Here is a 69,111-nt window from a genome sequence, read left to right on the forward strand (position 1 = left end):
ACTGAGACGTAGCTGACTCCGCCGCGCCCATTCTTTGCAGAAGATCTGCACACCGATATTCAGACTTCCGAACGGAAAGAGCAAACAAAGAAGGCCGCGGGTGGTTCTAGAAGCTTCTTTCGGCAGGAAGGAAGTCCCAGAAGCCAGGAGAACGAGCTCAATAAATAAAGAAAAAGGGGAGGAGAGGGAAGGTGAGGCTGGGCTGGCCGGTGGTTTTTCGGAGAGCAACTGCAGCCTTCCCCACCCACTTCCTCTCCTGACTTCCAAAGGCCTCCATTTTGCGAACCTCAGCACAGGCAGGCCTCCCCTGAGGACCAAAATGGAGGCCGGATGTTTGTTTTTTTTCAGGGCCCCTGTGAACTTCCGTCCCTTCCAGCTATGTAATTCTCTAAGGGTCTCCTGCCGGAGCAGGGGGCTGGACTGGATGACCTCCCAAGATCCCTTCCAGCTCTGTTCTTCTGTGATTGTGTCAGGGTCTCCTGTTCGAGCGGGGGTGGGGGTGGAAGGGTTGGCCTAGATGACCTCCAAGGTGCCTTCTAACTCTGTGGTTCTGAAAAGGTCTCTTGCTTGAGCGGCGGGCTGGACTAGATGACCTCCGAGGTCCCTTCCAGTTCTGTTGTTCTGTGATTCTGTAAGGGTTTCCTGCTTCAGCAGGGGCTTGGACTAGATGACCTCCGGGGTCCCTTCCAACTCTGGGATTCTGTAAGGGTTTCCTGCTTCAGCAGAGGGCTGGACTAGATGACCTCCGGGATCCCTTCCAGCTGTGCCATTCTATGATCGTGCAAGGGTCTCCTGCTTGAGCAGGGGGGCTGGACTAGACGGCCTCCGAGCTCCCTCCCAGCTATGTAATTCTCTAAGGGTCTCCTGCTGGAGCAGGGGGCTGGACTGGATGACCTCTAAGATCCCTTCCAGCTCTGTTCCGATGGAAAGGCTGCTGGGAGGAGGCGAGGGAGGGGGGAGGCGACCAAGCCCGAAGCGGCCCTTGTGCGATTAATAAAGTTGGAGAAAAAATAGCCTGTTTACTGGGGCTGGGTGGGGGGGGCGGGAGGGGGCGGGGGGGTCGTTCTGGGTCTTTTTTTTTTCCTTTCGATCACGTGATTTCCAGGCAGCGCCGCCGCCGGGAGACTTTCGCTTTCCTCCGCTATTCAGAGGCGGCTTCTTTCCCGGGAGGGGAGGGGGAGGGGAGGGGCGCTCTGGGGAGCTGGAGCCGGAGGGTTCGACTAGATGACCTCTAAGATGCCTTCCAACTGTCATTTTGCCAGTCTCTAAGAGTCGCCTGCTCTAGCGGGGGTGATGGTGGTGGACTAAATGACCTCCGAGGTGCTTCCTACTCTCTTATCTTGTAAGGGTCTGCTGCTTCCGCCGGGGGCTGGACTAGATGACCTCCAAGATCCCTCCCAACTCTGTCCTTCGATGGTTCTGTCAGGGTCTCCTGCTCGAGTAGCGGGGCTGGACTGGATGACCTCCGACGTCCCTTCCTACTCGCTTATTTTCTAAGGGTCTCCCTGCTTGAGCAAACGGTTGGACTAGATGACCTCCGAGGTCCCTTCCCACTCCATTATTCGATGACTCTGTACGGGTCTCCTGCTCAAGCAGGGGGCTCGACGAGAAGAGCTCTAAGAGACCTTCCAACTGTCGTTTTGCCGTTCTGCAACGGTGTCCTGCTCTAGCAGGGGGGGTGGACTAGATGACCTCCGAGCTGCCCTCCTACTCTCTTATGTCGTGAGGGTCTCCTGCTGGAGCCGGGGGTTGGACCAGATGACCTCCAAGGTCCCTTCCAGCTATGTAATTCTCTAAGAGACCTTCCAACTGTTATTTTGCCGTTCTGTAACGGTGTCCTGCTCTAGCAGAGGGGTGGACTAGATGACCTCCAAGTGCCCTCCTGCTCTCTTATTTCCGTGGAGCCGGGGGTTGGACCAGATGACCTCCAAGGTCCCTTCCAGCTATGTAATTCTCTAAGAGACCTTCCAACTGTTATTTTGCCGTTCGGTAACGGTGTCCTGCTCTAGCAGGGGGGATGGACTAGATGACCTCCAGGTGGCCTCCTACTCTCTTATTTCCGTGGAGCCGGGGGTTGGACTAGGTGACCTCCAAGGTCCCTTCCAGCTGTGTAATTCTCTAAGAGACCTTCCAACTATTATTTTGCCGTTCTGTAACGGTGTCCTGCTCTAGCAGGGGGGGGGGGTGGACTAGATGACCTCCGAGGTGCCCTCCTACTCTCTTATGCCGTGAGGGTCTCCTGCTGGAGCCGGGGGTTGGACCAGATGACCTCCAAGGTCCCTTCCAGCTGTGTAATTCTCTGAGGGTCTCCTGCTCGAGCCGGGGGTTGGGCTGGATGACCTCCAAGGTCCCTTCCAGCTCTGTTCCGATGGAAAGGCTGCTGGGAGGAGGCGGGGGGGGAAGGGGAGAAGGGGGGAGGGAGGCGACCCAGCCCGAAGCGGCCCTTGTGCTGTTAATAAACTTGGAGAAAAAAATAGCCTGTTTACTGGGGCGAAGTTTGGGGGGGGCGGGAGGGGGGGTCGTTCTGGGTCTCATTTTCCTTTCGATCACGTGATTTCCAGGCAGCGCCGCCGCCGGGAGACTTTCGCTTTCCTCCGCTATTCAGAGGCGCCCCCTTTCCCGGGAGGGGAGGGGGAGGGGGAGGGAGGGGAGGGGAGGGGGCGGGCCTCCAGTTAAGTGGGGAAGGGTCGCCGCTGGGGCGGCCCAAAGGCAAGGGAGAGTCTGGGCAGGGTGGGGGGGGGGCTCTGGGCAGATCTAGCCCAGGCTTTCAACAAGAGTCTGGGAGACCGTTTGTCCGGGATAGCCATAGGGTCTCCTCTCTTGAGCAGGGGGTTGGACTAGATGACCTCCGGGGGTCTCTTCCAGCTCTGTTCTTCTAGGATTCTGTCAGGGGTCTCCTGCTGGAGCAGGGGGGGCTGGACTAGATGACCCCCGAAGTCCCTTCCGACTCTTGTTATTCTAGGATCCGGTCAGGATCTCCTGCTGGAGCAGGGGGGCTGGACTAGATGACCTCCGAGGTCCCTTCTATAACTCTGTCACTCTATGATTCTGAAAGGGTCTCCTGCTTGAGCAGGGGGTTGGCCTAGATGACCTCCAAGGTCCCTTCTAACACTGTGATTCTGAAAAGGTCTCTTGCTTGAGCAGCGGGCTGGACTAGATGACCTCCAAGGTCCCTTCCAGCGCTGTTGTTCTGTGATTGTGTAATGTGCTTCTGCTTGAGCAGGGGGGCTGGACTAGATGACCTCCGAGGTCCCTTCTATAACTCTGTCACTCTATGATTCTGAAAGGGTCTCCTGCTTGAGCAGGGGGTTGGACTAGATGACCTCCGGGGTCCCTTCCAGCTCTGTCATTCTATGATTGTGTAAGGGTCTCCTGCGCTTCCCGGCAATCACGTGATTGAAGACAAGTCACCCCATACACACACACACACACACACACACACACACACACTTCACGGGAAATGATTTGTCCAGGGCCCGTTCCTCCCCTAATCTATCAAATGCAGACGGACAGCTGTCTCTGCTGCCCCCCCCCTCTTTCCTGCTTTGCAGAATGCCCCCTCCCCTCCCAAGCAGTTAAAAAAAAAAGAATGCAGCAGTCTATCTATCTGCTCTCGTTTATCCTATCTGTCTGTCTATCTATCTATCTATCTATCTTTCTATCTATCTATCTTTCTATCTATCTATCTATCTATCTATCTATCTTTCTATCTATCATCTTTCTATCTATCTATCATCTATCATCTATCTTATCTATCTATCTATCTATCATCTAATCTATCTATCTATCTATCATCTATCATCTATCATCTATCTTATCTATCTATTTTCTATCTATCTATCATCTCTTATCTATCTATCTTTCTATCTATCTATCTCTATCTATCATCTATCTTATCTATCTTTCTATCTATCTATCTATCATCTATCTTATCTATCTATCTATCTATCTATCAATTATCTATCTACCTATCTATCAATCATCTACCATCTATCTATCTATCTATCATCTACCATATCTATCTATCTATCTATCTATCTATCTATCTATCTATCTATCTATCTATCTATCTCATCTACTCTATCTATCTATCTATCTATCTATCTATCTATCATCTACCTTTATCTATCTATCTATCTCATCTACCTTATCTATCTATCTATCTATCTATCTATCTATCTTTCTATCTATCTATCATCTATCATCTATCTTATCTATCTATCTATCATCTACCTTATCTATCTATCTATCTATCTATCTATCTATCTATCAATTATCTATCTACCTATCTATCAATCATCTATCTTATCTATCCATCTATTTTCTATCTATCTATCTATCATCTATCTATCTATCTATCTATCTATCTATCATCTAACTTATCTATCTATCATCTACTATCTATCTATCTATCTATCTCATCTACTCTATCTATCTATCTATCATCTACCTTTATCTATCTATCTATCTATCTATCTATCTATCTATCTATCTATCTATCTATCTATCTATCTATCTCATCTACCTTATCTATCTATCTATCTATCTATCTATCTATCTATCTATCTATCTATCTATCATCTACCTTTATCTATCTATCTATCTATCTATCTATCTATCTATCTATCTATCTACCTATCTATATCTACCTTATCTATCTATCATCTACATCTATCTATCTATCTACCTATCTATATCTACCTTATCTATCTATCTATCTATCTATCTATCTATCTATCTATCTATCTCTATCTATCTATCTATCTATCTATCATCTACATCTATCTATCTATCTATCTATCTATCTATCTATATCTATCTATCTATCTATCTATCTATCTATCTATCATCTACCTTTATCTATCTATCTATCTATCTATCTATCTATCTATCTATCTATCTATCTATCTATCTAATCATTGTCTAGCTCTCTATTATCTCTTTTTTGTATATGTATCATTTTTCTCTGTGTCATTCTCTCTAGCTGCCCATCTCTCTCTCTCTTTCTCTCTCTCTCTCTCTCTCTCTCTCTCTCTCTCTTCCCCCCTCCCCCCCCCCCCCCGCCTCTCCAGGTTAATTCCAGGTTGCTTCTCTCCTTGTTCAGTTCCCATCTGTTGCTTCTTGTCCTGCCTTCCGGGGCTTTGGAGAACAGGTAGACCCTCCTCCCTCTTTCTTGGGGCAGCCCCCCCAATACTGGAATAACTGCTCTCCTGTCCCCCCTAATTCTTCTTTTCTTTAGACCGGCCAAACCCCAAGTCCCGCAGCCGTTCTCCATATGTTTTCGTCTCCGGGCCTCGGATCCTCTTCGTTGCTCTTCTCTGATTTTTTTTTTTCCCAAATTCTCCACCTCTTTTTTGTGATGTGGGGACCAAAATTGGCCACCCGGGATTCCAGGCGTGGCCTTACTAAGGCTTTACAAAGCGGTACGAAGACTTCGCCTGATCTTGATTCTAGGCCTCAGTTTACACAATCCGGGGTTGTGTTGGCTTTTGGGGGGCGGCCGTCACACACGGCTGGCTCTGGGTCCGGGGATCGCCCACTAGGACTCCGAGGTCCATCTCCCAGTTGCTGTTTTTGAGCCCAATCGGTAGTAATAATAATGATGATGATGATGATGATGATGATGTTGGAAGGGACCTTGGAGGTCATCTTGTAGTGGAAAAACCACGATACTTACATCAGAAGACAAGACCACGAAGGGTTGGAGTAAACAGGTTTGATCTGCGCAAAGGTTCTGAGTAGTCATACGACAAATTCTGAACTCTTGAGTTACTCCCAGGGCGTTATTCTTATACAGCTGCCCACTCACACTTTACACTCTGGATGACCCTTATCTACTCTTGACACACTAAAACGGAGAAGTTCATATCTTGAGACCACACGCTAGAAAAAGGAGAAGATCACACAAACAACTATCTTACCACGCCGCCCTCCACGGGTAATCTCTTACACCATCTGTGACTTTCAGTTCGCACTTCTTGTAAAATGTTTTCTTCGTGGGAGCAGCGCACGGGTTATTCCGCTTAGCCAGCTCCTAATATTAGCTAAAGCTTAATATTAGTTAAAGCTTACGTCGCATCACTGCTGTTCATTGAAATATATTTCTTATGATACTTCCCATCTACCTCAAGTCTAGTCCAACCCTCTGTTCAGGCAGGAAGCCTCAGACCATTTCAGACAAAGGGCTGTCCAGTCTCTTCATAATAATAATAATAATAATAATAATAATAATAATAATAATAATAATAAACATCCACATCTGCCTATCCCAGGTCCTGGGTAAGGACTCGATAGGTAGACAAAATGCCAAATCCAGTCTGAACATCTGGCTGACTGTGCGATGATCGATAATAATAATGTGGGAAGGGACCTTGGAGGTCATCTAGTCCAACCCCCTGCTCAGGCAGGAAACCTCAGACCATTTCAGACAAAGGGCTGTCCAGTCTCATAATAATAATAATAATAATAATAATAATAATAATAATAATAATAATAGTCGGGACCTTGGGGGGTCATCTAGTCCAACCCCTGCTCAGACAGGAAACCCTAGACCATTTCAAAGGGCTGTCCAGTCTCATAATAATAATAATAATAATAATAATAATAATAATAATAATAGTCGGGACCTTGGAGGTCATCTAGTCCAACCCCCTGCTCAGGCAGGAAACCCCAGACCGTTTCGGACAAATGGCTGTCCAGTCTCTTCTTAAAAACTTATATATCTTTTGATTTTTTTTTTCCTGCCTAAATGTAACACTTTGCTTTTCTCCACATTAAAAGTCATTTTCTTGGATAGGGCCCAGCGGTCTTAGCAAGCGGTACTAACAATTCCCGTCTTCTGGATACTATCCCTCTGTTAATGCAGCTTAAACAAAATCCACAACTTTTTTTTCTCTCCAGTTATTCATTTATTCGTTTGGTTTCAGCTGCACATTAGTCTTTAACATCTTCCGAATGAGCGTACGCCTCGGACACAATGGATCAAGAGCATTATGTTTAATTACATGGTGCAAAACATACAAGACCGTATTTTAAGTTACAGCTAGGTGCAAAGGATTGAGTGTATATATTAAGTTACAACATGGTGCAAAGGTTCGAGACTATGTTAAGTTACAACATGGCACAAGGGATTGAGACCGTGTGTTGTTAAGTCACAACACGGTGCAAAGGATCCAGAGCATATGTTAAGTTACAATGTGGTACCGAGGATCAAGAGCGTTATGTTTTTACATGGTGTGAAAGGATCAGCAATGTAAAGTTGCAACATGGTGCAAGGGATCGAGACCGTATGGTAAGTTACCACATGGTTGAAAGGATCAAGAGAGTATGTTGTTACATGGTACGAAAGGATCGACACCGTAAAGTTGCAACATGGTGCAAGGGGTCGAGACCGTGTGGTGAGTTACAACCTGGTGCAAAGGATCAAGACCGTGTGGTAAGTTACAACCTGGTCCAAGGGATCAAGACCGTGTGGTAAGTTACAACATGGTGCAAAGGATCAAAACCGTGTGGTAAGTTACAACCTGGTCCAAGGGATCGAGATCGTGTGGTAAGTTACAACATGGTTGAAAGGATTGAGACCGTATGGTCAGTTACAACATGGTCCAAGGGATCGAGACCATGTGGTGAGTTACAACATGGTCCAAGGGATCGAGACTGTGTGGTAAGTTACAACATGGTGCAAAGGATCAAAACTGTGTGGTCAGTTACAACATGGTCCAAGGGATCGAGACCGTGTGGTAAGTTACAACATGGTCGAAAGAATCGAGACCGTACGGTCAGTTACAACATGGTGCAAAGGATCGAGACCGTATGTTAAGTTACAGCACATACGATTTATGATTCAGGCGAATAGAATCTGGTCAACTAACAGTCAGCACTAAATTAGCGGTAGATAAAAGTCAACGGAATTGACGGTCGGCTGGACAGATCTCTTGTGGGCGTGAAGGGACTCGAGATTGATAACACCCTTGACCCCTCCCACGGGCTCAGCCTGGTCATCTACACCAGGGGTCCCCAATCCCCAGGCTGTGGACCAGCACCGGTCCACGGCGTGCCAGAAGCCGGTCCAGGGGATGCAAGCAGCACACGAAACCGCGGCGCCTTCGGTCGGTGGAAAAATCCTCTCTCCGCGGACCTGTTGTTGCCCAAAGTTTGGGGGAGGGTGCCGTCGATCTACATGAACACAGACAGCCCCCCCTCCCGCCTTCAGACCAGAAGATCCGTCCGGAAGATTTCGAAGGACGGAAGAACTAATGATGCTCGATTATGAAATAGATAAAGGCCAGCACGCACAAAGTGATCATCGCCCCGATGAGCACGTTTTCTTTCAACACCAAGGCATTCTCGGCTTTTTTGCGGGCCGCCCGGTTCTCCGCCAGGAATGTTTTGACGAGCCCGTCCGTCAAGTTGGGGTCCCGGTACAGCCGGTTGATGTAGTATCTCACCCCGTTCTCATCAACGGTCCTCTCCACCATCTCCATCAGCTCCGAGACCTGACTCTTCTGCTCGTTTCCCGCGGCCTTGTTGTTGAAGCCGCAGAAGCGGTTCCCGCACCGCCGGATCAGGTCCCGCAGGTTCCGGTTGTCGGATTCTGCGATGTACTCCTGCAGGGGGCCCCCTTCCAGATCCTCCTTGCAGGTGAAGAGGACGATGGTGTGCTGGGAGGACTCGGGCCCAAATATATCCCAGACGCACTTGGCAGCGGCCGCGTCTTCCGCGGTGAAGCGCCCCACCTGGGTCACCAAGATCAGGGCGTGGGGGCCGGGCCGGGAGAAGTCGATGCAAGAGATGACCTCGCGTCGCACAATCTCATCGTAGTCTTCAGACTCGAAGATGTTGGGCGTGTCGACCACGTAGACCTTCTTGCCCCGCCACCTCCCCTCCCCCCTTTGGCACTTCAGGGTGGTGGTCTTCACTCCCAAGGCGGATTCGAACGCTCTCCGGCCGAGGATGGTGTTGCCCGTGGCGCTCTTCCCGCCTCCGGATTTCCCGACCAGGATCAGCCGGAGTTCGGTGTCCTCTCCTGTGAGGTTGGAAGAGAGTGGGAGAGTCTTAGGGCAGAGTGGAGTTACACAGCTGTTGACGAGAGAGGGAGGGAGAGAGAGAGAGAGAGAGAGAGATGGGTAATAGATGAGAGATGATAGCTAGAATGACAGAGAGAAATGATATACAGAGAGAGAGAGAATGATTAGATAGATAGATAGATAGATAGATAGATAGATAGATAGATAGATAGATATAGAGATTATAGAGGGAATGAGAGAGAAAGATAGATAGAGAATGAGAGATAGAGACAGAAAGAGATGAGAGACATGGAGAGATGATAAATGATAGAGATGGATGGATAGCTAGAGAGGTATAGAAAATGATAGATAGATAGATAGATAGATAGATAGATAGATAGATAGATAGATAAATTGATAATAGATAGAGATGATAGCGAGAATGAGATAGAGACAGAGAGACAGATGAGATGGATAGGTAATGAGAGATGAAAAAGAGGATAGAGGTGGATAGAGATAATGATAGAGATACTTAATAGATAGATAGATAGATAGATAGATAGATAGATAGATAGATAGATAGATAGATATGGATAGCTAGAGAGATGATAGAGATGGATAGATAGCTAGAAAGATAGAGATAGAGAATGACAGACAGAGATGATAGAGTGAGAGAGAGAGAATGAGAGAGAGAGATGAGATGGATAATGAGAGATAATAGAGAGAGATGATAGAGGTGGATAGCTAGCAGATAGATAGATAAATAGATAGATAGATAGATAGATAGATAGATAGATAGAGACAGATGGATAAATGATAGCAGAGGTTATAGAGATGATAAATGATAGAGATAGATAGCTAGAGATAGAGAATGATATAGATAGATGAATAGATAGCTAGAGAGAGAGATGATAGAGATGGATAGATAGCTAGAGATGATACAGAGATGATAGTGATGGATAGAGAGAATGTTAAAGTAGAGAGATGATAGAGAAATGAGAGATGATCGAGATGGATAGATAGCTAGAGAAATGATAGATGATAGCGATGGATAGAGAATTGTAGATAGTAGAGAGATGATAGATGATAGAGATGGATAGATAGCTAGGGAGAGCGATGATAGAGAGCTTAGAGATGGATAGAGAGAATTAATAGAGAGATAATAGATGATAGAGATGGATAGATAGCTGGGGAGAGAGATGAGAGAGATGATAGAGATGGATAGAGAATGATAGAAGGTAGAGATGATAGACGATAGAGATGATAGAGATGGATCGATAGCTGGGGAGAGAGATGAGAGATGAGAGAGATGGACAGAGAGAATGATAGATAGTAGGTTATAGAGAAATGATAGAGATAATAATAATAATAATAATAATAATAATAATAATAGTAAAGTTGGAAGGGACCTTGGAGGTCATCTAGTCCAACCCCCTGCTCGGGCAGGAAACCCTACACCATTTCGGACAAATGGCTGTCCAGTCTCTTCTTAAAAACTTCCAGTGTTGGAGCATTTACTGCTTCTGGAGGCAAGCTGTTCCACTGATTAATTGTTCTCACTGTCAGGAAGTTTCTCCTTAGTTCTAGGTTGCTTCTCTCCTTGATTAGTTTCCACCCGTTGCTTCTTGTCCTGCCTTCAGGTGCTTTGGAAAATGGCTTAATTCCCTCTTCTTTATGGCAGCCCCTGAGATATTGGAATACTGCTATCATGTCCCCCCTTGTCCTTCTCTTCGTTAAACTAGACATACCCAATTCCAGCAACCGTTCCTTATATGTTTTAGCCTCCAGTCCCCTAATCATCTTTGTTGCTCTTCTCTGTACTCTTTCTAGAGTCTCAACATCTTTTTTACATCGTGGTGACCAAAACTGGATGCAGTATTCCAAGTGTGGCCTTACCAAGGCATTGAAGAGTGGTATTAATACTTCACGTGATCTTGATTCTATCCCTCTGTTAATGCAGCCTAGCACTGTGTTGGCCTTTTTGGCAGCTGCAGCACACTGCTGGCTCATATTTAACTGATTGTCTACTAGGACTCCGAGGTCCCTCTCACAGTTACTACTATTGAGCATGGTGCCACCTATGCTGTACTTGTGCATTTGGTTTTTCTTGCCTAAATGTAGAACCTTGCTTTTTTCACCATTGAATTTCATTTTGTTAGTTAGTGCCCAGTGTTCAAGTCTGTCCAGATCCTTCTGTACCTGAAGCCTGTCTTCTGGAGTGTTGGCTATTCCTGCCAGCTTGGTGTCATCTGCAAATTTGATGAGTTCCCCATCTATCCCTTCATCCAAGTCATTGATGAAGATGTTGAAGAGTACTGGGCCCAGAACAGAGCCCTGGGGCACCCCACTACACACTTCCCTCCATATAGATGCAGTTCCATTGAGGACCACTCGCTGAGTACGGCCGGTCAGCCAGCTACGGATCCATCTGGTGGTGGTTCTGTCTACCCCACATTTTTCTATCTTGTCAAGTAGTAGGTTGTGATCTACTTTATCAAATGCCTTACTGAAGTCCAAGTAAATTATGTCCACAGCATTCCTCTGATCCACTAATTTTGTCACTTGGTCAAAGAATGCAATAAGATTTGTCTGGCATGATCTATTTTTGACAAACCCATGTTGGCTTTTAGTAATGACTTTGTTTGCCTCTAGGTGTTCGTTGATTCGTTGTTTGATTATCTTTTCCAGGATCTTCCCAGGTATTGAGGTCAGGCTGATAGGTCTGTAATTTCCTGGATCCATTTTTTTTCCTTTTTTGAGGATGGGAACTACATCAGCTCTTTTCCAGTCCTCTGGTAGTTCCCCTGTGTTCCAGGATCTTTGAAAAATATAGTTCAGTGGCTCCGATATCACATCTGCCAGTTCCTTGAGAACTCTGGGGTGTAATCCATCTGGTCCTGGCGATTTGAACTCATCTAGGCTGGACAGGTGCTCCCTAACCATTTTCTTGCCTATCTTAACTTGTGTTTCTGTTTTGTTTTTTATGGCACTATTTTTGATAGGTTGGTTGTTTTTTCCCTTTGTGTAAAGACAGATGCAAAAAATGAGTTAAATAGTTCTGCTTTCTCCCTGTTGCTTGTCACCTTCTTGCCACTTCCACCCACTAATGGACCAATCATTTCCTTCACTTTTTTCTTGTTTTTTACATGTTGAAAGAAGCTTTTTTTGTTATTTTTGACTTTGGTCGCAAGCCTTAGTTCATTTTGAGCCTTGGCTTTCTTCACTTCATCTTTGCAGGCTCGGGCTATTTGCTGATATTCTGACTTAGTTATGTTCCCCTCTTTCCACTTTCTATACTTGTCCTTTTTATCTTTCAATTTGTCAGAGAGTTCTTTATGCAGCCATGCTGGTTTCTTTTGAGAGCTGTTATTTTTCCTCTTTGTTGGTATTGTGCTAGACTGTGCTTTTATTATCTCATTTTTCAAAATTTCCCAAGCTTCTTGAGTTGTTTTCCCCTTGAGGATTCTCATCCATGGAATCCTTCCCAAGCCCTCTCTAAGTTTATTGAAATTAGCTCTCTTGAAGTCCAAGACTCTAGTTTGACTGTGTTCTATTGATTGTGCTTCTATAATGTTGAATTCTAATATTGCATGATCACTTCCTCCCAGGGTTCCTATGGCTTCAACACTGTCTATCATTTCATCTCTGTTAGTGAGAATTAGATCCAAAATGGCTAATCCCCTAGTTCCCTTCTCTACTTTTTGGGAGACAAAGTTGTCTGCTAGGTTTGCCAGGAACCTGTTTGATCTTCCACTTGGTGCGGAGTTTGTCTCCCAGTTGATGTCAGGGTAGTTAAAGTCCCCCATTACTATTGTGGTGTGCTTCCTACATACCTTAGTTAGCTGACTAGCAAAAAGTTCATCTATTTCCTCTGTTTGGTTGGGTGGTCTGTAGTATACACCTATGGCAATGTCATTTCCCCCCCCTTTTATATTGAAGATGATAGAGATGGATAGATAGCTAGAGAAATGATAGATGATAGAGATGGATAGAGAGAATTGTAGATAGTAGAGAGATGGTAGATGATAGAGATGGATAGATGGCTGGGGAGAGAGATGATAGAGATGGATAGAGAGAATGATAGATAGTAGAGAGATGATAGAGATAGAGATGGATAAATAGCTAGAGAGATAGAATGACAGACGGACGGACAGAGACAAACAGGCACAGTCTTTTGTGACCGTCTGACTAGCAAAGTCGGGGGGGGGGAGCCCGACTCACTTACCGACTGGGTTTGTACCTTAATAAACGCAACAATGCCCCTCACAGCGGTGGCAGCCAAGCTGATAACAACAGGGCGACAACGTTTCTGGTTCGGCGACGGAAACGCCCAACGACAGAAACCTCGCTCTCCGTGGCGGTCGTTAAGTCAAGGACTACCGCCACCACCCAGCGTACAACGGATCATCGGAAAGTTTCAATCTCCTCGGCGGCCCAGAGGGTACATAAAATCGAATCAAATCGTTCGTCGCAGGGCGTCCCTCCCCCCTTAACGACCGTAAGCGGGCCCAGCGAGACGTTCCTTAAGTGAGTTTCGGGGCCCCGTTTTACGACCTTCCTGCCACCGTTTGTGGAGTGAGTCAGCCAGTCGCTAAGCGAACCTGACTTCCCTCATCAGCTCTGTTCATATGGAAGTCGCGTGACACCCCCCCCCCCGGGACACTACAGCCGACCGTCAGAAATCTGAATCGGTTGCCGAGCGTCCGGAATTGGGATCGCGTGAGCAGGGGGGTTGCGGGCGACGGTTGTTAAGGGCGAAAAAGGGATTGGGGAGTCCCCTTTCTCGGTGCCGCCGTCAACGTTGAGCGGTCACTAAACGGGCAGGCAGCAAATGACAAGTTTTGTTCCTTACCTGGCGGGCCTCCCCACTCCGCGTCGGCCTGGAAGACGGGCGGGAAAAAAAGGGGGGGAATTAAGAGACAGACGCTCTGAGGGAAGCCTTGCGAGAGAGGGAGGAGGGAGGGAACCGACCCAGGGAAAGGGGCGGGAAGGGTCCTCCCCCCCCCCCGGAGAAAGTTGGGAATTGGAGCCAAATGGGTTGCTGGGAAAATTATTCACCGGGAGGGAGGGAGAGAGGGAGAGAGAGAGAAAGGAAGGAAGGAAGGAAGGAAGGAAGGAAGGAAGGAAGGAAGGAAGGAAGGGAGGGAGGGAAGGAGGGAGACAGGGAAGGAAAGAAGGAAAAAGGGAAGGAGGGAAGGAAGGAAAAATGGAGGGAGGGAGGGAGGGAGAAGGGGAATGAGGGAATGAGGGAGGGAGAGACAGGGAAGGAATGAAAAAACGGAAGAAAGGAAGGAAGGAAAAGAGGGGAAGGAATAAAATATCGGAGGAAGGAAGGAGGGAGAGAGGGAGGGAACGAAGGAAGGAAAAGAGGGGAAGGAATAAAGGATGGGAGGAAGGAAGGAAGGATGGAGGGAATGAAGGAAGGAAGAAATGAAAGAAAAAAAGGGAAGGAATAAAGGGTGGGAGGAAGAAAGGAAGGAAGGAAAGGAGAAAAAGGAAGAGGAGAAGGGGAATGAGAGAGGGAGGAGGGAGGGAGACAGGGAAGGAAAGAAGGAAAAACGGAAGGAGGGAAGGAAGGAAGGAAGGAAGGAAGGAAAAAAGGAAGGAAGGAAAAAAGGAAGGAAGGAAGGAAGGAAGGAAGGAAGGAAGGAAGGAAGGAAGGGGAAATGAGAAGGGAGGAAGAAAGAAAGAAAGGAAGGAAGGAAGGAAGGAAGAAAGAAAGGAAGGAAGGAAGGAAGGAAGGAAGGAAGGAAGGAAGGAAGGAAGGAAGGAAGGAAGGAAGGAAGGAAAAAGGGAGGGAGGGAGAAGGGAAGGGAAGGGAGGGGAGCCAACCCAGGGCTCCTTGTCCGGAGGGGAATACACCCACTCCTGACTTCCGGAAAGGAAGGGCCGGGGTCCTCCCTTGGAGACTGCGCCCCCCCTCCCCTCTTCTCCCCACACCTACCTGGGACCAGTCCCCCACTGACTGGTAAGTCATTGCTTCTTCTTCCCTTCCTCCTCTTTCCTCTCCTCCCTTCCTCCTCCTTCTGCTCTCCTTCCTTTCTTCCGTCCGTCCTTCCTTCCGCCCGTCCGTTGATCAGAATAGATCTGGAAGGGGCCTGGGAGGACTTCTAGTCCAACCCCCCCCCCGCTCCAGCAGGAGAACCTAGACCAATATCAGAAGCACAGGAGGGGGGAGAGGGAGTCATTCCGTCGCCCTGGCAACACGGGAGGGGGTGTCCCTCTCCCGCCGGGGTCGGTAGAGTGGGAAAGGGAGCTCAGAGGTCATCTAGTCCAACCCCCCTGCTCGAGCAGGACAGGATCACGGAATCACGGAGCTGGGAGGGACCTCGGAGGTCATCTAGTCCAGCCCCCTGCTCGAGTAGGAGACCCTTCAAAGAACCACAGAATAGCAGTGGGGACCCTGGAGGTCATCTAGTCCAGCCCCCTGCTCGAGTAGGAGACCCTTACAGAATCACAGAATCACGGAGCTGGAAGGGACCTTGGGGGTCATCTAGTCCAGCCCCCTGCTCAAGCAGGAGACCCCCTACAGAATCAAAGAATTACAACGTTGGAAGGGTCCTCAGGGGTCATCTAGTCCAGCCCCCTGCTCAAGCAGACCTTTACAAAATCATAGACTAACAGAGTTGGTAGGGACCTCGGAGGTCATCTAGTCCAACCCCTCTGCTGAGGTAGAAGATTCTTTAAGAATCACAAAATCACAGAGCTGGAAGGGACATCAGAGGTCATCTAGTCCAGCTCAAGCAGGAGACCCCTACAGAATCAAAGAATTACAGCGTTGGAAGGGGCCTCAGGGGTCATCTAGTCCAGCCTCCTGCTCAAGCAGACTTTTACAGGATCACAGAAGGACAGAGCCGGAAGGGACCTCGGAGGTCATCCAGTCCAACCCCCTGCTCAAGACAGGAGACCTCATAGCAACGCGGTCAAAAGTCCTTAGGAAAACCGGGGGGGGGGGCGGAAGGGAGTTAACTTGGCAGGCTGCCAAGTTCTTCCTTTTTATATCCAAACGATGCAGAATTTAATTGCGAAAAGGAGGTGGTGGTGGTGGGTGTCTCCGTCGGGCCCCCCCCACCTCCCTGGGGCTTTATTTCTTACTAGGCTTCAGCTTTGGGGGGGCGGGGGGCGCCCCCTGGAAGCGATAAAAGTATCCGTCATAATCTGGGAGACTTTTTTCTCTGGACCCCAGCAGTGGCGAGAGGCTTCTGGGCATGTACAGAAGGCTCTTCGGAGAGGGGGGGGGGGCTTCCAGGGATTAGAACCCGGTGGAGGGATTCCTAACTTGGGGTCTTGGGACTGTGGGGGCGGGTCAGAAGTTCCAATAAGGAAGGCGCCCCCCTCCCCTTGAAGGGGAGGACCCCAGACGGGTTGAAGACCCCCCCAGGAGCCACGTGCCGGGTGGGCTGTGGACCCCCCCTTTGTCTCGCTTTAGAGAGCCAAGTCCTAAGTGGGCTTCGGACCCCCCCCCAGACCCACTTTGCATAGCCGCGTCCAGGGTGGGCTGCGGACCCCCACCCGTTCCACTTTACAAAGCCACGTCCGGGGTGGACTTCGCCCCCTCCCCTTGTCCCGCTTTGTCGTGCCACGTCCCGGGTGGGCTGCGGACCCCCCCCCCTTTGTCCCGCTTCGCGAAAGCTATCCGCTCGTTTGCCTCCCACACCCCCACACCCCCACCACCAGGAGCGGCTGAGACCCCCGCCCACCTCCCCCAACCCGTCCTACCTGAGCTCTCCGCCAGCCGTTCCTTTCCTGCGGGGTGGGGTAAGGGGGGGGGGTCGCCTGGGTAGGAAAGCGAAGCGGAGGTGGTACAGAGGGAGCCCTACGCGCGACGGGCCGTGGGGGGGTGTAGGGGGGGGGTCTCTCCTGGCCGAGAGACCCGGAGAAGAAAAATCCGGAGTGGGTGGGTGGGTAGAAAACAGGGTGCGGGGGGGGGGGGAGGAAAGATCTCGGCTCCAGTCAACAACTCTGCCCTTTCAGCTGCTTCTCACGAAAGTCCGGCAGCTGAAAGCCCGGCCTTGTCGCCCCTCCCTTTCCAGTTCGGAGGCGGGGCGGACGCTTCCTGGGGGTGGGAGTGGGGGGGACGCCTCCTGGGGTGGAAGCGAGGGGGGGAGGACGCCTCCTCGGGGGGGGGAAGTGGAGGGGAGGGGGAACAGGGCGTTAACCAGGTCTGGCTCGGGTGAGTTTGTGGGGAGGGGGGGGGTTCCACCGCTCTTTGAAGAAAGAGACTAGAGTCTTGCCTGGAATGGTCTAGCCCGGACAGGGTGGGGTGGACTAGAGGACCTCGGTTCAAAGGTCCCTCCCGACTGTTTACTCGGAGGAGGAGGGGGATTAGGGGGTGGGGAGGATCTCCTGCCTGAGCTAGGGGTGGGACTACATGGCTTCCAAGATCCCTTCCGACTCTGGGCGGTTCGGGAATTCGGGAAGGGTCTCCTGCTCGAGCAGGGGGTTGGGCTAGATGACCCCCCGGGGTTCCTTCCAACTCTTATGATTTTTATCTCCTGCTTGAGCAGGGTTTGGACTAGATGACCTCCAGGGGACCCTTCACACTCTGTCATTCTGTGATTCGGGAAGGGTCTCCTGCTGGAGCAGGGTGTTGGGCTAGATGACCTCCGGGGTCCTTCTCAACTCTATGATTTTATAAGGCTCTCCTGCTTGAGCAGAGGGTTGGACTAGAAGACCTCCAGGGGACCCTTCACACTCTGTCATTCTGTGATTCGGGAAGGGTCTCCTGCTGGAGCCGGGGGTTGGGCTAGATGACCTCCGGGGTCCCTTCCAACTCTATGATTTTATAAGGCTCTCCTGCTTGAGCAGAGGGTTGGACTAGATGGCCTCCAGGGTCCCCTTCACACTCTGTTAAGTGATTCCGTTAAGGGTCTCCTGTGATTCTGTTAAGAGTCTGTGATTCTGTTAAGGGTCTCCTGCTGGAGCAGGGGGGTCTGGCTAGATGACCTCCAAGATCCCTTCCGACTCCAGTCATTCTGTAATTCTGTTAAGGGTCTCCTGCTTCGAGCAGGGGGTCGGACTAGATGACCTCCAAGGCGCCTTCTGAAATGCAGGGATTCTGTAAGCGTCTCCTGCTCCAGCAGGGGCGGGGTGGTGGTGGTGGAGTGGACGAGATGACCTCCAAGGTCCCTTCCGGCTCAGCGATTCTGCAATTCTGTCAGCGTCCCTTCCTCGAGCGGGCGCGGCGGGGGGGGGTCGGACTAGATGACCTCCAAGGTGCCCCTTCCCACTCCCCTGACTTTGCCGAGAGCGTTTTTCTTGAGGCAGGGCGGGGCGGGGGTCCTGCCCGCCCCGTCCCCTTCTCAGAGTCCGCATCCTCCCCTGCAGGGACGGTGGAGTACGGGGGGGGTCCGCGACATCGCTTGCTATTTAATAGGGGGAGCTGTTTTAATAGGGAGGGGGGGCTGTTCCTCCCCCCCCCCGCCCCGAATTGTTGACAGCCGCCTGTCAGCTTTGATATTTGAGGGGGGGGCGCTCTATGCAAATAACAGCATTCTCCCCCGCATTCTGTCAGTGGGTGGGTGGGCAAGTGCGCCTTTCCCGTTTGCGTGTGGTTGTGGGTCTGTGTGAGTGTGTCTTCTCCCCAACCACGTGACTTCCAGGCAGCGGCGGCCACCCGCGGCCCACTTTCGCTTTCTTTTGCCCCCTTCCAACTGGCGCAGGCGCAGGAGAGGGGAAGGGGGGGGTTAAAGCGGATCGTGTCACGGGCGGGGCACGGCTAGAGGAACTCGCGATGCCTCCTCTGCCCTCCCCCTCCCACTTTCCAAGCTGGCTCTTCTGCCTGCCCAGCGCGAGGCTCTGGCGGTTCCTTACCCCCCTTCCCCGTCCTGGACCCCCCCTAAGAGGGGCAGGGGGATCTCTCCTCTAACCCTGGCTCCCCAAATCCCCCCCCAAGCCCCCCAGTGCATTGTAGGACTTGTAGGCCGTGGGAAGGATGGGGAGGGGGCTCTCCAACCAGGAAAGCCCCCCTGCCCCCCCCAAAAAAAGGCACCGATCCGGCCCGCCGCAGCCCCTTCCCCAATGCTGGGCTCCTGGAATTCGTGCCAAGAGGAAGACAATCGGAAGGGAGGGGGCGGGGGTGGGTTGGACTAGATGACCTCCCAGCTCCCTTCCGGCTCTTGTCATTCTGGAATTCGGCCAGGGTCTCCTGCTCGAGCGGTGTGTGTGTGTGTGTGTGTGTTGGACTAGATGACCTCCAGGGTCACTTCTGATTCTGTAACTGTAAGGGTCTCCTCTTCGAGCGGGGTTCGACTAGATGACCTCCAAGGTCCCTTCCGACTCAGTGATTCTGTAATTCTGTAAGGTTCTCCTGCTTCTCGAGCAAGGGGGTTGGACTAGATGACCTCCAGGGTCCCTTCCAATTGTGTGATTCGGTAAGGGTCTCCTGTTCGAGCGGGGTGTGTGTGTGTGTGTGTGTTGGACTAGATGACCTCCAAACTCCCTTGCGATTGTGTGATTCGGTCAGGGTCTCCTGGTCCAGCAGGGTGTGTGTGTGTGTGTGTGTGTGTGTGTGTGTGTGTGTGTGTGTGTGTGTGTGTTGGACTAGATGACCTCCAGGGTCCCTTCCAATTGTGTGATTCGGTAAGGGTCTCCTGGTCGAGCGGGGTGTGTGTGTGTGTGTGTGCGTGTGTGTGTGTGTGTTGGACTAGATGACCTGCCAGGTCCCTTCCGACTCAGTGATTCCGTAATTCTGTAAGGGTCTCCTGCTCGAGCGTGGGGCGGGGGTTGGACTTGATGACCTCCCAGCTCCCTTCCGACTCAGTGATTCTATAACTGTGTAAGGGTCTTCTCCTCGAGCGGGGGGGGGGAGGTTTGGACTAGATGACCTCCCAGGTCCCTTCCGACTCGGCGATCCGGTAACTCCGTCAGGGTCTCCTGCTCGAGCGGCGGGTTGGACTAGATGACCTCTAGTGTCCCTTCCGAGTCGGGGTGGGGCAGGGCGCGGGTGCCAAACACCTCCAGGAAAGCCCCCCCCGTCAAAGGAACCCCACCCCTTTATCCCCCCTCCCCCAGGACGGATTCCGACCCCACTCTCGCGTGTCTTGCTCTCCCGTGTTTGCTGGGCCGTGGGGAGGGTCCAGGAAGCCAAGATCCGGGTCGGGAGGAGCGGGGGGGGGGTGGAAGCCTAGCCCGGGGAGGGGGGGGCAACGCGAGAGCGAGAAAGGCTGGCCAAATATGGGGGTGGGGTGGGGAGATTCCATGCTGCCCCCTCCCACTTCAGTGACAGCCCAGGCTCCGCGGGGAGGGAGGGGGGGCGAGGGGGCTGCCGCAGCCAATCCGAGGCCGAGGAAAGGAGACTCTGCCCCCCCTCCCATCCTACTCCCCCCCACGCCCCGAAGGCGCGGCCCGAGGCGAGCTTTGCCCGGCCAAGAGACGGAGAAGCGCTCGCAGCGAAGAGGCAGGTGGGTGTCCGTCCGGTCGGGACTTCTCCGCTTTTCGGGGATAGAAAGGTGGGGAGGGGTCGCCTGGATCTTGCCCCCCCCCTCCAGCAAGGAGGAGAAGGGTCTGGGGTCTCCTCTAGCCCTGGATCCCCAGATCCCCCCCCCCAGCCGTGGGAAGGGAGGGGAGGGGGCTCCCCAGCCAGGAAAGACCCCCCCCAAAAAAGGCACCGAGCCCGCCGGCCGTAGCCCCCTCCCCAATTCTTGGCTCCTCCCGCCTCCCCCCCCGCAGGAAATTCAGCAGAGAGACCCCCCCCCGCTCTTTCCCAACACTTCCCCCCCCGTCCCAGTCAGTGCCTTATAGGGGAGGGGGCTGCAGCAGGCCTCCCCCCACCAGGAAAGACCCCTCCCCAACTTCTCTCCTCCCGCCCCCCCCGCAGGAAATTCAGCAGAGACCCCCTGTTCTTCCCCAACAACCCCCCCTTTTCCCAGTGCCAATAGGGGAGGGGGCTGCAGCGGCTCTCCCCAACCAGGAAAGCCCCCCCCCCAAGAAAGGCACCGAGCCGGCCGCCCGTAGCCCCCTCCCCAATTCTTGGCTCCTCCCGCCTCCCCCCCCCGCAGGAAATTCAGCAGAAAGACCCCCTGTTCTTCCCCAACACTCCCCCCCCCGTCCCAGTCAGTGCCTTATAGGGGAGGGGGTTGCAGCAGGCCTCCCCCCACCAGGAAAGCCCCCTCCCCAATTCTTCCCTCCTCCAGCCCCCCCCCGCAGGAAATTCAGCAGAGACCCCCCTGTTCTTCCCCAACAATCCCCCCCTTTCCCAGTCAGTGCCAATAGGGGAGGGGGCTGCAGCAGGCCTCCCCCCACCAGGAAAGCCCCCTCCCCAAGAAAGGCACGGAGCTTGGCCCATCGTAGCCCCCCCCAATTCTTGGCTCCTCCAGCCACTTCCCTCCTCCAGCTTCCCCCCCCCCCCCGCAGGAAATTCAGCCAAGAGATCCCTCCCCGCCTGTCCGGGGGGGGGGTTCTCAAATGAAGGGGGGGCATCCCTTGGAGACAGTCCCGCATGGGGCATCAAAGCCCCCCCCGCCAATTTCCGGCAACCCTCAAAAGCGCAACGCCCACCTGCCCAAATTGAAAATGGGTGGCGGGGGGGGGACGGATGGGTCACCCCTCCCCAGGGCGGTGAGGAGGGGGTGGCCCTCTTTGAGACCCCCCCACCTGGGGATCTGCTGGGGAGGGAGGGGGAGATCCCAGCCAGCTCTCCTTGGGCGTGACTCAGTTTCTCTTTTCGCCTAGATTTTTCTTTGTTTTGACCCGATTTGGCCCGAGCGATTTGGTCCGGAAATGTCTGGAAACATCCAAGGTAAACTCTTCTGCAGGGGGGAGAGGAGGGAGGGCTTTGGGAAGAGCTGTTATCCTGGGCGGGGGGGGGGGAGGACAGGGAGTCCTCAGCTTATGACCAGGATGGAGCCCAAAATTTTGGTCGTTAAGTGAGACATTTAAGGGAGTTTTCCCCCATTCTACCATTTTTCTTGCCATAGTTGTTAAGCCAAGCCCGGGATTCCCCAGACAGGAGAGTACAGGTCGTTCTCGACTTATGACGGGAATGAAGCCCAAAACTTTGGTCGTTAAGTGAGACATTTAAGGGAGTTTTGCCCTGTTTTAGGGTTTTTCTGGCCTCAGTTGTTAAGGGAAGCCCGGGGCTCCCCAGACAGGAGAGTGGCAGGTAGTCCTCAACCTACGACCAGAATGGAGCCCAACATTTCTGTCATTAAGTGAGACATTTAAGGGACTTTTGCCCACAGTTGTTCGGTCAAGCTCCGGGCTTCCAAAACAGGACAGGACAGATATTACTTGACTTATCGACCTCAACGGAGCCTCACATTTTGGTCGTTAAGCGAGACATTGGCCGAGGGAGTTTTTAACCTCAGTTTACAACCTTCCTTGCCTCCGTTATTAAGTGAATTGCAGCGGTTGATAAGTTAGTCACCCAGTCAGAAGGTTGGCCAAAGGGGATCGCATGACCCCGGGAACCCCTGCGACTGTCGTAAATATGAGTCGGTTGCCAAGCGTCTAGATTATGATCCCGTGACCCTACAGATGCTGCAAAGGTCCTGAGTGTGAAAAACGGCCATAGGTCCCTTTATTCAGTGCCATTTGAATAGTCATGAAAGGGACTGTTGTCGAGCATTACCTATATAAAAATTTATTTCGCTACAAGAATCTGACCTACTAACGGACAAGGGAAATGAACAGGAGATAGGAAAGCCACTCAAGATGGGCTGGATTTAGATCTCTTGCCAGTGTGTAGGGATTCATGACTGATGACACGTTTGACCCCTCCCTCGGGCTCAGCCTGATTATCTCCTACAATTGGATGGATGGATAGATGGATGGATGGATGGTAGATAGATAGATAGATAGATAGATAGATAGATAGATAGATAGATAGATAGATAGATAGATAGATAGAGATGATATTGACAGACAGACATAAATTAGGTGGTAGAGGTAGTTTGATAGAGATAGAAATGATAAATGATAGATAGATAATAGAGAAATAGAGAAATTAGGTGACGTTAGATAAAAAAGATAGATAGATAGATAGATAGATAGATAGATAGATAGATAGATACATAGATACATAGATACATAGATAGATACATAGATAGATAATAGTTTGATAGAAATGATAGATAATAGAGAAATAGAGAAATTAGCTGATAGATATAGAAGATAGAGATAGATAGATAGATAGATAGATAGATAGATAGATAATAGTTTGATAGAGATAGAAATGATAGATAATAGAGAAATAGAGAAAGTAGGTGATAGATTAGATAGATAGATAGATAGATAGATAGATAGATAGATAGATAGATATAAATTAGATGGTAGAGATAGATGGATATAGATAATAGTTTGATACAGATAGAAATGATAAATGATAGAAACAGATAAATAGATAGATAATAGATAAATTAGGTGATAAGAGTTAGATATAGATAGATAGATAGATAGATAGATAGATAGATAGATAGATAGATAGATAGATAGATAGATATTAGATTATTTATTGCCAGCTTAAGCTCTCTACAAAAATCTGATGTACTAACGGTCAGGGGAAATGACTGGGAGATTAAAGACGGGCTGAATGTTGATCTCTCGTGAGCGTGTAGGGACTCACGACTGATAACATGTTTGATGCCTCATTTGGGGCCAGCCCGGTTGTCTCCCCCCAACGCTGCTGACCTGTCCCCTTCTTCTCTCCTCTCCCCTGTCCCTGCTTTGGCTAGTAGGTCCTGAACGGAGGATCGTCCTGGTGGGCAAAACCGGCAACGGGAAGAGCGCGACGGGAAACACCATCCTGGGAAGCCGTGTCTTCGAATCGAAGATGGCTTCCGGTTCCGTCACCAAGCGTTGCCAAAGGGAGGAGACGCAGGTGAGCGGCCGGAAGGTGGTGGTGGTCGACACGCCCGGCTTCCTCGACACCGGGCGTCCCGAGTTCGAAACGGGAAAGGAAGTGAAGAAGTGCGTGAAGTTTTGCACCCCGGGCCCTCACGTCATCCTGCAGGTGATCCGCCCGGGCCGTTTCACCCAGGAGGAGCAGGACGTGGCTCAGTTGATCAAGGAGATCTTCAGCCTCAACGCCAAGAAATACATGATCCTCCTGTTCACCCGGAAGGAGGACCTGGAAGGGAAGGGCCTCGACCAGTTCATCTCTCAGGGGAACTGCGCCCTGAAGGAGCAGGTGTACCTGTGCGGGAAACGTTACCTGGCTTTCAACAACAAGGCCGAAGGGGCGGAGCGAGAGGCGCAGGTGGCCCAGCTGATGGAGATGATTGACGAGCTGGTGAAGAAGAACCAGGATGCTCCTTGTTACACGGAGGAGATGCTGGCGGCCGACAAGGAGGACCTCAGGAGCAGATGGAACCTTTCCTGGTTGTGTCCACTCTTTTAGGGCAGGGCTTTTCAAATTTTTCGCAGATTGTACCCCTTTTAGGACATGACAATCTTTGAGTACCACCAGTGCTTAGCAAGGTGTCAAAAACTTGATGACTAAAAAAAATCGGGCGGATTTGGGTTTTACTAATTAGATTCCTTGGCTGTCCTAGAAATGGCTAGTTTATAATACTATGGAAAAGTAAAATGTTGGGGTTCAATGTTAATGCTTCCTTCTACGGCGGGAGGGAGTCTGTTCTTTTTCATTTCTCCCCCTCACTTTTCCCCCCTTTTTCCTCCCCACCGTGTCCTACTATTTGCTTTTGTATTTTTGCACGTTATTCTACAATCGAATAAAATGTTACCAACTGTACAAAAAAAGGAGGGGAAAGTAGCAGCTTTAATTTTTTCGGTGGCTGTTCCTTGGCTGAACTCCTTTCCCCTTTGCAACGACAAATGTACGACGAATTTATCCAATCTTTATTAATATGCACCACTGCCGGCTTGCTCAGGGGTCTTTGGACTTGGCCCTCTTCAGACTTGTGGACTTCAACTCCCAGAATTCCTCAGCCGTCATGGCTGCTTGAGGAATTCTGGGAGTTGAAGTCCACAGGTCTTAAAGTTGCTAAGTTTGTAGACCACCCCCCCCTCCAACTAGCTGGTCGGCCCTTCTTCCTCTCTCCTTTCCGAGCTCTCCTTCCACGGTGTAGTAAGAAGGCACCAATCTCTTCCCTGTACCCTTAAAGACACAGGAATCAAGAGCAAAGCAAAAAAGGCTCACAAAATAAAGGAACACATAAACTCCGTTTTTTTCTCTCTCTCTCTTTAAGCTGCCTCAGGCCTGTCACGTGTCACAATGTTGCAACCCAAGACTGAAAGACTCCGGCAATTGCGAAAAGCTTGAGCTTTAAATTAAGCCTGTTTACCTTCAAATGAAAACTTTCCAAAAGCCAAAGATAGACTCAAGATAAGGGGGTAAAACTAATTACATTTCTCGTCACTCCCTTTTCCGGATTTTCCGTTAATTGTATTTGTTGGTCAGTTGAGTTCTCTGTCTTAGTATTTGATTGTTCCACTTCTTCTGTTATCTTCTGTGTTGTTAGTTCTTTGGTTGTAGTCAAAATTTGGGTTTGTGTGTCGGCCCGGTGAGGCATTTCCGGCAACACAGCCATGCGGCCTGGCGTGCCGTGATGACGTCAGCGGCAGGCATGGCAGGGTGACAGCAACGGGTCAGAACGGGTGAGTCGGCTGGCAGCAACCAGGGCCTCACAGGGCACAACCTCTAAACTGGCATCTTGTTCTTTTATGTTGGGTCTTATTTTGTCACAAGCTGAAAGAATGGTTTCATATATTGCTTTCAACAAGGACAGGATCTTTTCCTGATCTTCATCCACATTCTCCTAGTAATGTGTGAAGATAAGATAACCTTTATTGTTATTTTTTTACTGTGGGTACAACGGCACACATCAAAAATAAAATTCAGTTGCCCGCTCTCAAAGTGAAACACATACATGATGCACACCTAAGCATACTATGAACAACATATGTATAGACCCATATCCCTACATATACGTAGCAAATAAATATTAAATACTGTCTATCTTGAATGTATAATGGAAGAAGGAAGCTTGAGAGTTCACAAGGTTAATGCTGTATGGAATGAAACTATGGCTGAATCTGGATGGTCTGCTACGGATACCACGAAGCCCCCTCCTCCCAGAAAGTAACAAGGAAAACAGGGCGTGAAGAGGATGTGTAGTGTCCCAGATAATCTTGCGGACCCTGCTCAAGCAGCGCTTCTGTGCCATGTCCTGGATGGGAGGGAGGGAACTGCCGTTGAGGACTTTAAAATCAGACATTAAAAATAATTTTATAACTAGGTAAGGGACCTCTATTTCGCGTGTTTACAGGTAGTGTTTACAGTAGAAATTGTTTGTCAAGTAAGATTTTATAGTCCAAGGTTGCAAATTACATTTGTTTAAAGGAATTAAACCTACGGAAGTCAACACTTTGGACTCATTGCTAGCCTAAAATACAGACTAAAATATTCTAGTAACCAAAGCACACAAACCGAGCCTCTGAATTACAAAACACTGCAAAAACTGTCCCAAAAAAAAATCCATAGGGTAACCCAATCAAGGCCAGCTGATCCAGAACTAAGTAAACCCACCTCCTTTCCAACATGCTCATCTGCCGGCTTTTCATTTCATCAGCACTGATTGCATTCTCCTGGCTGGAGAAAAGGAACCAGAGGACCTTTTCTTCCAGCAACAGCTCCTGCTTCTTCCCTGTCCCTGTTTCCTCCCTGCCTGCTGAGATTCTTCTCTTTCCTTATTGTCTTTTTTTCCCCTTTCCTGCCCAAACCACCTCCTTTTATAGCCTTTCCTTTCGCCCCTTTTTCTTTAGTTCACCTCCAGCTTGTGCTGCTTCTGAAAGCACCAGTCAGGTGGAGCCCTGCCGGCTGCAGATGCAGTTGGTTCTCCCCCAGGCTTGGGTCGCTTCAGCTCATTCCCCTCCCCCGCTACACTTCTCTAGGGCGTTCGCGTACCACCTGCCCCGTGGCAAAGTACCACAGTTGGTACGCATACCACTGGTGGTAAAGCCCTGGACTAGAGGACCTCGCCTCAAAGGTCTCTTCTGACTGTTATTCGAAGGAGGAGGAGGAGGGGGGAAGGATCTCCTGCATGAGCTAGGAGTTGGACTAGATGACCTCCAGGATCCTTTCACACTCTGTGATTCTGTAAGGGTCTCCTGCTTGAGTAGGGGGTTAACTAGATGTCCTCCAGGGTCCCTTCCAATTGTGTGATTTGGTAAGGGTCCCCTGCTCGAGTGTGTGTGTGTGTGTGTGTGTGTGTGTGTGTGTGTGTGTGTGTGTGTGTGTTGGACTAGATGACTTCCAAGGTCCCTTCTGACTCAGTATTTCTGTAAGGGTTTCCTGCTTGAGCGAGTGTGGGGGGGGTCAGACTAGATGACCTCCAAGGTCCCTTCTGATTCAGTGATTCTGTAAGTGTCTCTTGCTCGAGCGTTGACAGGGGGGGTCGGACTAGATGACCTCCTAGATCCCTTCTGACTGAGTGATTCTGTAATTCTGTAAGGGTCTCCTGCTCGAGCAGGGGGTTCGAATAGATGACCTCCAAGATCCCTTCTGAGTCAGTGATTCTGTAAGTGTCTCTTGCTTAACCACAGGTGGGGGGGGTCGGACTAGATGACCTCCAAGATTCCTTCTGACTGAATGATTCTGTAATTCTGTAAGGGTCTCCTGATCAAGCAGAGGGTTCGACTAGATGACCTCCAAGGTCCCTTCTGATTCAGTGATTCTGTAATTCTTTAAGGGTGTCCTGCTCTAGCAGGGCGTCAGACTAGATGACCTCCAATGTCCCCTTCCAAATCTGTGATTTTGGCAAGAGCTGCGCACAATCCAAAGCCCCGCCCGCCCAGCCCACACGTTCTTCTTGAGGCATGGATGGGCAGGTTCCTCCCTGCCCCCTCCATCTCTCAGAGTCTGGATCTGCCCCTACAGGGATGAGGGAGGGGGGGGGGTCGGACTTAATGACCTCCAAGGTTGTCATCTAGGGAGAAAAAAGACCACAGGGAAAGAGCAGGAGCTCAGCAGGCAGGCAGGAAACATGGACAGGGAAGAAGCAGGAGCTGTTGCTGGAAGGTCCTCTGCTTTATTTTCTCCAGCCAGGAGAATGCAATCAGCGCTAATGAAATGAAAAGCTGGCAGATGAGCATGTTGGAAAGGAGGTGGGTTTATTTAGTTCTGGATCAGCTGGCAGCTTGATTGGGTTACCCTAAGGATTTTTTTTGGACAGTTTTTGCAGCTTTTGTAATTCAGAGACTCGGTTTGTGTGCTTTGGTTACTAGAATATTTTAGTCTGTATTTTAGGCTAGCAATGAGTCCAAAGTGTTGACTTCTGTAGGTTTAGTCCCTTTAAGCAAATGTAATTTGCAACCTTGGACTATAAAATCTTACTTGACGAACAATTTCTACTGTAAACACTACCTGTAAACACGTCAAATAGAGGTCCCATACCTAGTTATAAAATTATTTTTAATGTCTGATTTTAAAGTCCTCAATGGCAGTTCCCTCCCTCCAATCCAGGACATGGCATAGAAGCGTTGCTTGAGCAGGGTCCGCAAGATTATCTGGGACACTACACATCCTCTTCACGCCCTGTTTTCCTTGTTACTTCCTGGGAGGAGGCTTCGTGGTATCCGTAGCAGAGCATCCAGATTCAGCCACAGTTTCATTGCATACAGCATTAATCTCGTGAACTCTCAAGCTTCTTCCTTCCGTTATACATTGAAGATAGACAGTATTTAATATTTATTTGCTACATATATGTAGGGATGTGAGTCTCTATATATGTTCTTCATAGTATGCTTAGGTGTGCGTCATGTATGTGTTTCACTTTGAGAGCGGGCAACTAAATTTCATTTTTGATGTGTGCCGTTGTGCCCACAGTAAAAAATGACAATAAAGGTTTTCTTATCTTAGCATCTTATCATATCTTACCTTGCCTTATCTTATCTTACCTTACCTTACCTTATCTTATCTTCACACATTATTAAGAGAATGTGGATGAAGACCAGGAAAAGATTCTGTCCATGTTGAAAGCAATACATAAAACCATTCTTTCAGCTTGTGACAAAATAAGACCCAACATAAAAGAACAAGATGCCAGCTTAGGTACACAAACCCAAATTTTGGACTACAACCAAAGAACTAACAACACAGAAGATAACAGAAAAAGTGGAACAATCAAATACTGAGACAGAGGATCAATTGACCAACCAATACAATTAACGGAAAATCCGGAAAAGGGAGTGACAACAAATGTAATTAGTTTTACCCAATTATCTTGAGTCTGTCTTTGGCTTTTGAAAAGTTTTCATTTGAAGGTAACCAGGCTTAATTTAAATCTAAAGCTTTTCGGCATTGCCAGAGCCTTTCAGTCACAGATTGCAACATTGTGACACATGACAGGCCTGAGGCAGCTTAAAGAGAGAAAAAAACGGAGTTTATGTGTTTCTTTATTTTGTGAGCCTTTTTTGCTTTGCACTTGATTCCTGTGTCTTTAAGCGTACAGGGAAGGGATTGGTGCCTTCTTACTACACCGTGGAAGGAGAGCACAAAAAGGAGAGAGGAAGAAGGGCTGATCAGCTAGCTGGGGGGTCTAAAAACTTAGCAACTTTAAGACCTGTGGACATGACGGCTGATGAATTCTGGGAGTTGAAGTCCACAAATCTGAAGAGGGCCAGGTCCTGAGCGAGCCGGCAGTGGTGCATATTAATAAAGATTGGATAAATTCGTCGTACATTTCTCGGTGCAGAGGGAAAAGGGGTTCAGCCAAGGAACGGCCACCGAAGAAATTAAAACTGGTTGTTTTTCTTCCTTTTTTCTACAGTTGGTAACATTTTATTAGATTGTAGAATAACATGCAAAAATACAAAAGCGAATAGTAGGACACGATGGTGAGGAAAAAGGGGGGGAAGGTGAGGGGGAGAAGGGAAAAAGAACAGAATGCCTCCGTTGCCGTAGAAGGAAGCATTAACACTGAACCTCAACTTTTTATTTTTCCATAATTTTATAAACTAGCCATTTCTACAACAACCAACGAATCTAATCAGTAAAACCCAGAATTCCCCCCCCCCTTTTTTTTTAGTCATCAAGTTTTTGACACCTTGCTAAGCACTGGTGGTACTCGAAGACTGTCCTGTCCTAAAAGGGGAACAATTTGCTAAAAAGCTCCACTTTTCTCTTCAAGCTCTCCTTGTCGACCTCCAGCATTTCCTCAGTGTAACAAGGAGCGTCCCGGTTCTCCTTCACCAGCTCGTCAATCATCTCCATCAGCTGGGCCACCTGCTCCTCTCGCTCCTCCCCCTGGGCCTTGTTGTTGAAAGCCAGGTAGCGTTTCCCGCACAGGTTCACCTGCTCCTTCAGGGCGCAGTTCCCCTTGGAGATGAACCGGTCGAGGTCCTCCCCTTCCAGATCCTCCTTCCGGGTGAACAGGAGGATCATGTAGTTCTTGGCGCTGAGGCTGAAGATCTCCTTGATCAGCTTAGCCACTTCCTCCTCCTCCTGGGTGAAACGGCCTGGGCGGATCACCTGCAGGATGACGTGCAGGCCCGGGGTGCAAAACTTCACGCACTTCCTCACTTCGGCCATCGTTTCTGACTTGGGACGCCCGGTATCAAGGAAACCGGGTGTGTCAACAACCACAACCTTCCGGCCGTTCACCATCGTCTGCTCCCTTTGGCAACATTTGGTGACGGAACCAGAAGACATCTTCGATTCGAAGATGCGGCTTCCCAGACTGGTGTTTCCCGTCGCGCTCTTCCCGTTGCCTGTTTTGCCCACCAGGACGATCCTCCGTTCGGGACCTACAACCCAAAGTGGGGGAAGGGAGAGAAGAAGGGGACAGGTCAGCAGCATTGGGAGGAGACAACCAGGCTGGCGCCCAGGGAGGCGTCAAACAGGTTATCAGCCGTGATACCCCTGCACGCTCACAAGAGGTCGACATTCAGCCCATCTTAATCTCCCAGTCATTTCCCCTGACCGTTAGTAGGTCAGATTTTTGTAGAGAGCTTAAGCTTTATGCTATATCTATCTCTATCACCTAATTTATCTCTCTCTGTCTGTCTATCTGTCTACCTATCTATCTATCTAGCCTCTATCATCTATCGTCCATGCATCCATCTATAGTAAGAGAACCAGGCTGTGCCTGAGGGAGGCATCAAACGCATCATCAGTCGTGAATCCCTCTGCACTCGTAAGAGATCTAAATTCAGCCCCCTTTGAATGCCTTTCTTATCTCCTGCTCATGTCCCTTGATCCGTTAGTAGGTCAGATTCTTGTAGCGAACTGAAGCTTTCAATAAATATTGATACTCCTGATTTTCCTGGCCCTTGATCTATCTATCTATCTATCTATCTATCTATCTATCTATCTATCTATCTATCTATCTATCTATCTACCTACCTATCTACCTATCTACCTAACTACCTATCTATCTAACTATTACCTAATTTATATCTATCTATCTATCTATCTATCTATCTATCATTTATATTTATAGTTTATATCTCTATCACCTAATATCTATCTATCTATCTATCTATCTATCTATCTATCTATCTATCTATCTATCTATCTTCTATATCTATCACCTAATTTCTATCTTATCTATCTATCTATCTATCTATCTATCTATCTATCTATCTATCTATCTATCTATCTATCTATCTATCTTCTATATCTATCACCTAATTTCTATCTTATCTATCTATCTATCTATCTATCTATCTATCTATCTATCTATCTATCTATCTATCTATCTATCTCTATCATCTAATTTATCTCTCTATCCTATATATCTCTATCACCTAATTTATCTTATCTACCTACCTACCTACTTACCTATCTACCTATCTATTACCTAATTTATATCTATCTATCTATCTATCTATCTATCTATCTATCTATCTATCTATCTTCTATATCTATCACCTAATTTCTATCTATCTATCTATCTATCTATCTATCTATCTATCTATCTATCTATCTCTATCTTCTATATCTATCATCTAATTTTATTTATCTATTATCTATCTATCTATCATCCATCCATCCATCCAGCCACCCATCCATCCATCCATCCATCCAATTGTAGGAGATAATCAGGCTGAGCCTGAGGGAGGGGTCAAACGTGTCATCAGTCATGAATCCCTACACACTGGCAAGGGGTCCAAATCCAGCCCACTTTGGGTGCCTTTCCTATCTCCCACTCATTTCCCTTTGTCTGTTAGTAGGTCAGATTCTTGTAGCGAAATAAATCTTTATATAGGTAATGCTCAACTTACAACAGTCCCTTTCAGGACCGTTCAAATGGCACTGAACAAAGGGATGCATGGCCGTTTTTCACACTCACGACCTTTGCAGCAACCCCAGGGTCACGGGATCCAAATCCGGACGCTTGGAGACTGACTCATATTTACGACGGTTGCAAGGTCCTCTTTGGCGAACCTTCCGAGGAGCAAAGTCAACGAGGGAAGCCAGATTCTCTTCACACACTGGTTGACTAACTTACCAACCACTGCGATTCACTTCATAACGGAGGCAAGAAAGGTTGTAAACTGAGGCAAAACTCACTTAACAACCAAAATGTGGGGCTCTGTTGCAGTCATTAAGTCGAGTAATATCTGTCCTCTCCCGTTTTGGAAGGCCAGAGCTGGACTGAACAACTGTGGGCAAGACTCCCTTAAATGTTTCACTTAACGACCAAAATGTTGGGCTCCATTCTGGTCATAAGTCGAGGACTACCTGCCATTTCCTGTCTGTCAAGCTTCCCTTAACAACTGTGGCAAGAAAAAATGTAAAATGGGTCAAGGCTCCCTTAAATGTCTCACTTAACGACCAAAATGTTGGGCTCCCTTCCGGTCGTAAGTCGAGATTACCTTTACTCTTCTGTCTGGGGAGCTCCAGACTTCCCTTAGCAATTGAGGTGAGAAAAACCCTAAAATGGGACAAAGCTCCCTTAAACGTCTCACTTAACGACCAGAATTTTGGGCTCCATCTGGGTCGTAAGTTGAGGACTCCTTGTCCCCCCCCCCCGAGGACTGCAGCTCTGACCAAAGTGCCCCCCCCAAACACATTACCTCGGATGTTTGCAGACATTTCCAGACCAAAGTTGATCAGCCCAAACCGATAACTTTCTGGGTGAAAAGAGAAACTGAGTCACGCCGAAGAAGAGAATCGCGTTGCTCGGAGCTGGCCGGGATCTCTCCTCCCCCTCCCTCCCCAGAAGACCCCCGGGAGGGGGGGTCTCAAAGAGGGCCACCCCCTCCTGACTATCCTGGGGAGGGGTGACCCATCGGATCCTTCCCCCCCCCGGCCCATTTTCAATTGGGGGGGGACAGATGCTGGAGGGTTTCCGGAAATTGGAGGGGGGGGCACTTCAGTGCACCCTGCGGGACTGTCTCCAAGGGCTGCCCCCTTTCATTTGAGACCCCCCCCAGACAGCAGGGGAGGGGTCTCTGCTGAATTTTGTGGGGGGGGCGGGAAGGTGGAGAAGGAAGTGGCGAGAAAGGCCAAGAATTGGGGAGGGGGCTACGGCGGGCTAGCTCCGTGCCTTTTTTTGAGGGGGGGCTTTTCTGATTGGGGAGGGCTGCTGCAGCCCCCCTCCCCTATAAGGCACTGACTGGGAGGGGCTTTGGGCAAGAGCAGGGGGTCTCTGCTGAATTTCCTGCAGGGGGGGGGAGGAGGGAAGTGGCTGTAGGAGCTAAGAGGTGGCTTTTGAGGGGGGGGTCTTTCCTGGTTGGGAAGCCCCCTCCCCATCCTTCCCATGGCTGAAGACAGACAGACAGACAGACACACACACACACATACACACTGTTGGAGCAGGAGACCCTGACTGAATCACAGAATGACAGCCTGTGAAGGGACCCTGGAGGTCATCTAGTCCAGCCCCCTGCTCAAGTAGCAGACCCTGACCGAATCCCAGAAGGACAAGAGAGCGAAGGGACCCCGGAGGTCATCTAGTCCGACCCCCTGCTCGAGCAGGAGACCCTGACCGAATCCCAGAAGGACAAGAGAGCGAAAGGGACCCTGGAGGTCATCTAGTCCAGCCCCCTTCTCGAGAAGGACACCCTGACCGAATCCCAGAAGGACAAGAGCGCGAAAGGGACCCTGGAGGTCATCTAGTCTGACCCCCTGCTCAAGCAGGAGACCCTGACCGAATCCCAGAAGGACAAGAGCGCAAAAGGGACCCTGGAGGTCATCTAGTCCAGCCCCCTGCTCGAGCAGGAGACCCTTAGAGAATCATAGAATGACAGGCATGAAGGGACACTGGAGGTCATCTAGTCCGGCCCCCTGCTCGAGCAGGAGACCCTGACAATCCCAGAAGGACAAGAGCGCGAAAGGGAGCTGGGAGGTCATCTAGTCCAACCCCCTACCCCCCACTCCGGATTTTCTTCCTCTTGGCATGAATTCCAGGAGCCAAGCATTGGGGAGGGGGCTGGGGCGGGCTGGATCGGTGCCTTGTTTTCGGGGAGGGGGTCTTTCCTGGTTGGAGAGCCCCCTCCCCACCCTTCCCACGGCACTGACCGGGGGGGGGGGGATTTGGGCAGCCAGGGCTAGAGGAGACCCCCAGATCCTTCTCCTCCTCCTGCCTGCCTGCTGGAGGGGGGGGGAGGAGATTCAGGCGACCCTCCCCCACACCACCTTTCTATCCCCGAAGAGCCGAGAAGTCTCGACCGGTTGGACACCCACCTGCCTCTCCGCTGCGAGGGGTTTCCGTCTCTTCAGCAGAGAGCCGCATATAAATCGCCTGGACGGGGCGGGGGCGGGGGGCAGGACGGGGGGGGGAGAGCAGAGTCTCTCCTCGGCCTCGGATTGGCTGCGGCAGCCCTCTCCCCCCCTCCCCCGCGGAGCCTGGGCTGTCCCTGAAGTGGGGAGGGGGCGTCTGAATCCTTCCTGGGGGGGAGAATTATGGGGTGGGTGGCTGGGGGGATTTCCGTGGACCGGGGGAGGGGGGCTCTTTCCTGCCCTGCCCCGCCCCATGAATGAACAAGAGTCGGAAGGGAGCTGGGAGGTCATCTAGTCCAACCCAAACGCCCCCCCCCCAGCCCGCCGCCCCCCCCTCCCGTCGAGCAGGGGGAGCCTTACGGATTTACAGAATTTTGCAGACATTTTTACAGACATTTACACAGTCAGAAGGGACCTTAGAGGTCATCTAGTCCAACACACACACACACACACACACACAAACACGCACACAAACACGCACGCACCCCCGCTCGAGACCCTTGCCGACTCACACAATTGGAAGGGAGCCTGGAGGTCATCTAGTCCAACCCCCGGCTCGAGCAGGAGACCCTGACAGAATCATAGGACAGGCTTGAAGGGACCCTGGAGGTCATCTAGTCCAACACACACACAGACACACACACACACACACACACACACACGCTCGAGCATGAGACCCTTACCGAATGACACAATTGGAAGGGACCCCGGAGGTCATCTAGTCCAACCCCCTGCTCGAGCAGGAGACCCTTCCAGAATCACTGAATCAGAAGGGACCTTAGAGGCCATCTAGTCCAACACACACACACACACACACACAGGCTCGAGCAGGAGACCCTTACCGAATGACACCCTTGGAAGGGACCCTGGAGGTCATCTAGTCCAACTCCGTGCTCGAGCAGGAGACCCTCACAGAATCACTGAATCAGAAGGGATCTTGGAGGTCATCTAGTCCAACACACACACACACACACACGCTCGAGCAGGAGACCCTTGCTGAATCACACAATTGGAAGGGACCCTGGAGGTCATGTAGTCCATCCCCCTGCTCGAGCAGGAGACCCTTCCAGAATCACAGAATGACAGAGTGCAAAGGGACCCATGGAGGTCATCCACTCCAACCGCCTGCTCGAGCAGGAGACCCGCTACCGAATTCCAGAACGACGACAGTCGGAAGGGAGCCGGGAGGTCATCTAGTCCAGCCCTCCCCAGCCGCCCGCTTTTCTCCCTCTTTGCACGAATCCCAGCCTCTTCCAGGAAAGGGGTCGTTTTCCCCCCCCCCACCTTCCCCTCCGCCTGGCCCTCTCTGCGACTGCGCGAGCTGCGAGGGGCAAACGAAAGCGAAAACGGCCGAGGGTCGCTGCAGCTGTCTGGAATCACGTGGTTGCAGAGAAGACGTCTCTTCTTGGCAGAGACCCCCCCCCCCCAAAATATCTCAGCTGACAGGCAGCTGTCAACCATTCGGGGCGGGGGAAGAACAGCCCCCCCCCGTTAAACAGCTGCCCCTATTAATAGCAAGCGGGGACGCCCCCCCCTCCCCTCCCCCCGTCCCTGGAGGGGCAGATCCGGACTCTGAGAAGGGGAGGGGGCGGGGAGGACCCCCGCCCAGCCCTGCCTCGAGAAGAACGGGTGGGTCGGGCGGGCGGGGGGGGCTTTGGCTCGCGCGCAGCTCTGGCCACAATCACGGATTTGGAAGGGGACCTTGGAGGTCCTCGAGTCCGACCCCTCCCCCGCCGCCGCCAACGCTCCAGCAAGAGACCTTTACAGAATCCACTGAATCAGAAGGGAGCCTTGGAGGTCATCTAGTCCGACCCCCTGCTCCAGCAGGAGACCCTTACAGAATCACTGAGTCAGAAGGGACCTCGGAGGTCATCTAGTCCAACTCCCCCCCCCCCGCTTGTGTAGGAGACCCTTACAGAATTACAGAATCACTTGAGTTAGAAGGGACCTTGGAAGTCAACACATACACACACACACACACACACACACACACACACACAATCGAGCAAGAGACTTACCGAATCACACAGTTGGAAGGGACCTTGGAGGTCATCTAGTCCAACCCCCTGCTCGAGCAGAAGACCCTTACAGAATCACAGAAAGCCAGAGTGTCATCTAGTCCGACCCCCTCCCCGCACCCGCTGAAGCAGGAGACCCTTACAGAATCACTGAGTCAAAAGGGACCTTGGAGGTCATCTAGTCCAACCCCCCCACACTCAAGTAGGGGACTCTTACAGAATCACAGAGTCAGAAGGGGCCTTCGAAGTCATCTAGTCCAACACACACACACACACACACACACACACACACACACACACGGACAGCACACGCTCGACCATGAGACCCTTGCCGAATCACACAATTGGAAGGGACCCTGGAGGTCATCTAGTCCAATCCCCTGCTCCAGCAGGAGACCCTTACAGAATCACTGAATCAGAAGAGACCTTGGAGGTCATCTAGTCCAACACACACATACGCATACACACACACAAACACACACGCATGCACTCGAGCAGGAGAGCCTTAGCGAATCACACAATTGGAAGGGACCTTGGAGGTCATCTAGTCCAACCCCCTGCTCGAGCAAGAAACCCTTACAGCATCATAGAATGACAGGCTTGAAGGGACCCTGGAGGTCATCTAGTCCAACCCCCTGCTCGAGCAGGAGACCCTTACAGAATCACTGAATCAGAAGGGAGCCTTGGAGGTCATCTAGTCCAACCCCGTGCTCCAGCAGGAGACCCTTACAGAATTACAGAATCACTCAGTCAGAAGGGATCTTGGAGGTCATCTAGCCCAACACACACCCCGCACCCACTCGAGCAGGAGACTCTTACAGAATCACTGAAGGTCCTTGGAGATCATCTAGTCCAACTGCTCCCCCCCCCTTGTGTAGGAGACCTTTACAGAATTACAGAATCACTCAGTCAGAAGGGACCTTGGAAGTCAACACACACACACACACACATGCACACGCACACGCTGGAGCAGGAGACTCTTACCGAATCACACAATTGGAAGGGACCTGGGAGGTCATCTAGTCCAACCCAAACGCCCCCCCCCACCCGCCGCCCCCCTCCTCCCGTCGAGCAGGGGGAGCCTTACGGATTTATAGAATTTTGCAGACATTTCAACAGAAATTTAGAGTCAGAAGGGACCTTAGAGGTCATCTAGTCCAGTGGTTCTTAACCTTTTTGAACGAATTGCCCCCTTGAGCCAATGAGGAAGTCGTCATCGCCCCCCTCCCCCCAAAACAACCTCTCAATCACAACATAGGAAATAATTCTTCAATTTATGCAAACCCTTTTTTTTGTTTCCTTTAAAACTGTCATCAGGACATATCGATGCAAATACTTTATTTCCAGTCTTTTTCCCCTATCTCAACTGTGTGTGAGAAATTTTATTCCCAAACTTCGTGATACGTGCATTTCGTGATGATCTTCTTTATTCAAAACACTTCAATGCAATGACCAACGAAAACAAAATTCAACTGCAAGAAAGTGAAATGCCCAAAAAGAAAAACAGTAACATTTCATGACTGAATTACAAGTCAAATTTAAGACGCAAAAAAGAAATATAAAAAGGGCACAAGAACAAACCGCAATGCAGGAACTAAGAATTTCAAGACGCAAACTCTGAAACTCAATGAAGATTCGAGGAAACTATATAGCAGTGGTTCTCAACCTGTGGGTGGGGACCCCATTTGGGGTCGAACGACCATTTCACGGGGGTCGCCAAACAACGCAGTCCGCCATTTTATTCCCCCTTTTCCTTAGCTGTGCTCCTCCCTTTTATTCTATTGGCTTTGGAAAGCCAATAGAATAGACTCTCTTGAACAGAGTCTCATTCTATTGGCTTTCCAAAGCCAATAGGAATGGTCCAGGCTGTCTCTGCCCTGCTGAGCCCGCCAAAAGTCCCATTCTGCAAACGGGGCTGCACCAGTTGAGTAGTCCTCAACTTACGACCGTTTGGGGGTCACGGCATTAAAAAGGTTGAGAACCACTGTTTTGGATCATCTTTTTCCGATCGAATTCTGCCTGCTGTTTATAAATAAATCTTTTTCCGATCGCGTTTAGATCGCGTTTAGATTTTCAGGCGTGCCCACCGTGATAGGTCCATACCCCGTTCTTTGAATTCCGGCCTGTGCTTTAATTTCCCTTCCTTATTCAAAGCGTCTCGATAAGTCACAATTTTCTCATTGTTGATTTAAGTTTGGCCGAACACTTTTGAGGACATTTCGGCGACGTTTCGAGACCAACCACTTGCCTTAGCAAGGGGTCAAAAACTCGACGGACGGGGGGGGGAGGAAAAAAGGGATACAGTACAGGTAGACTTACAATAGCTTGCTTACTGACGGTCGGAAGTTACGACGGCACGGGAAAACGTTTTGACGATTTCTCACCCTGAGGGCCGCTGATTGACACCCGGAGGCTGGGCAACTTGACTCATACTTAGGACGGTCGCAGCGTCCCCCCCCGGGGGTGTGGTGGTCACGTGATCCGCTGTTGCGACCTACTGTCTCCTGGGGGGGAGGGGACGAAAATGGGGTGTCCGAAGGAAGCCCTGGGACACCCCATTGTTGTCCCCTCCCCCCCAGAAAACAGTAGGTCGCAACTGCGGATCGGGACACCCCACTGTCATCCTCTCCCCCCCAGGAGATAGTACGTCACACCAGTGGATCACGTGACCCCCCCGGGGGGACGCTGCGACCGCCCTAAATACGAGTCAAGTTGCCAAGCCTCCGGATCCTAAACATCCTCAAGGCGTTCGCCCAAACTTAATCACCGGTGAGAAAATTGTGACTTATCAAGACGTTTTGAATCCTGAAGGGAAATTAAAACACAGACAAAAATTAGAAGAATAGGGCGTGGACCTATCACAGTGGGCACACCGGAAAGTGTAAACGCCCAGAGACTAAGGACTAAGGCTAAGGACCGAAGGAAAGGATGGTGTGTGTGTGTGTGTGTGTGTGCGTGTGTGTGTGTGTGTGTGTGTGAAGGCTGGGGGGGAATGTGGAAAAGGCATGGCCCAATGAGGGCTGGAGTTGAGGCCGGAGACAGGCCCAAACTTCTTTGGCCACTGGACAGCTGACCCTTCCTTCTTTGCCTGCCGGACGAGGAAACCCAGGGCAATCTGGCAAAGGGACGCGCTGAAAGTGAAAGGTGGGGGACCGAACGGAGGCTCGCTTGCCATTGCAGGAGGGACCCCCCCCCACTTCCAAGGTGGAAAGCTTTCGGGGGAGCACCCTTCGTTCTGACCCACCCCTGGAGTAGATTCCCCTCGTTCCATCTCCCCCTGTGGCAGCTGTCTAAGGAAAACGTGAATTTACCCCAGGAAAACAGGAAGGGGTGAGAAAGAAGCTCAAGGCTGCCCTGCCTTGATGCTCTTTGGTGCCAGCGGGAGCGAAGGGGAGACACTTTCAGGATTCTGCTGCTGTCATTTCGACCAATAAAGGCTCACTTGCCATGCAGGAGGGACCCCCCCCTCCTGCTTCCAGGGTGGAAAACTTTTGGGGGAGCACGCTGCATTCTGACCTACCCCTTCAGTAGATTCCCCTCATTCCAACTCCCCCCGTGGCAGCTGTCTAAGGAAAACGTGAATTTACCCCGGGAAAACAGGAAGGGGTGAGAAAGAAGCTCAAGCCTGCGTTTCTTTGATGCTCTTTGTTGCCAGCGGGAGTGAAGGGGAGACACTTTCAGGATTCTGCTGCTGTCATTTAGACCAATAAAGGCTTGCTTGTCGTGCAGGAGGGACCCCTCCCTCTCCCATCGGCAGAGCACCCTGCATTCTGACCCACCCCTCGAGTAGATTCCCCTCGTTCCCTGCCCCCCTCCCCCTCTGCGAGTGGGTTGCTGCGTGGATCCGGCTAAGCTAGAGGTGACCGACCAGGCTGTTCTCCCCCAAATCCCGCCTTCAAAACACACGGCTTCTTTCCAAAGCGAGGAGGAGATTTAATAAAAAGGTTTTCATAAGAAGAACCGACAGGATTTCCCTCGTGAGTCCAGATTCACCATTGGAAGGCGGTGTGGAAAAGTACAGAGACGGCCTTTCAGGAAACGGGCGGCACCTGTATAAGGAAAATGTGAATTCACCCCGGGAAAACAGGAACAGGTGAGCAAGAACCCCAAGGCTGCCCGGCCTTGAGGCGCTTTGGTGCCAGCGGGAGCGACGGGGAGACACTTTCAAGATTCTGCTACTATAATCGGTACCGGACAAAGTCTACTATTTCTTGTGTCGGTGGTTTCTCGGCCTGGTCTGCCTCGAAGGATTGACAGATGGGGAAGCCCCAAAGAAAACATGTAGGAAAACAGGGATTCGCCCCAGGAAAACAGGAATGGGGGAGAAAGAACCTCAAGGCTGTCCTGCCTTGATGCTCTTTGGTGCCAGCGGGAGCAAACGGGAGACATTTTCAAGATTCTGCTACTATAATCAGTACCAACAAAGTCTAATATTTCTTGTGTCGGTGGTTTGTCGGCCTGGTCTGCCTCGAAGGATTGACAGATGGGGAAGCCCCAAAGAAAACATGTAGGAAAACACGGATTCGCCCCAGGAAAACAGGAACGGGTGAGATAGAACCTCAAGGCTGTCCTGCCTCGATGCGCTTTGGTGCCAGCGAGAGTGAAGGGGAGATGCTACTGTCATTTATCCCAATAAAGTCCAGCTCTAACATTTCTTGTGTTGGTGGTTTCCTGGCCTGGTCTCCCTCGAAGGATTGAGAGACGGGAAGCACGAAAGAGAGTGTCTTTCCAAAGGGTCCAAGCTGGTAGGGAATGAGGCTATGGACCCGGCAGACACGGGTGTGGGGGCAGGTTATTGAAGAAAGTCCGTCATCCTGGGGGGAGAAATCGGCTTCTCGGGAGGAGGAAGTGGCTTGGGGTGATTCCGCCACGACTCGGGTTCGTCGGAGGTCTCCCGGCGAGAGCTGGATTCGAACGGAACAAAAGGGGGGAAACGCAGGGCTGTGGCCTGTGGGAGAGCTGCCCCCGAGAGGAAAGGATCGAGTAGGAAGACTTTGGGGTGTTTTTTTTTTTTAGAGAAGAGAGCACCAGGAGAAATTCTTCTTTGTCTTATACTGCTTTTCGTCCTTCTTCATCATGTCTTCCGTGTAATACGGCGCTTCGCGGTTCATGAACACCAGCTGATCAATCATGCTCATCAGCTGGTCCATCTGGGTCTCTTGTTCTTTGCCTTCGGCCTTGTTGTCGAAAGCCAGGATCCGGGACCCGCATTCGGAGACTTGATCCCGAAGAGAGGAATCATCCTCGGACAGGAATTGCTCCAGAGTTTTCTCTTCCAGGTCCTCTTTCCGGGAGAACAAGAGGATCATGTAATGCTTGGCATTGAGGTTGAAGATCTCCTTGATCAGCTTAGCCACGTCCTTCTCCTCCTGGGAAAAACGGCCCGGACGAATCACCTGCACGATGACGTGCGGGCCCGGGGCGCACATCTTCACGCACTTCTTCACTTCCTCCGCCGTTTTGTGCGGTGGAACCTTGGTGTCGAAAAAGCCCGGCGTGTCCACCACCACAATCTTACTGCCGTTCCACGACGCCTCCTTCCTTTCGCAAGACACAGTGACGGAGTTAGGCGACGCCACCGCGTAAAAGGCTTTGCTTCCCAGGATGGCGTTTCCCGTCGCGCTTTTCCCATTCCCGGTCTTGCCCACCAGGACGATCCTCCGCTCGGGCCCTGCAACGCAACGGGGGGAGGACGCACAAAAGGCGACCCGGATCAGCCGTGTACGCACGTCATCACAGCCTGTCCCTCCACCCAGGAGAGCGAGTCCCAACTCACTCCCGCCCCCACCCCCTCACCCTCAGGGACCCAAAACGTTACATTCGATGCTTGCAGCCATTTCCAGAAGATTCCAGAAGATTCCCACAGGACAAATCACGATCTTTCTGGGGGAAAAAAGCGAAACAGACTCAGCCAAAGGAGAGACTTGCCCAGCTTGGAGATGGACAGGGCCCCTCCCTTCCCTCCAGAAGAACACAGGCAGCGATTGGAGAGAGAGGGATTAAAAGCGATCCCTCCACGCCCTCCCCACAGACTTGAGGCTTGCCCGGCTCGGAGATAGACAGGGGGCCCCCTTCTCTCCAGAAGACACAGGCAGAGATTGGAGAGAGAGGGATTAAAAGCGATCCCTCCAGCCGCTCCCCACAAATTTGAGGTTTGCCGGCTCGGAGATGGACAGGGCCCCCCTTCCCTCCAGAAGACACAGGCAGCGATTGGAGAGAGAGGGATTAAAAGCGATCCCTCCAGCCCCTCCCCACAGACTTGAGGCTTGCCCGGCTCGAAGATAGATGGGCCCACCTCCCTCCAGAAGACACAGGCAGCGATTGGAGAGACAGGGATTAAAAGCGATCCCTCGAGGCCCTCCCCACAAATTTGAGGTTTGCCAGCTCAGAGATGGACAGGGCCCCCCTCCCTCCAGAAGACACAGGCAGAGATTGGAGAGAGAGGGATTAAAAGCGATCCCTCCACACCCTCCCCATAGACTTGAGGCTTGCCCGGGAGATTCGAAGACACAGGCATTGGAGAGAGAGGGATTAAAAGCGATCCCTGGCCCTCCCCACAGACTTGAGGCCCCACCGGAGATAGACAGGGGCCCCCCTCCAGAAGACACAGGCAGCGATTGGAGAGAGAGGGATTAAAAGCGATCCCTCCTCCCCTCCCCACAGACTTGAGGCGGAGTCATCCCGATCCCTCCTTTCTCCTCCCCTGCTTTGGGGCTTCGGGAAAGGTGGGAATCGATCCCCAAACGCCAGCCTTCAGCTGGATCCCGCTTCAGTGCCAGCCTGCCTCCACCAATCAATCAGAAAAACAGCCGGAAGGGACCTTTGGAGGTCATCTTGTCCAACCCCCTGCCGAAGCGGGAGACCCTTACGGAGTCAGAGAAGAGCAGAGTTCGAAAGGATTCTCCAAAGCACCGGAGGGCGGGAGAAGAAAGCACGCTTGGAGATTGACCAAGGAGAGAAGCAACCTGGAATGAAGGAGAGAGTTCCTGACAGGGAGGACGATTCAGCGGTGGAACTGCTTGCCACCAGAAATTGTGGGCGCTCCATCACTGGACGTTTTTTGAAGAAGAGACAAGACAGTCACTTGTCTGAGACGGTAGCAGCTGAGACGGAGGGGTGGCAGGGGGAGGGAGAGAGGGAGTCAGCAAGGGTAGGGGGTCTTCTGCTCGAGCAGGGGGCTGGACTAGATGGCCTCCGAGGTCCCTTCCCCACTCTGTGAATCTGGCGGGGGGGGGCTCCTGCTCAAGCAGGGGGCTGGACTAGATGGCCTCCGAGGCCCCTTCCCCACTCTGTGAATCTGGCAGGGGGGCTCCTGCTCGAGCAGGGGGCTGGACTTGATGCCCTCCAGGTCCCTCCCCACTCTGTGAATCTGGTGGGGGGCTCCTGCTCGAGCAGGGGGCTGGACTAGATGCTCCAAGGCCCCTTCCCCACTCTGTGAATCTGGCGGGGGCTCCGCTTGAGCAGGGGGCTGGACTAGATGCCCTCCGAGGCCCCTTCCCCACTCTGTGAATCTGGCGGGGGGGGGCTCCTGTTCGAGCAGGGGGCTGGACTAGATGGCCTCCGAGGCCCCTTCCCACGCGGTGCTTCTAAGTGCCAAGCTCGTCTGTCGAAGGCCCCCCCCTCCCTCCCTCCCTCCTCCCCCCCACTTTCTACCCGGCTCGACCTGTCGGACAGCAACCTGAGCGAGTCTCCAGCTGGGCGCGGAGGGGGTCGCGTCTGCCTCTCAGCTGCTTCCCCCGACGGGCTGCGGGCTGCTTTCGCTTCTGCGGGGGGGGGGAGGAATCGCCCTTCGCTAGGCAGAGGTGGGCGGGGCAGGAAGGGGAGGGGGCGGGGCCTCTTCCACCCACCTCCCCGCCCCTCCGACTGGCTGCGAGAGTGAATTTCTTCTTTCTGAAACGGGTTTTCTCTGTGTGTTTGTGTGTGTGTGTGTGTGTGTGTGTGTGTTGTGAGCCGGGGGGGGTCTTCCTAGCCCTTCCCGGAGGCCACTGACAGAACCAGGTCTTGGGTCTTCCGTTAGGAAAGAGCCGGAAGGGGCCTTGGAGGTCATCTAGTCCAGCCCCCTCCTGGCGCCGGAGACCCTGGCAGAAACACGACGTTGGAAGGGGTCTGGGAGGTCATCTAGTCCAGCCCCCCTGCTGAAGCAGGAGACCCTTGCAGAAGCACAAAGTCGGAAGGGACCTTGGAGGTCATCTAGTCCCACCCCTTCCTCAAGCTGGAGACCCTGGTAGAAGCACAAAGTCGGAAGGGGTCTGGGAGGTCATCTAGTCCAGCCCCCTCCTCGCGCCGGAGACCCTGGCAGAAGCACAAAGTTGGAAGGGTTCTGGGAGGTCATCTAGTCCAGCCCCCTCCTCGCGCCGGAGACCCTGGCAGAAACACAAAGTCGGAAGGGGTCTGGGAAGTCATCTAGTCCAGCCCCCCTGCTGAAGCAGGAGACCCTTGCAGAAGCACAAAGTCGGAAGGGACCTTGGAGGTCATCTAGTCCAGCCCCCCTGCTCGAGCAGGAGACCCTTACCAAATAGGAGCGTAGGAAGGCACCTTGGAGGTCATCCAGTCCCACCCCTTCCTCGAGCTGGAGACCCTGACAGAATCACAGAGTGACAGAGCCGGAAGGGACCTCGGAGGTCATCTAGCCCAACCCCCTCCTCAAGCAGCATACCCTTATGGCATCGCAGAATAAAGAATAGAAAGGGACGTGGGAGATCATCTAGTCTAGTCCGTCCCCCTCCTCGAGCAGGCGACTCTTATAGAATCACAAGAGCTGGAAGGGACCCTGGAGGTCATCTAGCCCAGCCCCCTGCTTCTTCGAGCCGGAGACCCTGACGGAATCGCAGAAGGGCAGAGCTGGAAGGGACGCTGGAGGTCATCTAGTCGAGCCAGAGTTGGAAGGGCGGGGCAGGAACGTTTGGCGTTGATTCTTTCCGACGACGACACAAGCAGTTCCAGCCGGCAAAGCTGACACGCGTCAGATCGAGATTTCACACGAACACGCACGCACGCACACACACCCGTAAGTCTGTCGCGCTGTAGATAAGAAGGGAGAAAGCGGAAGGAGTTCAAAATGTTGGCTGTTTCCTTCGAGATCACGTGTTTGCCTTGCTCTCCTTTCAGGAGACCCGCATCCGCGACTCTGCTAGAGCCCAAAGACCCCCATTCACAAGTGACGCTTCCTCCCGCGGTCTCCTAACTCCGGGTCAACCCTCCCTCTCTTTTCCTTCCTTCCTCCCTCCCTCCTCTTCCTCTTCCTTCCTTCCACTGTCTGTCTTTTCTTTCCTCCGTGCCTTCCTGCCACCTTCCTTTCCTTCTTCCTCCCTTCCTGCCCTCCTTCCTTCTCCCTTCCTCTTTTCCTCCCTTCCTCCCTATCTTTCCTTCTTTCCTCTCTCCCTCCCACCTTCCTCTCTTCCTTCTTTCCACTGTCTCACCTTTCTCTCGTCCGTTCCTTCTTCCTTCCCTGTCCTTCCCTCTCTCTCTCCCTTCCTTCCTTCCTTCCTCCCTGCCTCCCTCCCTCTTTTCCTCCCTTCCTTCCTCTCTGCCTTCCTCTCTCTCTTTCCTTCCTCCCTTCCCTCCCTCCCTTCCTCTCTTTCTTCTTTCCTTCTTTCCACTGTCTCGCCTTTCTTTCCTCCACTCCTTCCTCCTTCTTTTCGTTTTTCCTCCCTCCTTCCTGCCCTCCTTCCTTCCCTCCCCTCCCTCTTTCTTTTTTTCCTTCCTTCCCTTCCTTCCTCTTTCTTTCATCTACCATCTAATCTATCATTTCTATCTACCAACCTTTCCTTCCTTCCTTCCTCTGTCCCCTTCCTTCCTTCCGCTCTCCCCCTTTCTTTTTCCTCCCTTTCCTTCCTCCATCCCTTCTTTCCTTCTTTCCTTCCTTCCTTACCTCCTTCCTTTTTTCTCTATCTATCTATCTATCTATCTATCTATCTATCTATCTATCTATATATCTATCTACCTATCCCTCCCTATCTATCTATCTATCTATCTATCTATCTATCTATCTATCTATCTATCTATCTATCTGTCTATCTATCTATCTATCTGTATCTGTCTGTCTGTCTGTCTGTCTGTCTGTCTCTCTCTCTCTCTCTCTCTCTATCTATCATCTATCTATCTTCTCTGACCATCCATTCATCCATCCATCCATCCATCCATCCATCCATCCATCCATCCATCCATCCATCCATCCATCTATTCATCCATCCATCTAGATGACCTCCGAGGTCCCTTCCAACTCCGTGATTCTGTCAGGGTCTCTTGCTCGCGCAGGCGGTTGGGCTAGATGACCTCCCAGGCCCCTTCCCGCTCTGTTCCCATGGAAAGGCTGCTGGGGGGAGGCGGGGGAGGGGGAGGGGCGCCCTGCAAAGCGGCCGGCCGAGAGCAGAGGAAGCGAGCCTGGCTTTTGCCCGGGGGGGGGCGTGGGAGGAGGGAGAAGGGGGGGAGGCGACCCAGCCCGGAGCGGCCCTTGGGCGCCCCGCCTCTTTCCTGGGCCTGGGGGGGGGGCGGGAGAGGGGGGGGCTCGTGGTGAGTCGTTCTTCTTTTCCATCACGTGATTTCCAGGCAGCGCCGCCGGCGGGAGACTTTCGCTTTCCTCCGCTCTTTGGCTCTCCCCTTACACGGAGCGACAGAGCTGGAAGGGACCTCGGAGGTCATCCAGTCCAACCCCCTGCTCAAGGAGGAGACCCTGACAGAATCCTAGAAGGAGAGTTGGAAGGGTCCCTGGAGGTCATCTAGCCCGACCCCCTGGCTCGAGCAGGAGACCCTTAGAAAGCAGTAGAGTCACAGAGCTGGAAGGGGCCTCGGAGGTCATCTAGCCCGACCCCCTGGCTCGAGCAGGAGACCCTTACAAAATAAAAGAGCTGGAAGGGACCTCGGAGGTCCTCTAGCTCAACCCTCTGCTCGAGCAGGAGACCCTTAGAAAACAGTAGAGTTACAGAGCTGGAAGGGGCCTTGGAGGTCATCCAGTCCAACCCCCTGGCTCGAGGAGGAGACCCTTCCGTAATCCCAGATTCACAGATCCTCCGCGTTTCTTCATCGCGCACAGCAGCCGCTTAGGGCTGTGTCCCCTCCTCCCCACAAAGCCCCCCTTTCCCTCCCCCAAAGGCCCCCTCCCCGCCTCCAGCAGCCTTTCAATTGGAACAGAGCTGAAAGGCCCCTCGGAGTGCCCCTGTCCTTCTGTGACTCTCTAAGGGTCCCTTGCTCGGGCAGGGGGTTGGACTAGATGACCTCCGAGATCCCTTCCAGCTCTGTCCTTCTGCGATTCTGTCAGGGTCTCCTGCTGGAGCAGGGGGTTGGACTACATGACCTCCGAGGTCCCTTCCAGCTCTTTTATTCCGTAAGGCTCTCCTGCTGGAGCAGCGGATTGGACTAGATGACCTCCAAGGTCCCTTCCAGCCCTTTTATTCCATAAGGGTCTCCTGCTCGAGCAAGGGGTTGGGCTGGATGACCTCCGAGGTCCCTTCCAGCCCTTTTATTCCGTCAGGGTCTCCTGCTCGAGCAGGGGGTTGGGCTAGATGACCCCCGAGGTCCCTTTCAACTCGGTCCTTCTGTGCTTCGGTAACCGTCTCCTGCTTGAGCAGCGGGTTGGACTGGATGATCTCCAGGTTCCCTTCCAGCTCTTTTCTGATGGAAGACCAAGACCTGGTTGGTGAAGCTGGCCTGGAAACAGTGTCTGTGTGTGTGTCTGTGTGTGTGTGTGTGTGAAATGGTCGTTCGACCCCAAATGGGGTCCCGACCCACAGGTTGAGAACCACTTTGCTAGAGCAAGGGGTTGGACTAGATGACCTCCTTGGTCCCTTTCAACTCTGTCCTGTGATTCTGTAAGGGTCTCCTATTTGAGCAAGGGGTTAGACTGGATGACCTCCGAGGTCCCTTCCAGCTCTTTTATTCCGTAAGGGTCTCCTGCCTGAGCAAGGGGTTGGACTAGATGACCTCCTTGGTCCCTTCCTGCTCTTTTCTTCCGTAAGGGTCTCTTGCTTGAGCAGCGGGTTGGACTGGATGACCTCCAAGGTCCCTTCCTGCTCTTTTATTCTGTAAGGGTCTCCTGCTTGAGCAGCGGGTTGGACTGGATGACCTCCAGATTCCCTTCCAGCTCTTTTCTGATGGAAGACCAAGACTTGGTTGGTGAAGCTGGCTTGGAAACAGTGTCTCTGTGTGTGTGTGTGTGTGTGTGTGTGTGTGTGTGTGTGTGTGTGTGTGTATCTCAGTGGCCCCAAATCCATCCATCAGTCCCTGAGCTTGCGGGAACAAAGGCCGGAATTACGCCTTGAATGGACCCACCGAATAAACATCTCTTTTCCATGGCAGGAAAAATCGGCTTTTTTCTTTGGAAAATCCTGGCTGGGGAGGGGGGGGGCGACTTCCCGGCTGGCCTTTCTTGGCTGACCTCAAATGCCCCCCCCCTCTCTTTTTTGTTCCTTGTGGCCTTTGCAATCCTTGCCCAGCCTCCACCCTCCGTCCCTCGGGATATCTTTCCCATCTGGGATCCATCCTGCAAGGCTCAGCAGCCCCCCCAGCCCCCCCAGCCCCCCAATTCCTTCCCCAGCCCGGCTGGACTCTTCCCAGGAGCCCCGAGGCCCCCATAGCCCCCACCCCAGAGATAAGGGGGGGGTCTCTGCCTCCCCCTCTCCGTGCATCAGCCTGTCCGTTCTTCTCTCCGACCAATCCGGCCTCTGTCATTCCCAGCGACTTGGAGGGAATCCAGGGGAAATGGCGGTCTCGGGTGGGACCCTTGGAGGGCATCTAGTCCAACCCCCTGCTGGAGCAGGTAGACCCTAACCTTAACTTTCCTCCTCCACAAGAGTGGAAGGGACGATTGAAAAGGAGGCGGGGGGGGAGAGAGGACCAGATGGATCAGCCCCAAGCGGGGGGGGGGGCAGTAAAGAAGGGGGGGTGCAGCTTCTTTTAAGACCCTCCCCCTCCAATTCCTGTTTTGCTTCCTCTGGGGGTGGAGAGCTGGTGGCTATAATAACCAAGCGAGAGGCCTCTCCTTCGGCTGATTTATTTTTTTTTCTCTCTCTCTCTTTTGATCCATCACATTCCTCTCGGCTCTTTTGGGCCGAGCCCCGTTGTCTGGAAATGGCTGGAAACATCCAAGGTAAAGTCTGGGTCCCTGGGGGGGGCGGTGTGGGGGGGGGATGAGCTGGGGGGGTGGGAGCTGCTGTCCTGGGTGTCCTGCTGTCTTGCGAGGGCGCACGCAGGGATGCACGACCGATGGCGCCTTTGACGCCTCCCTCGGGCTCAGCCTGGTGATCTCCTCCGATAGATGGACGGATGGATGGATGACAGATAAATCGTAGAAATTACACATGATACATAGAGATAGGTAGATGATAGATAGATAGATAGATAGATAGATAGATAGATAGATAGATAGATAGATAGATATATTAGCTGATGGAGATAGATATAGAAGATAGAGATGATAGCTAGAGATAGATGTAGAAGATAGATAGAGAGAGAGAAAGACAGACAGACAGACAGAGATAAATTAGGTGGTAGAGATAGATATTGACGATAGATAGATGATAGATAGATAGATAGATAGATAGATAGATAGATAGATAGATAGATAGATAGATAGATATAGATAGATAGATAGCTGATAGAGATAGATATAGAAGATAGAGATGATAGCTAGAAATAGATGTAGAAGATAGATAGATAGATAGATAGATAGATAGATAGATAGATAGATAGACAGAGACAGACAGAGATAAATTAGGTGGTAGAGATAGATGTTGACGATATAGATAGATAGATAGATAGATAGATAGATAGATAGATAGATAGATAGATAGATAGATGATAGATAGATAGATGATAGATAGATAAGATAAGATATAAATTAGGTGATAGAGTTAGAGATAGATATAGAAGATAGATAGATAGATAGATAGATAGATAGATAGATAAATAGATAGATGGATGGATGGATATAAATTAGCTGATAGAGAGATATAGATAGATAGATAGATAGATAGATAGATAGATAGATAGATAGATAGATAGATAGATAGATAGATAGATAGATAGTGATAGAGAGAGATATAGAAGATAGAGATAAATTAGATGATAGTTAGAGATAGATATAGTAGATAGACAGAAAGACAGATATAAATTAGGATAGAGATAGATAGATAGATAGATGCATAGATATAAAATGTGATAGAAAAAGCTTTTGACCAATTGAATTGGCAATTTATGTTAAGATTAATTGAGAAAATGAATTTTGGAGAAAAATTTTTACAGCTCTTGGTGTTATTTATCAAAAACAAACGGCACAACTTATAGTTAATGGGGGTTTGTCAGATGTGTTTACAATAGAGAAGGGGACTAGACAGGGTTGTCCATTGTCACCGTTGCTGTTTGTTTTAACTTTGGAAATATTGCTGATTAAAATTCGAGAATCACAGCAAATAAAAGGAATAGAAGTTAATAAAAAAGAATATAAATTAAGGGCCTTCGCAGATGACTTGGTGGTTACCTTATCCCAACCTACTTATTCTGTAATAGAGCTACTACAATTGATACATCAATATGGACAGGTTTCGGGTTTTAAAATTAATAATAATAAAACTAAAATATTGCCCAAAAATATGACTAATCTGGATAAGCAGATTTTGGTTAACCTGACAGATTTTGAGGTTGTTAATAAGGTAAAATACTTGGGGGTTATTTTATCTGTTTCTAATGCAAAATTGTATAAAAATAATTATGAAAGGTTGTGGGTCAATATACAAAGAGATTTGAAAAATTGGGAGAAGTTGCAATTATCTCTTTTGGGAAGAATTGCGGCGATTAAAATGAATGTTTTGCCAAAGTTTCTTTTTTTATTTCAAATGATACCTATTTTAAAGAATGAGGTTAATTTAGATGAATGGCAGAAAGGTATTAATAAATTTATCTGGGCAGGGAAAAAACCAAGAGTAAAACTTAAAATTATACAAGATATTTGTGAGAGAGGTGGACTCAAGGTACCGAATTTGAAATTGTATTATGAGGCTGTGGTTTTAACATTAATAAGTGATTGGGTTAATTTAACAAACGTAGAAATACTCCTCTTGGAGGGTTGGGATTTACTTTTTGGATGGCATGCCTATTTAATTTTTAATAAAAAGGTCGATAGGGTCTTTAAATCTCACATTATAAGGATTTCTTTACTTCGGGTTTGGAGGAAATATTATAGAAGTGATTTTAAAATTCCATTATGGGCTATACCATGGCATGCGATAGAAGGGATAAGGAGAGGAGTTAAGATGGATAGTGTTTCTTACGCACAATTACTTAGATGGGATGGTAAAAATTGGCAGTTAAAATCTTTGGAAGATTTAACACAAGAAAATATTATTTACTCATGGTTCCAGTATAGACAAATAGTGGATAGGTGGAAGATAGATCGTAATGTGGGTTTGCTTAGAGAAGATGAGAATTTGTTAAAACAAATAAAAGATCAAAGACGAACTCATATTAAGAGAATTTATGGGGTGTTAGTAGAATTGGATTCAGAAGCAGAATTAGTCAAAGAATGTATGATTAAATGAGCACAAAACTTTGGTGAACCAGTTCTACTAGATACCTGGGAAATTATTTGGGTGAGGACTGTCAAATTTACACAAGCCCAAAATTTAAGGGAGAATTTTTATAAAATGTTTTATAGATGGCACCTTGATCCACAAAAAATGTCTCGTATGTATCCTGACTTACAGCCTAAATGTTGGAGATGTGGATGTTTGGATGCTACTTATTATCACATTTGGTGGTTATGTAAAAATATAAAAGCTTTTTGGATTAAGATATGGTGGAATATTCAAAGAATTTTTAGAAGGAGGGTAAAATTTACCCCACAATTGTTTTTGTTAGGTATTGTTACTGATTGTGATACTAAAGAGACTACATTGATGTTAAATTTAATTACAGCGCAAGGTTGTTAGTAGGGCAATGTTGGAAGAAGGAATCTTTGCCTACTTTGCAAGAGTGGTTTTTTAAAGTTTCTTATTTGGCGGAAATGGCAAAGATTTCGGCTTTCTTGAAGGATCAATCGCAAGAGAAGTATTTTGTGGTATGGAAAAAATGGATAGACTTCATACAATACAAGTTGGATATAAAAAAATATTATCTAGTTTTTCAATAACTCATATTTAAAATTTATAATATTTTATAGATCTTATTTTTTTATTTTATTTTTTTTATCTTTTTTCTTTTTTCCTATTTTTTTTCTTTTTAAGTTTTTTTTTGTATTTATGTTTTTTTATATATATATATATTATTGTTAAGTATCTTATAATCTGTTTAATTAATGTATTTAGATTTATTCATGGTTTATATCTTTTTTTAAGATTTTTTGAAGAAATTTCAATTAAGCCTATATTCAGCTCTGGGAAGGTCGGGGGAGGGAATGGGAGGGTTGGGGAGGTTTCGGGAAGGGTTGTATTGTTTTGTAAAATTTAAAAACTTTCAATAAAAAAAAATGTGATAAGATCGGTATAAATCATAGATATAGATCAGTGGTTCTCAACCTTTTTAATGCCGCAACCCCCAACTGGTCGTAAGCTGAGGACTACCCAACTGGTGCAGCACCATTTGCAGACTGGGACTTTTGGCAGCTCAGCCTGGACCATTCCTATTGGCTTTGGAAAGCCAATAGAATTAGACCCTATTCAAGAGAGTCTCTTCTATTGGCTTTCCAAAGCCAATAGAATAAAAGGGAGTAGCACAGCTAAGGAAAAGGGGGAAAAATGGCGTTGTTTGGCGATCCCCGTGAAATGGTCGTTCGACCCCAAATGGGGTCGCGACCCACAGGTTGAGTGGTATAGATAGATAGACAGACAGACCGACCGACAGACAGACAGAGATAAATTAGGTGATAGTTAGAGATAGATACAGAAGACAGAGCATAAGGATTTATTGCCAGTTTAAGCTCTCTACAAAAATCTGACCTATTAATGGTCAGGGGGAAATGACGGGGAGATGAAGACAGCTGAATGTCGATTTCTCATGAGCGTGCAGGGACTCACGGCTTATAACCTGTTTGACGCCTCCCTTGGCACCAGCCTGGTTGTCTCCCCCCAACGCTGCTGACCGGTTCCCTTCTTCTCTCCCCTCCCCCCCACTTTGGGTCATAGGGTCCGAACGGAGGATCGTCCTGGTGGGCAAAACCGGCAACGGGAAGAGCGCGACGGGTAACACCATCCTCGGAAGCCGCATCTTCGAATCGAAGATGGCTTTCGGTTCCGTCACCAAGTGTTGCCAAAAGGAGGAGACGCAGGTGAACGGTCGGAAGGTGGTGGTGGTCGACACGCCCGGTTTCCTCGACACTGGGCGTTCCAAGGCCGAAACGGCGGCCGAAGTGAAGAACTGCGTGAAGTTTTGCACCCCGGGCCCTCACGTCATCCTGCAGGTGATCCGCCCGGGCCGTTTCACTAAGGAGGAGGAGGAGGTGGCTCAGATGATCAAGGAGATCTTCACCCTCAACGCCAAGAAATACATGATCCTCCTGTTCACCCGGAAGGAGGATCTGGAAGGGGAGGCGCTCGACCAGTTCATCTCCAAGGGGAACTGCGCCCTGAAGGAGCAGGTGTACCTGTGCGGGAAACGCTACCTGGCTTTCAACAACAAGGCCGAAGGGGCGGAGCGAGAGGCGCAGGTGGCCCAGCTGATGGAGATGATTGACAAGCTGGTGAAGGAGAACCAGGACGCTCCTTGTTACACGGAGGAGATGCTGGAGGCCGACAAGAAGACGTTGAAGAAGAGAGTGGACCTTTTCCGATTGTGTCCTATCCTCTAAGGAACGCCGGGAAAAAATCTCCACGAGGGCAATTCTGGAAAGGGTCCCTGCTCTGCTACTCCCTCCCTCCCTCCCTCCCTCCCTCCTTCTTTCCTTCCTTCCTTCCTTCCTTCCTCCCTCTCTCCCTCCCTCCTTCCTTCCTTTCTCCCTTCCATCCTTCCTTCCTTTCTGCTTCCTTCCTTCCTTTCTTTCTCCCTTCCTCTCCCTTTCTTTTTTCTCCCGTCCTCTTCTTCCTCTCCTTCCTTCTTTCCGCTGTCTCTCCTTTCCTTCCTCCATCCCTTCCTTCCTTCTTTCCTATCTATCTATCTATCTATCTATCTATCTATCTATCTATCTATCTCTACCTACCTGTCTAATCTATTATTTCCATCTACCAACCAACCCTTCCTTCCTTCCTTCCTTCCTTCCTTCCTTCCTTCCTTCCTTCCTTCCTTCCTTCCTTCCTTCCTTCCTTCCTTTTCTTTCTTTCTCTTTCTTTCTTCCTCTTTCCTTTCTTCTTTCTTTCTTTCTTTCTTTCTTTCTTTCTTTCTTTCTTTCTTTCTCTTTTTTCTCTCTCTCTCTCTCTCTCTCTTTCTTTCTTTCTTTCTTTCTTTCTTTTTCTTTCACTTTCTTTCTCTTTCCTTCTTTCTCTTTCTTTCTTTCTTTCTTTCTTTCTTTCTTTCTTTCTTTCTTTCTTTTCTTTCTTTTTCCTGTCTGTCTATCTATCTATCTATCTATCTATCTATCTATCTATCTATCTATCCATCTATCCTGTTTCTCCAACATGCCCCTTCCTCTTGTAAAATATACTTGACCAGAGGGCGTCATCACTCGAAAAACCACGGAGCCCCTTTGAGTGGGGTATTCAGCAGCCATCAATCAACCGATTGACCAGGTGTCAGAAGGCATATATCTCTAGGGTCCCTTATCCTTCCTCCCCCCTCCTCCATTTCTTTCCCTCTGCCTTTCCTCCTGACCCGAATCTCACTCTCTTCCTGGGGCTTGCCCTACTCCAAGGGGGGGGTGGAGGGGGGAGTGTTTGAGGGTTATTGCCTTGATTTCCTCCATCTGTGTAACCCTTTGCTTTCCTGCGTTCTCCTTCTGTGAACTTCATCAGCGAGCAAAGGGAGGGGAAGAAAGGAAGGCAACCTCCGGCAACCCATTTATCTCCGGGCTCCCAGGAGAAGGAGAAGGGGCGACGAGAGCGCCAACACATCGCAGCCACAACCGGAGACGGCCTGGTGTTCTCTCCCCTTTCCCCACGAGGAACGGAGCACCCGGGGATTGGGCCGTGTGAACTGACCGGATGAACGATTGGGGTGGGTTTTTTGCTTGGGACACTTTCTACCTATCAATCCGAGAGGGGAAACCCTCGGATCCTGGCTTTTGGGCTTGCTAGCAACGTCTCCTAATAAAAGTTCCTTTTGGAAGAAACGGTTTCCATGAGTTCTGCTTTCTCGGGATGACGTCTTGAAGTGGGCCCTGACACTAGGTCTCAGTGAAAATGTAATACACAGGCAACGGGCAATTCAAACAAGTGATTGACTGGGGGGCGTCATCCTCCTCCTCCTCCTCCTCCTACCCACAAACCTCACTCCCTTCTAGCACTGTTGATGTTCCCTAGTTGGGTCATGAAATGTCTACAAGAAAAGTTCAGACAACACCGAGGTCTCCCCAGTCTTTCCTCTTCCTCCTCCTCCTCCCCCTCCCCCTCCTCCTCCCCCTCCTCCTCCTCCTCCTCCTCCTCCTCCTCCTCCTCCTCCATAAACTCCATTCCCTTCTACAGTACAACTGATGATGTTTCCTAGTTGGGTCACGAAAACGTCGGCAAGAAAATAACCAAGTTCAGACAACACCAAGAACGCCCCAGTCCTTCCTCCTCCTTCTCCTCCACTCTGCAAAGCTCACTCCCTTCTAGCACTGATGACGTTCCCCGGTTGGGTCACGAAACGTCTGCAACAAAACTAACATCTGAGGGGCTTCCACAGAGAAGGGGGGGTCCACCTCCTCCCCAAAGCCCCCGAAGGCAGGAGAAGAAGCAGCGGAGGGGAACTTCTGAGGGAGAGAAGCAGCCTGGAACTATGGAGAAACTTCCCGACAGGGAGGACAATTAAACCGGTGGAACTGCCTGCCACTAGAAGTTGTGGGTGCTCCATCACTGGAGGTTTTATGAGAAGAGACTGGATGGCCACTTGTCTGAAATGGTGTAGGGGTTCCTGCCTGAAGAGGGGGTTGGACTAGAAGACCTCCAAGGTCCCTTCCCACTTTGTTGGTCTGTCTGCCTGTCTATCTATCTATCTATCTATCTATCTATCTATCTATCTATCATCTCATTTTGACTATCTATCCATTTGTCATCTATCTATCTATCAGCTATCATTTATCTATCTATCATCTCTATCTCATCTATCATTTGTCTGACTATCCATTTGTCATCTGTCTGTGTCTGTCTGTCTGCCTGTCTATATCTATCTATCATTTCTATCTCTCCATTTGTCATCTCTCTCTCTATCTGTCATCTCTATCTCATCTATCATTTGTCTGACTATCTATCCATTTGTCATCTGTCTGTCTGTCTGTCTGTCTGTCTGTCTGTCTGTCTCTCTCTCTCTCTCTCTCTCTCTCTCTCTCTCCTGTCTGAAATGGCATTGAGTCTCCTGTTTGAACAAAGGCCTGCACCAGACGACCTCCGACGTCCCTTCCAATTCTGGGATGCTGTCAGGGTCACCTACTCCAGCAGGGGGGTTGGGCTAGATGACCTCCGAGGCCCCTTCCCGCTCTCTTCCAATGGAAAGGCTGCTGGGGGGAGGCGGGGGAGGGAGAGGGGCGCCCTGCAAAGCAGCCGGCCGAGAGCAGAGGAAGCGAGCCTGGCTTTTGCCCGGGGGGAGGGGGCGCGGAGGGGAGGGGAGAAGGGGGGGGAGGCGACCCAGCCCGGAGCGGCCCTTGGGCGATGAATCAACGCGGAGAAGAAAATAGCCCGTTTCCTATGGATGGCTGGGGGGGGAAGGGGAGGGGGCCGCTCTGGGCCTTTGTTCCTTTCGATCACGTGATTTCCAGGCAGCGCCGCCGCCGGGAGACTTTCGCTTTCCTCCGCTGTTTGGATCTCCCCTTACACGGAGTGACAGAGCTGGACGGGACCTCGGAGGTCATCCAGTCCAACTCCCTGCGCAAGCAGGAGAGCCGTCCAGAATCACAGAGCTGGAAGGCACCTCGGAGGTCATCTAGTCCAGCCCCTTGGCTGACGCAGGAGACCCCTTAGGGAATGGTAGAATCGCTGAGCTGGAAGGGGCCTCTCGAGGTCTTCTAGTCCAGCCCCCTACTCAAGCCGCATGACCTCCGAGCTCCCTTCCAACTCTTGTGATTCTACGACTCTGCCGGGGTCTCCTCCTCGAGGGGGGGGGTTGGACTAGAAAATCTCTGAGGTCCCTTCCAGCTCAAGTCATTCTGTGATTCTGTTAGGGTCTCCTCCATGAGGGGTGGCGGGGAGGGAAGGGTGGGATTAGATGACCTCCGAGGTCCCTTCTAACTCTGGGATTCTGTCAGGGTCTCCTGGTTTGAGCAGCGGGTTGGACTGGATGACCTCCGAGGTCCCTTCCAGCTCTGCGTTTCTGTCAGGGTCTCCTGCTTGATGAGAGGGTCGGACTAGATGACCTCCAAGGTCCCCTCCGACTCTGACCTTCCGCGATTCTGTAAGGGGGCAGGACTAGAAGACCTCCAGGGTCCCTTCCAGCTCTTTTCTGAGGGAAGACCACAACCTGGTTGGTCAAGCTGGCTGGGAAATGGGGTGTGTGGGTGTGTGTGTGTGTGTGTCCATGGCCCTGAAAAGCACAAAGAACAAAGGCCGGAATTTGTCCTCTCCTCCGAAATTGCGCCAACCCGGAAGCCTCCTCCAGCCGGCTTTGCTTTCAGAGGCCTGGAATGGACCCAGCCAAAGAAACATTTGTTATCCTTGGCAGGAAAAATCAGCTTTTTTCTTTGGAAAATCCCGGCTGGGGGGGGGGGCGACTTCCCGGCTGGTCTTTCTTGGCTGACCTCAATGCCCCCCCCTTTTTTTTGTTCTTAGTTGCCTTTGCAATCCCTGTCCAGCCTCGACCATCCGTCTGTCGGGATATCTTTCCATCTTGGATCCATCCTGCAAGGCTCAGCAGCCCCCCCCAGCCCCCCCAATTCCTTCCCCAGCCCGGCTGGGCTCTTCCCAGGAGCCCCAAGGCCCCCATAGCCCCCACCCCAGAGTTAAGGGGGGGTCTCTGCCTCCCCCTCTCTGTGCATCAGCCTGTCCGTTCTTCTCTCGGACAAATCCAGCCTCTGCGATTCCCAGCGACTTGGAGGGATAGAGAGGAATAACAGACTTGGGTGGGACCTTGGAGAGCATCTAGTCCAACCCCCTGCTCGAGCAGGAGACTCTTCCAGAATCGTAGAAAAACCGAGGTGGAAGGGACCTTGGAGGTCATCCACTCCTGCTCAGGCAGGAGATTCTTACAGAATCAGAAAATGAGGGGAATAACAGACTTGGGTGGGACCTTGGAGAGTATCTAGTCCAACCCCCTGATCGAGCAGGAGACTCTTCCAGAATCGTAGAATAACCGAGGTGGAAGGGACCTCGGAGGTCATCCAGTCTAACCCTCTGCTCAGGCAGGAGATTCTTACAGAATCATCAAATGAGGGGAATAACAGACTTGGGTGGGACCTTGGAGGGCATCTAGTCCAACCCCCTGCTCGAGCAGGAGACTCTTCCAGAATCGTAGAATAACCGAGGTGGAAGGGACCATGGAGGTCATCCAGTCTAACCCTCTGCTCAGGCAGGAGATTCTTACAGAATCAGAAAATGAGGGGAATAACAGACTTGGGTGGGACCATAGAGGGCATCTAGTCCAACCCCCTGCTCGAGCAGGAGACCCTAACCACCTCCTCCTCCTCCTCTTCTTCTTCTTCTTCTTCTTCTTCTTCTTCTTCTTCTTCTTCTTCTTCTTCTTCTTCTTCTTCTTCTTCTTCTTCCTCCTCCTCCTCCTCCCCCTCCTCCTCCTCCTCCTCTCCGCAAATCATTACAGAATCAGAAAATGAGCTGGAAGGGACCCTTGGAGATCATCTAGTCCAGGGCTTTTCAACCGGTGGTCCGCGTACCAGCAGTGGTACTTTCGCACCTGGCCGGTGGTACGCGACCCCCCCCAGCCAAGTGTAGTGGGGGAGGGACCTGCTAAAGCGGCGCAGCACAGACCTAGAGATCAGCTGGAGCTGCAGAGCTTGGCAGAAGCCTCAGGCTCGGCACACATGGCGACGTGGTAACTGGAGCTTCCGGAGCGCTCAGAAAAGGAGGAGGAGGAAGGCAGAGAGAAGTGATAAAAGGGGCAGGTTTCGGCGGGAGATAAAACGCGATAAGAGGCTTTTCTTAGCAAAGCAGTGAGGAGTGACGGAGCGAGCGGCCTGTTTTCGGGGGAAGAGTGAGCGGCCTGTTGATGGAACAAGGGCGAGTGAGTGAGCGGCCTGTTTGAGGAGGAAGGATGAGCGAGCGAGTGGCCTGTTTTTAGGGAAGGATGAGCGAGCGGCCTGTTTTCGGAGGAAGGGTGAGTGAGAGTGAGCGAATGGCCTGTTTTTGAGAGAAGAGCGAAAGTGTGAGTGGCCTATTTTCGGGGGAAGAGCGAGTGAGCGAGCGGCCTGTTTTCGGAGGGTGAGTGAGAGCGAGCGAGCGGTCTGTTTTCAGAGGAAGAGCGAGCAAGTGAGCGGGCTGTTTTGGGGGGAAGGGTGAGTGAGATTGAGCGAGCGAGTAGCCTGTTTTCGGGAGAAGAACGAGTGTGTGAGTGGCCTATTTTCGGGGAAAAAGCGAGCAAGCGAGTGGCCTGTTTTCGGAGGAAGGGTGAGTGAGAGCGAGCGGTCTGTTTTCAGAGGAAGAGCGAGCAAGTGAGCGGGCTGTTTTGGGGGAAAGGGTGAGTGAGATTGAGCGAGCGTGTGGCCTGTTTTCGGGAGAAGAGCGAGTGTGTGAATGGCCTGCTTTTGGGGGAAGAGTGAGCAGGTGAGTGGCCTGTTTTCAGAGGAAGGGTGAGTGAGTGAGCGAGTGTCCTGTTTTCAGGAGAAGAGTGAGTGTGTGAGTGGCCTATTTTCAGGGAAAGAGTGAGCGAGCGAGCGGCCTGTTTTGGGGGAAGGGTGAGCAAGTGGCCTGTTTTTTGAGGAAGAATGAGTGAGAGCAAGCGAGTGGCCTGTTTTCGGGAGAGGAGCGCATGTGTGAGTGGCCTATTTTCAGGGGAAGAATGAGCAAGTGAGTTGTCTGTTTTCGGAGGAAGGGTGAGGAGAGCGAGTGACTGGCTTGTTTTGGGGAAGAGCGAGTGGCCTGTTTTCGGAGGAAAGGTGAGTGAGAGCGAGTGAAGGCCTGTTTTGGGGAGAAGAGCGAGTGTGTAAGTGGCTATTTTCAGAGAAAGAGTGAGCGAGTGGCCTGTTTTGAGGGGAAGGGTGAGCAAGTGGCCTGTTTTTTGAGGAAAGATGAGTGAGAGCGAGCGAGTGGCCTGTTTTCGGGAGAAGAGCGCTTGTGTGAGTGGCTTATTTTCAGGGGAAGAGGTGAGCAAGTGGCCTGTTTTTTGAGGAAAGATGAGTGAGAGCGAGCGAGTGGCCTGTTTTTGGGAGAAGAGCGCTTGTGTGAGTGGCTTATTTTCAGGGGAAGAGCGAGCAACCGAGTGGCCTGTTTTCAGAGGAAGGGTGAGAGTGAATGAGTGGCTTGTTTTGGGGGGGAGGGCAAGCCAGCGAGCGGCCTGTTTTCGGAGGGTGAGTGAGAGCAAGCGAGTGGCCTGTTTTGGGGGGAAGGGCGAGTAAGAGCAAGTGACTGGCTTTTTTGGGGGGGAAGGGTGAGCGGCCTGTTTTCAGAGGGTGAGTGAGAGCGAGTGAGTAGCCTGTTTTCAGGGGAAGGATGACAGCGAGTGGCCTATTTGGGGGGGGGAAGCAAGTGAGCAAGCAACCTGTTTTCAGAGGATAAGAGTGAGCGAGTGGCCTGTTTTTGGAGGAAGAGCGAGCAGCCTGTTTTCAGTATAAGAGCGAGTGGGCTGTTTTTGGTGGAAGAGCAAGTGGCCTGTTTTGTGACGAAGAGCGAGTGGCCTGTTTTCAGGGGAAGAGCAAGTGACATCGCTGGTGAAGCGCAATTAATTGTCTTTGTGCATCTTCCTGATTCGGAAATTTCACCAAAGTCCTGCGGTCACTGAACGGACATTTATTCCGACAATTATGCAAAGATTTGGATTCTGAGCCCAGCACTCCTCTCTTTCATACCGAAGTATGTCGGTTGCCGAGAGGTGAAACACGATTGAGATTATCTGAGCTACGAGATGAAAAACACACCTGTTCCTGACAAATGTTTCATCACCCCTAGCAGAAAAGCTTGAAAATGTCTTCTGGATGTCCTGCCTTGCCTCTTTGGCCGACATATTTAAAAAGCTAAAGGAACTTAAAATCGGTTGCTGCAGGTCCACCTGGTCGTTAACGTGTTTATCATGGAAGACAAAGTTTGTGCCTTCTGCAAGAAAATTTCCCTGTGGATAGGCCAGTGATGGTGAATCTTTTAGAGATCAAGTGCCCAAAACCCGCCCCCTGCCCTATTCTCCTGCCCCCCCCCACACCCACTCCTGCCTCGCCTGTCCACAGGGCCACCTACCACTTCCACGGCCCACCGCAGATCGCCTACGCAGCCCAGCAGCATCATCTGAGCGCGACGGCGTGAGGGCGGAGTCTTGTCCCGCTGCCCGGCTGCCATGTTCTTGGCTGCGCTGCTCCGCGTGGGCCGTACGTAGGGGTAACTCTTCTCTGGGGGGCTACTGGTGAGGAGGGGGCTGTGGAGGGAGGCGGGGCTGGGGCGACGGCGTGCGTGCGTGCCCACAGAGAGGGCTCTGAGTGCCGCCTCTGGCACACGTGTCATAGGTTCGCCACCACTGGGATGGGTCAAGTAAACATTGCATCGTTTCCCAATTGGGTCCGACTTTATTGAACTCAATTCCGTTATTGGCACTGAATGTCATGGTTCCGACAGATGAAACTCTTCAAAAAAAAAAACAACTTTGAGGCATTATTTACCTTAAAGAATTATTTATTCAAGAAGCATAGCATTGGCACTAACGTAGTCAAAGCCAAAAACTGAATTCCCCCCACCCCAGCACATAGTATCAAAGCAATTAACAGTCATAAATCACATTCCCCAGCTCTCCCAGCCCGCCAATTCTTATCATCTCTTTTTTCAACAACCTTGATTCTCAGTATTATTATGTCTAGCTGAACTCTCATGCACATCCCCCCTCCTCCACAGCATCATCTAACTCTAAAAGCGAAAACAAGAAAATGGCGGCATCTTCCATCTGCTGTCAAAGCCAAAACGCCCGACGTTAGCAGCATTGACGCCGAAGACCTTGAAACGGCCGTCCCAAAATCCCTTGGGGAAAACTGCGCGGCGAGTTTGCCTTGGCGTTTTCCGTTCGCGTCAAGGTGGCCGTGGTGGGCCAGGTTGCGAACGCCGACCTTCCCTCTCCAGAGCAAGAAGCACGTCTGGGAATTTGACCCATCCCACCGCAAATTTGAAGGAACTTTTTCATGAAAACAACAACAACAACAACACTGACCGAGTTCCGGAGCCAAGTTGCAAAACTGTGTAGCCGGAAACGGGAGGGGGAGGGAAAGCTGTCGTAGCGTTGCAGTCATTTGGTTCCACGTACTCGTGCAAAAAGGCGTTTCCTTCATTAAGGTGTGTAAAAATTAAGGAAAGGAACCGTCTTCGGTTTAACGTCAGCGAAACAGGCACAAGTTTCCCGCCGAAAGTGTGGTAAGTGGGTGTACGTTGATCACTTTTCCCCGGGTCTTTGTTTTTTTTTGCTCATCAAGTTTTTGACACGTTGCTAAGCCACTGGTGGTACGCGAATATCGTCATGTCCTAAAGGTGGTACAATCTGCGAAAAGGTGGGGAAAGACCTGTGTTAGATAATAGGACAAAACGAGGAGGCACGGATTATTCTGAAGTTCTCGATATCTTTCGTCAGCATGTCCTCCGTGTAATAAAGAGCGTCTCCGTTCTCAAATACGAGCCGGTCAATCATCTTCATCAGCTCGGCCACTTGAACCTCCCGTTCTTCTCCTTCGGCCGTGTTGTTGAAAGCCAAGTAGCGGTTCTCACATTCAGCAAGATATTTCTTCTGATCTTGGAAAGACGTGAAATTTTCAAGAGAATGACCTTCCAGCTTATCTTTCTGGGTAAACAGGACGATCATATAATTCCTGCCTTCCTCGCTGAAAATCTCTTTGATCATCCGAGCCGCGTCTTCCTCTTCCCGGGAGAAACGGTCAGGGCGCATGACCCAGAGAATAACGTGGGGACCCGGGGAGCATAACTTCACACACTTGCTCACTTCAGCAGCGTTTTCCGGCTTCGGATGCCCGGTGTCGAGGAAGCCAGGCGTATCGACCACCACAATCCTCCTGCCGTTCCACAGCGTCTCCTCCTTTTGGCAACGTTTTGTATCTGACCTGGGTGACACCCCAAAGACTTGGCTTCCCAGGATGGTGTTTCCCGTCGCGCTTTTCCCACTTCCGGTCTTGCCCACGAGGACGATCCGCCGTTCAGGCCCTACAACCCCAAAAAGGAGGAGAGGAGACACAAAGGGGAACCGGTCAGTCAGCGTACGGGCTGTCGTGATTGTCTCGCAACGCAGCTTCGCGCGCAATCAAACGACTGGAACGGGAGGGAGGGCAATGAAGAAGGCAAGTCGGCCGGCTAAAAGCCCGAGACAGACCCAACACGACAAGGTGGTCATTTGGCTGGGAAAATCCAAGGTTGTCAGATTGTTGCCGAAACAAAGGGAATGCCAACGATTGGCGGAGCACGGAGAGTGGGAGGTCTGAGGGGGGGGGGGGGAGGAAGGGAAAGATTTCCCGTGCTGTTTTCGCATAAAATTACCGGCTTTTCTCCTCTTGCTTTTCTCCTTCTGCAGCCCCGTGGAATCTTCAGTAAAGTTATACTCTTGGGAGTGGGACCCAGGAGTGTCCACCCAGGACAGCGAGCCCCACGCACCCACCCAGGGGCTAATGGTTTTAGCTCGCATGCTTCCAGCCATTTCCGGACGATTGGCACAGGCCGAATCTGGGGGTTTCTGTACGAAAAGCGAAACGGAATCAGCTAAAGGACTTACCATGCTTAGAGGTTGCAGGGAACTCCCCCCCCCAGAAGACACAGGCAGGAATTGCAGGGATGGGGTTAAAAGAGGGTTACCCCCTCCTTCGCCGCTGCTGCTGAGGCAGTCATCCTGATCCGGAACCATCTGGAGGACGCTGGAAACTGACTGATACATCAGTGAGCTGCCCTGGTAGACAGTTCACACCCCTTCCTGGATCCCCTTCCTGGACCTCTTTCCTGGGCCCCCTTTTCCAGGAGTGTTCCCCTCTCCAACCCCAGTACACTGATTACATTGTGCGTACGGGTAGTTTTCGAGTTACAACGGTTCGTTTAGCGATCAACGTTACGACAGCACTGGAAAAAATAATGACCGTTGTTTTTGTTTTTTCACACCGACGACCGTGGCAGCCTCCCCGGGAGTCACGTGATTTGTATTGGGATATGATTGACAAACAACTCGTACTTACGACGGTCGCGGTGGCCCACACGATTCCCTTCGGCGACCGTCTGATAAGTCAGTCAACGGGGGAGATGGGATTTGGGGGGAGAGGGGTTGGAAGAGGTTCTTGCCCCCCTCCCCCCGCCATTCCAGCCCCCCCTTGTTTGGCTGCCTGGACAGAACCCAACTGAAACTTTAGAAAAGGAAGGAGCCCCTCCCCAAATTACCTAGAACGTCCCCCTCCCTGCAACAACAGAGGTGGTTCTGTGCCACGCTTGTAACTACGCCGCCCTCCCTTTCTCTCGCCCTCCGTCCTCTGCCTTCCTTTGCTCAGATCCTGAGCGATTCAGCTGTCCGATTCCTACCATTAGGATCTCGGCTACGGATCTCCACCCGTTAGCCTCCCTCCTCTCCCCTCCCCCCTCGACTGCCTCCCCTCATATGAGGGTCTCAGATGCCCTACCCACCCATTGGCGTCTCCAAGAGAGGAGGGATCCCTTCCTCTCGTGTAAATGGAGCAACTCCACTAGATGCCCCAAAAGAGCACCGCCTTTGCCCACTTTTGATTCTGCTCTACGACGTGCTGGTTCCGGTACCTCGGGCACCTCACGCAGCGGGATGACGTAGTGTCTCCCCCTGTTCTCCGAAACGACTCTCTGCACCATCTCCATCAGCTCCGAGACCTGCCTCTCCCGCACGGCTCCCACGGCCTTGTTGTTGAAGCCACAGAAGCGGTCCCCACACTGCCAGATGAGCTCCCGCAGTGCCTCATTCGTGGACTTTTGGACGTACTCCTGCAGGGGGTCCCCGCCCAAATCCTCCAGGCAGGTGAAGAGGACGATCGTGTGCCTGGCGGATTCGGCCCCAAAGATCTGCCAGACACGCTTTGCAGCTGTTACATCTTCAACGGTGAAGCGCCCCAGCTGGGTCACCAAGATCAGGGCGTGGAGGCCAGGCTGGGAGAGTTCGACGCAAGCCTTGATCTCGCGTCGCACAAACTCGGTGTAGTCTTCAGGACCGAAAAGGGCAGGCGTGTCGATCACGGAGACCTTTTTGCCATTCCAGATTCTCTGCCCCCTTTGGCATTTCAAGGTGATGGTCTTTGCTGACAAGACGGACTCAAATTCCCTCCGGCCGAGGATGGTGTTGCCTGTGGCGCTCTTCCCACCTCCGGACCTTCCGACCAGGATCAGCCGGAGTTCGTCGTCCTCCTCTGTGAGTTTGGAAGACAATGTTACAACGAGGAATCCAGATATTTCTCACATGTCGGGGCATCATTGAGCAGGCTGGAAATGGGGGCAACTTTTGGAAAAGAGTCACCCCTGAGCTGCAGTAGTTCAGGGATGTTTTCATATCACTCCCCCAGAGTGGCTACAATGGGCTGCTCAGCCGTGCAGATTCACACAATGTGTGAACCCCACTTTAGCAGATGTCCGAAAACAGCCACTGTGTCCAGTCCCCACGAGCAAAGCCGGAGCCAAGCTAACTGTGACTGAGCTGTGAGGAGGCTCAGGGCTGCTGGTGTGTGCTGCATGACGATGGCCCCGGGCCCGGGTGTAAGACCGCTGGGTGACTACGCCAGATGCCACCCAACAGGATTGGATATGCTGATCAAAGTTTACCACCTGCAACCGGGACTGGCAACTCTATCACTAAGTGCCATGGCCACCAAGCGAAAAGCCACATGACCACGGTTTTTCGCTTCTGGTCCAATTGCGAAGGGAATTACCAAGGTCGTTAACTGAGACACCACAGGACACCAGATCTCGTCCTCGGTCGATTCCACTTCTGGGAACCTAGTCGGAAAGCTTGCAAAGGGCGATCACATCACCCTGGGAGGGTGCAATGGCTGTGCTGGTTGGGAAGACCTGAAGGATAATCATCTGACTGTGGGATGCTGTGAGGCCCATAAATGTGAGCGCTGCTCCAAAAAGATATTGTGTGTCTTTTTTCCCCTGACTGTTTTTAATTTCGATCACTAAACGAGGCAGTCAGCAAAGGAGGACTTATATGCAGGCTGTCAAGAGCTGATCACCGTTTCTCTTTTCATGTGAGATCCCCAATGCAGAGAAGGACCATGTGCAGGGGGGAGGCGGGAGGGGAGGGGCTGCATTTCTGTATAAATAAATATATCCATTGCTTCTTGTCCTGCCCTCAGGTGCTTTGGAGAATAGCTTGTCTCCCTCTTCTTTGTGGGGGAGTCAAGCTCTTCTCCAAAGCGCCTGAAGGCAGGACAAGAAGCAACTAAGGTAGAAACTAACCAAGGAGAGAAGCAACCTAGAACTAAGGAGAAACTTCCTGACAGTGAGAACAATTAACCAGTGGAACTAGCTGCCTCCAGAAGCGGTGAATGCTCCAACACTGGAAGTTTTGAAGAAGAGACTGGACAGCCATTTGTCTGAAATGGTATAGGGTTTCCGGCCTGAGCAGGGGGTTGGACTAGATGACCTCCAAGGTCCCTTCCAACATTATATTATTATTATTATTAATCATAATAAATTTTACATTCATATTCACAACAGACAAGACAGTCAAGAACACAGGAACATCCTGAGGTAAATTAAACACCAGGCAGAACACAGAGGAGAAAAAAGGCGGGAAGAAAGGGAGACGCCTCCTTTACCCTTGGGGCAACCAATCACAGCACAGATCGCCTCATGCAGGAGCAGACAAGACAGTCAGGAACACAGGAATATCCTGAGGTAAATGAAACAGCAGGCAGAACACAGAGGAGAAAAAAGGCGGGAAGAAAGGGAGACGCCTCCTTTACCCTTGGGGCAACCAATCACAGCACAGATCGCCTCATGCAGGAGCAGACAAGACAGTCAGGAACACAGGAATATCCTGAGGTAAATGAAACAGCAGGCAGAAGACAGAGGAGAAAAAAGGCGGGGGGGAAAGAGAGACACCCCCTTTACTCTTGGGGCAACCAATCACAGCGCAGATCACCTCCTGGATGAGCAGACAAAACAGGAACACAGAATATCCTGAGGTAAATGAAAAAGCAGGCAGAACACAGAGGAGAAAAAAGGCGGGAAGAAAGGGAGATGCCTCCTTTACCCTTGGGGCAACCAATCACAGTACAGATCGCCTCATGCAGGAACAGACAAGACAGTCAGGAACACAGGAACATCCTGAGGTAAATTAAACAGCAGGCAGAACACAGAGGAGAAAAAAGGCGGGAAGAAAGGGAGACGCCTCCTTTACCCTTGGGGCAACCAATCACAGCGCAGATCGCCTCATGCAAGAGCCAGCCGTCTCCAACTAATCAACTACAGCTGTACATTCCCGTTACTGTTCCAGCCACTACATTCAATATCTTAACAGGTCATCACAGAATAAAGAATCACAGAGTTGGAAGGGAACTCAGAGGTCATCTAGTCCAACCCCCTGCTCGAGCAGGAGACCCTTACAGGATCATAGAATTAACAGAGTGGAAAGGGGCCTTCGAGGTCATCTAGTCCAACTCCCTGCTCGAGCAGGAGAGCCTTACAGGATCATAGTATGACAGAGTGGAAAGGGGCCTCGGAGGTCATCTAGTCCAACCCCCTGCTCAGGCAGGACACCCTATACCCAATTGCTCAGGGAGGCGGAAGGCATGAGCCTGGGGTGTGTGTGTGTGTGTGAGAATCCGATTACAGCCAGAGGGAAACTTTTATGGGGACCTGGTGTGGAAGGGGGAAAAACCAGCGGGAACCTGTTGGAGACCAGGTGTTGGGACGGGTAGCATGGGTGGGTGGGGAAGGTCCTGCAGTGTCCTGGGGTCGGTCCCAAGTGCAAATGACCATTGGGATGCTACAGAATCAGGTCATAAGTAACTTTTTTTTGGGGGGGGGGAAGTGTTCCACTATAATTTAAAACAGCTGTTAAGATGGGGGTCCCATCTTAACTTGACTCAGCCTTCCATCCTTCCGGGGTAGGTAAAATGAGGACCCAGATTGTTGGGGGCAATGTAAATATATATATATATACATTGCTTACTGGTGTACACCGCTTAGAGAGTGCTCGCACTTAAAGCGGTATATAAGTCTCATAAAATAAATAAATAAACCTCCGGTCCATGGACCGCCATACGTCCACAGCATGCCGGCAACCGGGCCGCGCAAATAAGCAAGGTGTACAAATACACACACACACACAC

General features: G+C 50.8%; 5 protein-coding genes across 17 annotated transcripts in view; 2 read left to right on the forward strand and 3 right to left on the reverse strand.

The window, feature by feature from the left end:
* Positions 1-6,884: 6,884 nt before the first annotated feature.
* Positions 6,885-16,577, reverse strand: LOC120311943 (GTPase IMAP family member 2-like). The gene is made up of 3 exons (XM_039352048.1): positions 14,950-16,577; positions 13,858-13,885; positions 6,885-9,025 (listed from the first exon to the last, which is right to left on the reverse strand). Exons 1-3 carry the CDS (start codon positions 14,980-14,982, stop codon positions 8,253-8,255), a joined length of 834 nt encoding a protein of 277 aa, XP_039207982.1. The 5' UTR covers positions 14,983-16,577; the 3' UTR covers positions 6,885-8,252.
* A 3,739-nt stretch (positions 16,578-20,316) lies between these two features.
* On the forward strand, positions 20,317-24,696 carry LOC120311946 (GTPase IMAP family member 9-like). 4 transcript variants are annotated; one of them, XM_039352052.1, is made up of 3 exons: positions 20,317-20,407; positions 21,678-21,744; positions 23,681-24,696. In XM_039352052.1, exons 2-3 carry the CDS (start codon positions 21,726-21,728, stop codon positions 24,340-24,342), a joined length of 681 nt encoding a protein of 226 aa, XP_039207986.1. In that variant the 5' UTR covers positions 20,317-20,407; positions 21,678-21,725; the 3' UTR covers positions 24,343-24,696. The 4 variants fall into 4 exon arrangements, with proteins under 4 accessions (XP_039207986.1, XP_039207984.1, XP_039207985.1 ...); XM_039352050.1 differs by having other exon boundaries at positions 20,320-20,407; positions 23,678-24,696; XM_039352051.1 differs by lacking the exon at positions 20,317-20,407 and adding an exon at positions 20,437-20,455 and having other exon boundaries at positions 23,678-24,696.
* A 5,256-nt stretch (positions 24,697-29,952) lies between these two features.
* LOC120311947 (GTPase IMAP family member 9-like) lies at positions 29,953-44,436 on the reverse strand. 8 transcript variants are annotated; one of them, XM_039352060.1, is made up of 4 exons: positions 44,329-44,428; positions 43,520-43,615; positions 42,469-42,533; positions 41,653-42,321 (listed from the first exon to the last, which is right to left on the reverse strand). In XM_039352060.1, the coding sequence occupies exons 3-4, from the start codon at positions 42,485-42,487 to the stop codon at positions 41,663-41,665; spliced, it is 678 nt and encodes a 225-aa protein (XP_039207994.1). In that variant the 5' UTR covers positions 42,488-42,533; positions 43,520-43,615; positions 44,329-44,428; the 3' UTR covers positions 41,653-41,662. The 8 variants fall into 8 exon arrangements, with proteins under 8 accessions (XP_039207988.1, XP_039207990.1, XP_039207989.1 ...); XM_039352061.1 differs by having other exon boundaries at positions 44,314-44,382; XM_039352054.1 differs by lacking the exons at positions 41,653-42,321; positions 42,469-42,533; positions 43,520-43,615 and adding exons at positions 29,953-30,710; positions 32,985-33,041 and having other exon boundaries at positions 44,329-44,404.
* Positions 44,437-49,590: 5,154 nt separating this feature from the next.
* On the forward strand, positions 49,591-54,549 carry LOC120311955 (GTPase IMAP family member 9-like). The gene is made up of 2 exons (XM_039352080.1): positions 49,591-49,734; positions 53,762-54,549. The coding sequence occupies exons 1-2, from the start codon at positions 49,716-49,718 to the stop codon at positions 54,421-54,423; spliced, it is 681 nt and encodes a 226-aa protein (XP_039208014.1). The 5' UTR covers positions 49,591-49,715; the 3' UTR covers positions 54,424-54,549.
* An 8,025-nt stretch (positions 54,550-62,574) lies between these two features.
* The window catches only part of LOC120311949 (GTPase IMAP family member 8-like), a 13,186-nt gene continuing 6,649 nt past the window's right edge, over positions 62,575-69,111 (reverse strand). For all 3 annotated transcript variants that reach the window (XM_039352065.1, XM_039352062.1, XM_039352063.1), the window contains 3 exons: positions 65,567-66,183; positions 64,316-64,508; positions 62,575-63,985 (listed from right to left, as the gene is read on the reverse strand). In XM_039352065.1, coding sequence (XP_039207999.1) covers positions 63,339-63,985; positions 64,316-64,508; positions 65,567-66,183 — 1,457 coding nt within the window. In that variant the 3' untranslated portion in view covers positions 62,575-63,338. The remainder of the gene's footprint in view (positions 63,986-64,315; positions 64,509-65,566; positions 66,184-69,111) is intronic.

The sequence above is a fragment of the Crotalus tigris genome, unplaced genomic scaffold (genome assembly GCF_016545835.1).
Source record: "Crotalus tigris isolate CLP2741 ecotype Arizona unplaced genomic scaffold, ASM1654583v1 scf7180000018403.257466, whole genome shotgun sequence".
Classification (NCBI taxonomy): domain Eukaryota; kingdom Metazoa; phylum Chordata; class Lepidosauria; order Squamata; family Viperidae; genus Crotalus; species Crotalus tigris.

Bases quoted from the DNA above. Each gene is read 5' to 3' on its own strand.
- LOC120311943 (XM_039352048.1), bottom strand. From the start codon at position 14,982: ATGACTTACCAGTCAGTGGGGGACTGGTCCCAG. The intron at 13,886-14,949 runs GTAGGTGTGGGG...CCCGTCTTCCAG, and splicing joins CAGTGGGGGACTGGTCCCAG to GCCGACGCGGAGTGGGGAGG. The intron at 9,026-13,857 runs GTAAGGAACAAA...CCAACCTCACAG, and splicing joins GGAGTGGGGAGGCCCGCCAG to GAGAGGACACCGAACTCCGG.